At 43.7% G+C, this 72,089-nt stretch overlaps 2 protein-coding genes and 1 long non-coding RNA gene across 4 annotated transcripts; all 3 read right to left on the reverse strand.

Moving 5' to 3' along the window:
• Window positions 1-16,014: 16,014 nt before the first annotated feature.
• LOC310854288 (apoptosis-associated speck-like protein containing a CARD) lies at window positions 16,015-21,017 on the reverse strand. 2 transcript variants are annotated; one of them, XM_083758889.1, is made up of 6 exons: window positions 20,939-21,017; window positions 20,098-20,214; window positions 19,176-19,320; window positions 18,579-18,644; window positions 17,264-17,504; window positions 16,015-16,095 (listed from the first exon to the last, which is right to left on the reverse strand). In XM_083758889.1, exons 1-6 carry the CDS (start codon window positions 20,978-20,980, stop codon window positions 16,089-16,091), a joined length of 618 nt encoding a protein of 205 aa, XP_083615015.1. In that variant the 5' UTR covers window positions 20,981-21,017; the 3' UTR covers window positions 16,015-16,088. The 2 variants fall into 2 exon arrangements, with proteins under 2 accessions (XP_083615015.1, XP_083615014.1); XM_083758888.1 differs by having other exon boundaries at window positions 18,579-18,677.
• A 2,325-nt stretch (window positions 21,018-23,342) lies between these two features.
• LOC310854289 lies at window positions 23,343-38,773 on the reverse strand. The gene is made up of 4 exons (XR_014568891.1): window positions 38,713-38,773; window positions 36,757-36,885; window positions 24,828-24,889; window positions 23,343-23,884 (listed from the first exon to the last, which is right to left on the reverse strand). It is a non-coding gene; the product is annotated as an uncharacterized lncRNA (long non-coding RNA).
• Window positions 38,774-40,307: 1,534 nt separating this feature from the next.
• LOC310854357 (protein NLRC3-like) lies at window positions 40,308-45,436 on the reverse strand (the record flags this gene model as incomplete). Its single annotated transcript, XM_083758955.1, has 3 exons — window positions 45,362-45,436; window positions 43,220-43,540; window positions 40,308-42,148 (listed from the first exon to the last, which is right to left on the reverse strand). The coding sequence occupies exons 1-3, from the start codon at window positions 45,426-45,428 to the stop codon at window positions 40,308-40,310; spliced, it is 2,229 nt and encodes a 742-aa protein (XP_083615081.1). The 5' UTR covers window positions 45,429-45,436.
• Window positions 45,437-72,089: the final 26,653 nt, after the last annotated feature.

Here is a 72,089-nt window from a genome sequence, read left to right on the forward strand (position 1 = left end):
CCATAACTCGCTCAAATCTGAAGCATTTTTTTTTTAATTCAAAGTTCCGTGTAATATATGAGGTTCCAGTTTTCATTCGGAATACAGATGGTGATTGTATTTTATGAAACGGTATCAAGTGAAAAGCAAAGTTTGGATTAATTAAACAGACTTGCACTGAACTGAGTGCGTTGGCCGTAGCCTGAAATGTACTCTCTCGTAGACGTAGAGTATTCATCGATTCTGATATTTTCAATCTACGAGAGTCTAAGGACTCGTTGCCCATCATGAAATCCCCTGCCTCCGTAGGTACTCTTTTTTTAAATATATTTTTTATCCCACGATTTTGTAACCCATTTTTCACCCCTGTGTCAATCGTCACTCTAATGTGATCCTGGGCTCTACACACCCTCCGCCAACCTAGTCCCCTGGGGGACAAGGGGAGAGCAACGGACTTGAACTCATGCTTCCTTCATGCCTGAGTGTCCAAGTCTCTCCTTTACACCTGACAGGGGGGAGTTTCCCTGGTTGGACGTGGAAGGAACACGTTATTCCAACAAGTTCCTTTCCCCTCCATCAGGCGCCCCGGCTGGCCAGGGGGAGGCAGTTTAGAGACCAGGGTTACTGCATGTTTTTTGTGAGGGTGTGTGGTAGAACTTTAAAGGTATTATGACATGATTTATAACATAATTTTAACAACATTAAAAGTCTTGGCCATGGTCCTTCAAACGTGTCTAAAAAGTTTGAACACTCAACTCCACTCCAGTATTTATTTTTTTCTCATTTTTGTGTATGTCTAATCTTCATCCTGAAAAGCCATGGAAAAACACATTATTTTAGCCTGTAGATGTCGGTAATTCCCCCTTTCCTGTCAACCCAAGATGCGCTACTTTGACAACTTGGTAGGAAGTCATCGTCAAAAATAAAAGAGTCATCTAGGCCAGTTGGTATCCAGTGTAAGGACTTGTGTTGATTGACACAGCCAACAACAGAGCAGATTGATTTTTCTCTAGAAGCCATTATTAGTAAGTATTACAAAGAAACAAAGTCGCGATCACAATGAGGAAGCGGAGAAGAGAGGGTAGGCACTAGGCAGGGAGCAGAGGGGAGGGGGCGGAGCTTTAGCGGAGATCTACGTATATCTCTGCCGTCCAACCAGATGAGACATTTTTGCATAATTATTCACAGAAGTCCAGAAAGCAGAGAATACACTGAATGTTCAAACTTCGTTTTTTTTTGGTGACATTGATGTCAAGAAAAGCCAAAAAAGCCAAAAAATCTACAAAAATGTGTTTTAAATGTCACAATCCCTTTAATGCAGATCTCTCTCTTCTCCCCAGACGGACTGACGTCAACTCTGTGACCAACTGGAATGCTCCTCTGGTTTGGGAGGGTACCTTTGACCCTGTGGTTATAGATTCCATCTACAAGCCCATGGGCCCCAGGATTGCCGTAGCAGTGTTTGCTGTTGGAAAGTAGGTACGGAGAGGAGGTGTCTCACAGCTCTCCTCAGATGTCTGTCTATGTGTCTGTAGTTGTTATTGTCATGCAGATTTAGAGTTGTTACCTTTCCCCCGTGAATGAATGCCCTCCTCATTAGTTCGTCATACAAGAGTGTCACACAAAAGTAGTGAAAATATCAACAAGCTCACAACGCGTCACATCGCTTACTTACGCCTATTACCCCTTTTGGGGTTTAGGCCGTCGACAAGAGTTCTCCAAGCATCACCATCCTCAGCCAACACTTCCAGCTGTCCCCAAGTGTGGCCCATAGTTTTTGCATCTGCCTCCAAGTCTCTGCGCCAGGTGTTCCATGGCCGACCTCTCTTTCTTTTCCCTTGGGGGATTCCACTTGAGGGACTGCCTTGTGGTGTTTGAGGCTGGTTTTCGGATTGTATGGCCTGTCCATCTCCAGCGCCTTTTGAGGATCTCTTCCTCTGCAGGCATTCGGTTGGTGCTTTGCCACAGCTCTTTGTCACATCGCTATATAGTTTCACTATATTAAAACATTAAAAACAGCCATGATAGATCAGGGGTTCTCAACCTTTTTTGCCTGGGGACCGCCGGAAATGCTCTGGCCATGTCTCGCGAACCCCTCCCACCCCCCCCCCCCCTCCCCACCACCAATACAAACTGACTGTGTTTTTTTTATAATTTGGCGACCCCCCAAAATATTTGGCGACCCCCCGAGGGGTCACGACCCATGGGTTGAGAACCCCTGCAGTAGATAACATTTATTATCTTGTTTTTATAATACTGATCTGATTCACTGTTTATGTATCATCAGGTACACACGCTTCCTGAAGGGGTTTCTGGAATCTGGAGAAAAGTACTTCCTGGTTGACTTCCGCGTTACTTATTATGTCTTCACTGACCACGAGGACGAGTTCCTGAGGTCAGTCATTTATTACTTATTACTTATTACATTTATTACTCATTATGTATTCACGGACCTCGAGGACAAGGTTCCTGGGGTCAGTAATTTATTACTTATTACTTATTACATTTATTATTTATTACATTTATTACGTATTACTTATTACTTATTACATTTATTACTTAATATGTCTTCACGGACCACGAGGACGAGGTTCCTGAGGTCAGTCATTTATTACTTATTACATTTATTACTTATTATGTCTTCACTGACCTCGATGACGAGGTTCCTGAGGTCAGTCATGTATTACTTATTACATTTATTACTTATTACTTATTATGTCTTCACTGACCTCGAGGACGAGGTTCCTGAGGTCAGTCATTTATTACTTATTACATTTATTACTTATTACTTATTATGTCTTCACTGACCTTGAGGACGAGGTTCCTGAGGTCAGTCATTTATTCATAGGCGGAGCTTGAACTAGACGCCAGAGGGTGCGACAGCTTGGCGAGCGACCAGCATTTTTTTTAACCTTTATTTTATTATTTTAGCGTTTTTACAATGCCCTAACCCCTAAAAAAATAGTTATTTAGGTAGTACAGCAGCACACTACTACCTGCTGTACTAATGAAACCCCGTAGTGCTGTGTGTGTGTGTGTGTGTGTGCACGGGGTTTCATTTTTTTTGCTGCACACCTGAAACGTGACCCGACATTACGGTGGCACCGTCACAACGCTGAGCAACAATTGGGAGGGAGGGCTGAATCCATTTCTTGCGACCGACGGTCTGTCGTTACGCACTGTCGGCCGGTCTTTTATAGGTCGGCCGGTCGGTCCGAATGCAATTTCACGTCGGCCGGCCGGTGCGATGGGTCGACCGGTCAGTATGTGCGTCGGTCGGTCAGTTTTTAGGTCGGCCGGTCAGTATGTGCGTCGGTCGGTCAGTTTTTAGGTCTGCCGGTCAGTATGTGCGTCGGTCGGTCAGTTTTTAGGTCGGCCGGTCAGTATGTGCGTCGGTCGGTTTTTAGGTCGGCCGGTCCGTATGTGCGTCGGTCGGTCCGTGATTAGGTCTTTCTTCATATTTTTTTTTTCTGCTCTCGTTGCAAAAGATAAGTCCAGTGGAACACTTGTTTAAATGTATGGCTTCCGTAGTGTCGCGGTCTATGCTGACGCCTCTCGATCTATTTTTGCATGTGGAAGTTAGTTCGATCCCCGCTCGCGGCAGGCAAAAAAATATATATTTTAAAAAATGGACGGACGGACGGACGGACGGACGGACGGACGGACGGACAGACGGACAGACGGACAGACGGACAGACGGACAGACAGACAGACAGACAGCCTGCCTGCCTGCCTATCAAATAATTATTAATGTATTCATTTTAAATAGCAGTTTTTAAAAATCTCCTCTCCTCACCTGGGCCGCTCAGGTATAAGCGCTCCTCCTGGCTTTGATAGCGCAGGACGTTAGACATACGGGAGGGGAGGTGCGTGCGTGCGTGGGGGGTAAATGTGTCAAGTCACGTGGTCTTTCTTCATATTATTATTTTCTGCTCTCGTTGCAAAAGATAAGTCCAGTGGAACACTTGTTTTAATGTATGGCTTCCGTAGTGTCGCGGTCTATGCTGACGCCTCTCGATCTATTTTGGCATGTGGAAGTTAGTTCGATCCCCGCTTGCGGCAGGCACAAATTATTATATTTAAAAAAATAGCCGGACGGACGGACAGACGGGCCAAAAGTTTTGATCATTTATTAAAAACAGTTGACGAAAAAACATTTAAATTGAAGTGGAAAAATAAGAATTGAAACCGAAAGTCTCACATTTGTATCTTGAACTTTGAAAAATAAAAAAACGTATTCAAAAACGTTGGGCAGAGGCCTCTGCCCAACGCTGGGTGGCATCATGGTGCAACACAGAGAGTAGAGGCCTCTGCCCAACGTTGGGTGGCATCATGGAGCAACACAGAGAGTAGAGGCCTCTGCCCAACGCTGGGTGGCATCATGGTGCAACACAGAGAGTAGAGGCCTCTGCCCAACGCTGGGTGGCATCATGGTGCAACACAGAGAGTAGAGGCCTCTGCCCAACGTTGGGTGGCATCATGGAGCAACACAGAGAGTAGAGGCCTCTGCCCAACGCTGGGTGGCATCATGGTGCAACACAGATAGTAGAGGCCTCTGCCCAACGCTGGGTGGCATCATGGAGCAACACAGAGAGTAGAGGCCTCTGCCCAACGCTGGGTGGCATCATGGTGCAACACAGAGTGTAGAGGCCTCTGCCCAACGCTGGGTGGCATCATGGAGCAACACAGAGAGTAGAGGCCTCTGCCCAACGCTGGGTGGCATGGTGCAACACAGAGAGTAGAGGCCTCTGCCCAACGCTGGGTGGCATGGTGCAACACAGAGAGTAGAGGCCTCTACACTCTACACTAGGGGGGGGACCTGTCAATCAGGATTCCACGCCCCTCTCGGTTGAGGCCACGCCCCCAGGCAACTTCAGGGCCAAAACAAGACATACAAGTTTTAGACCTGAAAGTGAAAAAAGTTAGAGGCGAAAAAGAAAACAAAATCTGAAGCCGAAAAAAAAATATTTGAATCCGTAAAAAAAATATTTGAATCCGTAAAAATAAGATTTGAATCCGTAAAAATAAGATTTGAATTCGTAAAAATAAGATCTGAAACTGAAAAAAAAACAAATTTACTCAAAAATCAAAATATATTTTGATTCAAATCAAAAATACATTTGAACTGAAAAACACTTTTGAATATGTTTTTTTATTTTTCAAAGTTCAAGATACAAATGTGAGACTTTCGGTTTCAATTCTTATTTTTCGAACGGCTTCTCTCTCTCTCTCCCCCCCCCCCACTCCCGCGGGGGTTGTTGATTAATATATTGTTTTGCAAAACAAAGACAAATCAATTGATTTGTTTTGCAAAACAAATCAATTGATCATGTCATTGTATAAACAGTGTAAAAACTGTACAGACAGTAGTTCCAGTATAAAGTGATTAAAACACTTACCCGATCGATGAGGCTATGATGGCATCCAGAGTGATCAGTTGTCTCAACTTGCCTGTCTTCGTCTCCACGGACAACAATTCCACCGTCAATTCCACGGACGAAATTAATACCTGCGTCGACGCCTATTAACTTTAATACTTTAATATGCTACTTATATTCCCGTTGTGCAATGGTGAATGAACAGGCGTTTCTTCAGGCAGGTTGGTACTTTATTTACACTACCAGTGTAATATATGTATATTTACACTACCAGTGTAATGTATGATGGAGACAGACGGTGGAGTTTGTATTGTTTGAGGAAGAGGAAGAGGAAGAGGAAGTGAACTAAAAACGTGTTTACTCCAGGTTTGACACTCATATTGAGCAGTAGCCTAGGTTGTCCACATGATGGCGCCATTTGACCAGCTATTTTCATTTTTTATTTTATTGATTGCAATATTTATTTACAGTTGCAGAATTACAGTACATTTCAAGTACAACTCAATACAAAGACTGTGAGTGGACGACACCAATAAAGCATTACACTTGTTTACAAGAGGGTCTACCATGTTCAATTCATCAAAACATTTAGAGACGTACAAATAGACACTTCTATAAAGTCAATTAAGGAACAGAACAGGAATTCATCATAAGGGAGGTAAAAAGGGAAAAGAAACATATTCAGTGAGGGAGAGATTTTACGGGGGCCAGTTTCGATTTGCAGCCGTCCGTAGGTGCCCTTTGAGAGCGGTTTGGAAGGAGTCAAAGGATTAGCATATCTAAATGACTGTTGGTAGGGCGTTCCACATTTTGGTGGCATAGGACGAAATTAATTTAGTCCCTTGTTTGTGCCGAAACTGTGAGTTTGAAACTATGACCAATGAATTAAACCAATGAAAACCAATGAAGTAGACCGCTATAGACCTACTGCTTTGATTGATTGATTGATTGATATATATATTGAAATATCTATTAACAGTTTGCAAAATTACAGTACATTTCAAGCACAACTCAATACAAAGACTGTTTACTGTGAGTGGACGACCCAATAAAGCATTACACTTGTTTACAACAGGGTCCACCTTGTTCAATTCATCAAAATAATATTAAATCTGAGTTTTTAATAGTCCTGAATCAATGTAATATAATATAATAACAGGTGGTTTCATGGAGGAGGAACAGTGAGGAAGCAGCTTAAAGAAGAGGTGAGTGTCAGACAGAGTTAAATTTAACGGTTAAATAATGTGGTGTTTTGACGGGATACACTTTATTTGGGTAATTATTAATCGTACCCGTTTTGCAAATGCTGCTATTTTTCTTATCGTTTACCTTTCTGTGTTTTCCTGCACCGAAGACGGTGTTAATTAATGGCTGTTTAATTAACTTTGAACTAGATGGGTTTGCTTTACATGTTGCCCAACGTTAAATGATAGTATGATAAATGTACAACCATATTGTGTGTCTGACAGGCCTATGATAGGCCTATAGTTGACATTTGACAGACACTAAACCCAAGTGTTTAGGTTCTAAACACTTATTTGTAACACTTTTTAAACGTGTGTTTAGATTATAAACAGAAGAACATCGCCAGTAACACTTTTTTTTTTTTTACTTTATATTTTTTATCCCACGATTTTGTAAACCATTTTTCAATCATCAATCATCTAATGTGATCCTGGGCTCTGCACACCCTCCACCAACCTAGTCCCCATATATGGGGGACAAGGGGAGAGCAACGGACTTGAACTCATGCTTCCTTCATGCCTGAGTGTCCAAGTTGCTCCTTTACACCTGACAGGGGGGAGTTTCCCTGGTTGGACGTAGCGCGTGGAAGGAACACGTTATTCCAACCAGTTCCTTTCCCCTCCATCAGGCGCCCCAGCTGGCCAGGGGGAGGCAGTATAGAGACCAGGATTTATAGTAGTAACACTTTTTAAACACATAAACGTGTTTAGTTTTTACAATCAAAGTCAGTCATATAGGTGTTTAGAATTCAAACACTATAGGTGTTCTCGTGAGGTGTTTGAGTGAACTCGTGTTCTACTGTATTTTATGACCATTAATAAACATTTGGCATTTTATTACACACATGGTGTTTAGGTTTTAAACGCGTCACATGTTCCAGGGATTTACAGTGTGTCAAGTGTAGGCATATCATGCTTCTATCATGGGGTCCCAAACAACCTTTTCACATCAAGGACCCCCAAATTGACACTAATTAGCCCCGCAGACTTTGAATAGATATACCAGGGACCCCCATAAGAGAGGATTTTTACGGCTCTATAGCAGTGATTCTCAACCCGTTTAATTTCAAGGACCCCCAGTTTGACATGCATCAGTCTACGACCCCCAGTTTGACATGCATCAGTCTACGACCCCCAGTTTGACATGCATCAGTCTACAGACCCCCAGTTTGACATGCATCAGTCTACGACCCCCAGTTTGACATGCATCAGTCTAAGGACCCCCAGTTTGACATGCATCAGTCTACGGACCCCCATTTAATGGCATTTATATCTCTGAGATCCAAATGTATATTGTAAAATCAATGTTATTTTAACTCTGAGTGTAGAAATGGAACCAAATATACTCTCAGAGTTACAGACCAATAAGGGTCCATTTGCTTCCTAATCTAACAAATTAGACCGTTCCTCACCCAGGAGTCAGCCCAGCTCCTAATCCAGATTCTTGTCAAAACGTGACTATTGTAACTCCCTCCTTACTGACCTACGAGCATGTGCACTTAAGCATCCCATGTAATATCACAAAAAAACTCTCAGATAAAGCTTTAAAAAACAAAAATTGACTCGAGTCAATTGTACACAAACATAATTTACAGGAGATGATTTATTGATTTCAAGCCAAAAACAAAGAATGACAGTATAGTAGCAGCTTCTACTGTCACTGGAAGACCGTTTCTGAACTGCCCACAATTTACAATCAATTTACAATTTAGGCATTTAGACGCTCTTAATCCAGAGCGATTTACAATAATCAAGAACAAAAGCATGGGAATACATCACAAAAGCATTTATCATAAAACATGCGTAAGCTAAGAAAGTAACAGTGGAATATCTATATTATGAGACTATACATATAAACTATATATATATACTACTATGCTATACATATGTACTATGGCGTGCTATGACGCCATAGTACATATAGTACATAGCCCACAGCCCTCCTATGAGACACAGACAGAAAGAAATTGCACCATTTTATCATGATTATTAGTGAGGACCTATTATATGAAGTTAGGTTGAAAAGTGGTGAAGTGGTCCTTTAAGTGCTCTGGAAATATCCTCTTTAATGAATTAAACTGCGGGTGCTACCCCCATCTATAGGCTTTGCGTTGGTGCATCTATCCTTAATGGTAGCTGTCTGCAGTAATACTGTACTATTGTCAGAGTTGCTTGCTACACTATACTAACTGCATCTGCAACACTGTGGTCAGCCTGTCTGTCGTTGCCGTGGTCGGCGCGTCTATCATGCGCTGTATATTGACTGGCTGTTTGGTTGCAAACTGTTTTGTGGTGTCTGCGCCCGCACTCTTCACAGTGAATGCCCTGCGTCCTACAATTACGCGCGACATGCCTGCCTACCAGACATACAAAACACCTGCCTTGTTTCCTCAGTGTTTCTCTTCTTAGTTCAACAGTCAGTTCAGTACAGTTCTTTGATTTGTGATGACTGATTACCATTACAGAATATGCATTTTGAAACTCGCAGCATGGAATGCAGCTGTCGAGGCAGCGCCGCCGCTGTAGGTTTTCCTTTTTTCCCGTTCTTTTCTCCCAGTTGCGCTCTGAGCACTTTCTTGATTCTCTCTCTGGGGGGTCATGCGTTATTAGTTCTGTTTGCTCCCACCACCACCCCAGCACCTACAGGCTGAAAAAGTAAGTTTGGTTTCATATAATAGATGATGTTAAACAATAGATAATTAAATAGTTAAACTCAATATCTTGAAGTATTGGAGGGAGCTTAGTTACATACTGGCTCAATAGCTACATTGGATTGAGTATAATGGAGGACACAATGTTACCAAAAGTAGTCCTTTACATTGAGCTGTGTTATAATAAATTATTATTATTATTTACAGTGAGCTGTTATAATAAATTATTATTATTATTTACAGTGAGCTGTGTTATAATAAACTATTATTATTATTATTTACAGTGAGCTGTGTTATAATAAATTATTATTATTATTTACAGTGAGCTGTGTTATAATAAATTATTATTATTATTTACAGTGAGCTGTGTTATAATAAATTATTATTATTATTTACAGTGAGCTGTGTTAGGGGATGCGAGACATACTGTATGTGGACCTCGTAAACGTTTCAAAGACCAGCTAAAATACCAACTTATGGTAGCAGGCTTGTCGATGAAAACGTAGGAGTTCACAACCTCTGACAAGAACTCTTGACGCTTTGCTGTAAACGTATCTGGTGTGAAGCTCAATAACCTCAGAACCATTGTGTGTGAGTGTGTGTGTGTGCCTGCATTCGTTTGTACATGTGTTATTTAAAGAATTGGCTGTTTGTATCATTCAGCCTATTCAAAAAAGTGTGAAATATTGTTCCAAATATTCAAAAATATTTGTGTATTAGTTCAATAATATATGTAAAAGTTAAAGACATTATATATTTGTGTTAAAATCCAAATGTTAACGCAATTTTGTGACGTCTCACACCGTGAGTGTCAGGGGTGCCAAAAACACACGGCGCCATCTGCAGGCTGCAGCCAACATTACACAGAAAGCAAATAGGGCGCTATAAACATCAAACATTATTATTATTATTATAAACATCAAACATTACCCTGAATGCAATAAGCTAATGACGAGGCCAAGGCATGGACACTGTGGACTATGAAGTGTGCTGGCTGTTTGGCAGCATTGGTAAACACAATACAGGACTATGTGAATATGGAGTAGAAGAGATTGTAAAACAAATGTTCATGGATGTGTAAAGGAGGATAATGTGTTTGGTAGTGCTATCATAATATATCTCATCGAGAAACTTACTCAAACCACCGGAAACAACAACAAAGTGAAGTATTAAAAACGGTAAGAGCCACAATTTACAATTTAGGCATTTAGCAGACGCTCTTAATCCAGAGCGACTTACATTTAAGCAAGAACAAAAGCATGGTAATACATCACATAAAAGCATTTATCATGAAACATGCGTAAGCTAAGAAAGTAACAGTGGAATATCTATGTAATGAAACTATACATACACTATACATATAAACTATACATATTTACTACTATGCTATTATGTACTATGGCGTGCTATGACTATATACAATACAATTATAGTGCTGTCTACATAACATGCTATAAGTCTGTGTCAAATGCTATCTAAGCCACCATGCATAGGTTTTTGGGAGGGATGCACGATTAATCCGTAGCATAATCGTTATCGACCATATCGGTATCGGAAACGGTCTCAAACATAATCGGTTTTCACCAACAACAAAAAAAATAAAATTCAAAAAATAATTCTACATTGAATTATGTGTACTCATCTCATTCAGTTGTGAAAACAGACAGGAAAAGAGTATGCTATTTATTTATTTATTGATTGATTGAATACTTTTTAACAGGCTTTGGGCCGAGACCTAGGCTTGTTTCCATTGTGGTCCTCTGTAGAATATCGAAATCGGTCAGAATCGGAAGATAATTATGACCCTGCAAATAATCGTTGATCGGTCATCATTTCATAATGGTGCAGCCCTAGTTTTTGGTGTAAGTCTCACACTGTAGCCCTTTCCAGACCTAAGCGCAAAACGGTTTTGCGCCGCGGACAGAAGAAGCTGTGATGCGTGAGCGCAGCTGGTTTTTAGACAGCTGGTGGACGGGAATTAAGCTCCACCTCCGCGGACGATTGACGAGGAGGAGGAGAGCGCTTCTGGGAATCTGGCCGTCGCGCAAGTCGTCCGCGGGAAGTGGAGCTTCTTTTCCGTCCAGCAGAGTGTCTACAAACCCGGTTTTGAAGCTGTGTGCAGCCGAGAACGTGCGCGGCTCTTTGGATAGTGTGGCAGCACCCTGTGAGTGTCAGGGGTGACAAAAACATACAGCGCCATAACAATCTAGCATTACCCAGAAGACCAATGAAAAAACATCTAACATTACCCAGAAGACCAATGAAAAAACATCTAACATTACCCAGAAGACCAATGGAAAAACATCTAACATTACCCAGAAGACCAATGAAAAAACATCTAACATTACCCAGAAGACCAATGAAAAAACATCTAACATTACCCAGAAGACCAATGAAAAAACATCTAACATTACCCAGAAGACCAATGAAAAAACATCTAACATTACCCAGAAGACCAATGAAAAAACATCTAACATTACCCAGAAGACCAATGGAAAAATAACAAACATTACCCAGAAGACCAATGAAAAAACATCTAACATTACCCAGAATGCAGTGTTGAAACCTATTCTCAACCGTTAGTCTATAGACAGCTGGTCAAAGTAAGTGTGGTATCCATTTGTAGTCCATATTTGCAATATTCTATGTCAAGACTACATTTCTGTGCTAAGTCAGTTCATCTCCAAGGCCTGCTCCAAGGACAGCTGTCTTTGTTATTCAAAGAAGGGTGTCGAGATGGTTTGTTTACGGTTTACTGTATGTTCCTGCTGCAATTTGTGTAACAATAGAATTGGTGTGGGCACATGGTTGATCAATGGGTCTTCAGAGGAACAGTAAACACGCCTACATTCTCACCTTAGTTTGAGAATCTGTACTTAATACCTGTACTCTGAGTGTAACTGGGGTGGTCAGTGGAGGCTGGTCAGTGGTCACGACTTGTGGCCAGCTGGCTCTGGCTCCTGTGTGAGCTTAAATGCTATGCTATGCTGCTGCGCTGTGGACTCTGAATAAACAACATCTTGGAACATCATCTCGTCTGTTTGCCGTTCACATTTATCTCCTGTATAGTATGAAATATACGACAAGTTGGAGCCTGAATACACGGTGTCGTTGGGGTGGATCATTCCATTCCAGGCACAACGAACCAGTGGACTTTTGGGGAGTTTTTGTGAACGGCGACGAAGAAGTTCCAGCGGACCCGACCGTGATCTTGTCCATACGCAGCGGGGATGATGACGACGACCACCGCGATGAGGAGTGTTGTGCAACGGGGACCGATACCAGCCGCCGGACAAGTGGGCAGCGGAGCGGTCGACGGGAGCAACAGCCACACGGCGGCCTTGGACATCACGTCGGCACGGGGACAGCAATCGCGGGCGGCGAGCGGGGAGACGCAGCACAGAGCAGCAGTGGCTTGATTGACCGACCTAAGCTGAGGGCCTTCACGGACCTGCGCGCACGGGGTCTGTGATGATGATGTTCAGCCTTTTCTCTTCATATTCCCATCTCTGATGTTTCAGAGTTGGGAGGGGGGAGAGAAGATATGATGACGAGGACAGCGAAAACAGCAGTGTACTTTTTCTCACCTTGAGCCGTGCAGCTGAACGAACATTTCGAGGTAGGCTAGAAAGAGCAGCATACAGAAGAAGTTTCCTTTGTTCGTACAGAGAAAAGATGGACTTTCCTTCTCTCTGTTTAACAAATTGTACGTCGCGTTTGTTTTCAACATGAAATAATATAGGCCTCATGTTGGTATGTGTTTGTCGTATAATTAGATAAGTTGAGTCATATAGCCTAATTATGAGTCAATGAGGTATTTTCCTATAGATATCAAGAGATATGTGTTATTATAGTTAAACTCTGGCGCGTCAATGCTTTCTTTTTGGATATCACCGCGGGTGATTTTAGTCAGGGTAAGTCCGGAGTGACTTAACTGATATTGTGTATTTACTGTGTACTGGCATTGAAATAGCAGAGTTTATAGTAAAACATGTAGGTTTATTGCATATCAAAAAAGTGCTCTTGTAACAATAGGAGCTGAAAGCGGCATGTCTTGTTTAAATGTCAGTTAACTGTAGCCTACTAATCATTTCCCATTATTCATGGTTTGAGATTACTTATTTGTCCGAATAGTGATTAAATTACGAGGCAATTGGCAGCCGAAAATTTACAGTGTTTAAAGAGAGTTTAATTTTACTCTTTGTGGTTTTCTAGGGCTTGAAATGCGAGTTTTCTTATTTTTCTTTGTTTGTGCGCATAGACGTACGAGCTGAGATATTGGTTTTCATGTGGATCTCGAGAAGAGAGGTCCCTGTGAGATGGTTCATTGTCCTGTAACATTTTTAGCCATAAGAGTTTGAAGTAACACAAAGAGAATTCTCCACTGATCCGAAATTGTATACCCACTGTAATGAAAATCATTTATGGCAAGTAATCTTGAATGTCTGTTTGAAAACCATTTTTTGGAAGTTCTGTACTGTAATGCTGTTATTTGTGGTGTCTTGAATGTATAGTGTCCAGCTGAGGGTCAAGGGGGGTATAAGCAACAGTTATGAATATGGACTATAGGCTACATTTTGTATTCAACAGACGATTAGTCTGTTGAAAGGGGGGATTGTGGTATCCATTTTTAGTCCATATTTGCAATATTCTATGTCAAGACTACATTTCTGTGCTAAGTCAGTTCATCTCCAAGGCCTGCTCCAAGGACAGCTGTCTTTGTTATTCAAAGAAGGGTGTCGAGATGGTTTGTTTACGGTTTACTGTATGTTCCTGCTGCAATTTGTGTAACAATAGAATTGGTGTGGGCACATGGTTGATCAATGGGTCTTCAGAGGAACAGTGAACACGCCTACATTCTCACCTTAGTTTGAGAATCTGTACTTAATACCTGTACTCTGAGTGTAACTGGGGTGGTCAGTGGAGGCTGGTCAGTGGTCACGACTTGTGGCCAGCTGGCTCTGGCTCCTGTGTGAGCTTAAATGCTATGCTATGCTGCTGCGCTGTGGACTCTGAATAAACAACATCTTGGAACATCATCTCGTCTGTTTGCCGTTCACATTTATCTCCTGTATAGTATGAAATATACGACATAAGAGCCACCATACTGTACATACAGTAGGTTCAACAGTGCTCATGAAAAGAGCCATATATTATTCATTCAAGTTGTATTCATTCTCGAGTAATCAAACTCATTTTCAGTGTCGTCGAGGAACACAATCACATAGAAAAACATCACAATACATCAGAAGATCAGGAAAAGAATACAATACAATCGTTTGTCAATGTCCTTAATTATAATAAAAATAGTAAAGTTTACTGAAAAGCTTGGGCAGGATAACAACACATGTAAAGCAGGGGTTCTCAACCCCCCGACCCCCCCCTTGCACCCCCATTAACTCCGCCCATGAATACAATATAATACATGTGGAATTACATTAGGTTTTACAAATAAAAAACTAAAACAAATGTGGTCAATTGTAATGTCTTTTGTAGGTCGTTCCATGTATTAGAATTAGAGCCACAGAAGCTAAAGGCAGATTTACCAAGTTCAGAGTTATCGTTTGGTACCTTGAATTTGGGGGAATTACTTGACCGACCGGGTCAACACCCAGGCTCATCTCAGAGTCCCATCTCAGGAAAGATGAGATGTATTTAGGACAATCTCCAAGCATGGCTTTATACAAGAACAGGTGGACAGGAAAGATGAGATGTATTTAGGACAATCTCCAAGCATGGCTTTATACAAGAACAGGTGCCAATGCAGTTCTCGTCTCTCTGTCAGGGAGGACCATCCAACCAATCAGTGCATCATAAACTAGATATAAAACTATAAAAGATAATACAACAAAACACAGACATAACCGTACTTCATGTTATTGCACAAATGCCTATTTCACGACATATATTGCACAGCACACACTTTTGTTGCAGCTGTTATTGCACAAAACCCTGATTGTACTTAACTTAGAAACAGCACAATCAAACATGTAACGGATCATTTCTGCTGTGGGATAGAAAACATGTAACGGATCATTTCTGCTGTGGGATAGAAAACATGTAACGGATCATTTCTGCTGTGGGATAGAAAGTGTTACTGAGTCTGCTGGTCCCTGATCTCAGCACTCTGTACCGTCTACCGGACGGCAACAGTTCAAACAGTGAAGTGTCCTTTATAATGTTCTGTGGTTGTTTTGAGACAGCGGGATGTGTGTGTAGATCCTTCTATGTGGAAAGAGGGCAGCCAGCGATCGTTTGTGCCGTGTTAAAGACCCTCTGTAGCTATACTGTACAGCTGGTGTAGCACACGCATATACAGTACGTTAGAATGCTCTCTATGGCGCACCGATAAAAGGACAGCAGCGGTCTCTGTGTGATGTAGTTCCCCCTGAGCACCCTCAGGAAGTAGAGTCTCTGCTGGGCCTTCTTCAGCAGCTCAGAGGTGTCCACGTTCCAGGTCAAGCCCTCCTCCATGTGGACTCCCAGAAAGCGGCATTTATTTGGCATTATTGTGAGTTACAGTTTGTGTGAAATGTCACAAATCAAACATACATGAATGCATGACAGTGATATTTAATAATGATCTATATTACATTACATTTACATACATGTATTTGTACAGCACTTTTCATGACATGAAGTTCAGCTAAAAAGACCTTTACAGAGCAATAAAAACCACACCTGTGTGAAGTGAGGGGCGCTCTCATCGTCATACTGTACACCATCTCATTCCGGCCAATCACAATGTGCGTCTCCCCCCCCGCCCCCCCGACGAAGGGGGACATCTGGTGGCCAGGCATCGAAGCACAGCACTCCTGGTCCATCAACAGCATCACTTACTTCCTAACAGGAGAAGAGCAACACCGCTGCTGTGAATAACCATATCTGTGCAGAAACACAAATTCAGATTTTACGGGGGCCAGTTTCAAATTGCAGCCGTCCGTAGGTGCCCTTTGAGGGCAGTTTTGAAGGAGTCAAGGGATTCACATGTCTTAATGACTGTTAGTAGGGCGTCCCACATTTTGGTGGCATAGGAACGATATTAATTTGCTCCCTTGTTTGTGCCGAATCTGGGTTGCACGTGGTTTGTTGAACTCCCTCTGGTGTTGTGGGTGTGGACTTCATTGACATTAAGGAAGTATTTAGACAGGTACATGGGTATCTTAGTGAAGTATTTAGACAGATACATGGGTATCTTGGTGAAGTATTTAGACGGGTACTTGGGTATCTTAGTGAAGTATTTAGACAGGTACATGGGTATCTTAGTGAAGTATTTAGACAGGTACATGGGTATCTTAGTGAAGTATTTAGACAGGTACATGGGTATCTTGGTGGTGTAGTGAATCTTGTGGACCAGGCCCATTGCAAGATGTTGTACTATGTCATCAACCCTAAGCCATTCCAGCCTGTCAAAGTGGGCAGCGGTGAGGTGGGTTCGGGGAGTGAGGCCAAGTAGTAGCCTGACCAGTTTGTTTTGGGAAGTCTGGAGCCTTGTTTTAAGGGCTGATCGTACATTAATAAATATGTACAGGTTCACAAAGGTTCTCATTAATATGTAGATTAACATTGTAATGAAAGGTGGGGCTCTTGGGAATCAAGAGGATGAATTATAATTATTCAAATAACACGGCCAGAAAAGCTCCATTCTCTAAAATAAAATGTCTTCTAAATTCTGACAGTTTTCTGAAATACCTCATGTTTCTGTATCAGTGGTGCTCAATATTTCATGTCAAGGACCCCAACAATTATATGTAATTGGCCATCGACCCCCATCTGAAAATAATGTTGTTCCAGGGACCTCCCCAGAAGTTAAAATGTTCACTCTGTAATAATATATATTCAAAGATTCGAGGCACATTCTCATGATTTTTCAAAAAAGACCTACAAGTTCGTAGCTTGTAGATCTGCCATTTTTCAACAGCTAAAGTATACAGTAACATAATGCTTTAAAACACCACAAGGGGTTCCCGCCCCCGCCCCAAAATGGGTTAATTAAATGCAAATGACTTACAGATCTTCAAGGAGAGAACGCTCGTATTCCTGGAGAGCTTTGTGCAAAGTGTCTCTGGCTGTGCTGGAGGTCAGGAGAGCATATATTGCCCTCATCTTGTCCTGAGTGGTGGTCTTGGACTCCACATTGCTGTAGCCCTCATTGTCTATGATGTCCTTCTCAAAGAGTACATCTAGGATGGGACCCACATTCCTCACCTTGTCAACCAGGAAACGCCGATGTTGGTCCACAAAGTGTTTCGCTGAAGTTAAGGAGGATTGAACGTTGAGTTGTTGGTTTTCATTTGACATTGTTTTAAAATGGAAAGTGCCATATAATAATAATAATAAATAAAAAATAATAATAATAAAACTTTATTTGTATAGCACCTTTCATGACATGAAATGCAGCTCAAAGTGCTTTACAGAACAATGGAGAATAAAAGAAAAGCAAGGCAACGACATTAAAAAACCAGCAGTAATACAGTACAGTGAGGACATGAAAAATAAAAAATACAAGATCAATTAAAGGCAATGTTGTAGAAGTGGGTCTTGAGCTGAGCTTTAAAAATGTCTACAGAGGCTGCCTGACGAAGGTACAGTGGGAGCTTGTTCCATGCCGACGGCCCGTAGAAGCAAAAAGCTGCATCCCCGTATTTTTTTGTTGCCATTTTTTTGGGCAAAGCGAGCAGGCCGGCGGTGGAAGACCTTAGGGGGCGGTTTGGGACATATTTAGGCAGGCAGTCATGTAGGTAGGAAGGTGCGAGACCATTGAGAGCTTTATAGACATATAGGAGCTAACAATTCTTATTCTAAAAATTGCAGTAAAATGATACAGTTTGTGCTGGTAGTATATATATACACACACAGTGTGTGTGCGTTATAGATATCGTTATAGATCGTTGCTGCAGAAATCTCTTATCTCCTTATTTAAACGTGTTTGTTCATGATTTAACGTCCTACTTGACCTCACTACAGCGTCACGCTAAAACATCCAAAGTAACAACAGATCTACAAGCTAGAGACTCACCTGGTATGGAAAATGGTAAATGGTAAATGGTGCATTTATATAGCGCCTTTATCCAAGGCGCTTTACATAGATTGTGCATTACATTCACCCATTCATACACCGATCGCGGCGGAAGCCATGCAAGGTACCAACCAGCACATCGGGAGCAATTGGGGGTTCAGTGTCTTGCCCAAGGACACTTCGACATGTAGACAGGAGGAGCCGGGATTCGAACCGCCGACCCATGGATCATTGGACGACCTGCTCTACCTCTTGAGCCACAGTCGCCCCGCCGAAGTAACAACAGATCTACAAGCTAGAGACTCACCTGGCATGGAAGCAGCCGCTCCTGTAGATTGTGCTGGTATGGAAGCAGCCGCTCCTGTAGATTGTGCTGGTATGGAAGCAGCCGCTCCTGTAGATTGTGCTGCAAGAAATAAAAGTGTTCAAATTATGAACAGAAACGAACCATCGAGGCCCATCTCACCACGGTGAAATAGCACCGACTGGTAAGTCCCGACATAAACCCCACAATCCCTACATATTACACTACTACTGTTTTGACCGCGACAGATTGCTATTTCACCGCGTGAGGGAGAGTGAGATCGGGTTTGACATGATTTACGAATGGGTTGCAATTCGACTGGGGCTGAGTCGGCTCTACCGAACTTCACAAAGTTCCACGCGACAACTGGCGTGCTCGGTGGTGTCCCCACGCCCCCCCCCCCGTAAGGCTAATCCAACGTTGACGCAGCCCATCTATGAATAGGGGCCCCTATGAGGAGCATTTCAGTGTCAGTGTAATATGTACGGATTTTGGGGTTTTCTAGGTGTGTATTTGAATTGCCAATCTGTGCCATTTCTCCGTATTTGGGTGAGACCGGCTTGCTACATCCCAAGGTTGAATGAAAGTCCATAACTTTACCTTTCAGGGTAATGTCTTGCTGCCAGACCGGTCCAGAGTCGGGGCTCAGTAATTTCATTGAGAAGTTTTCTGCATTGACGTCCATATTCACCACGAACGTTGGATGGTAATTTGGTCCAAAATTGTCTCCAAAATAAGTTGCAGCCTGAGAACAGAGACTTGTGTTAATTGTGTTACAGCAGCCTAGTAACTAGTAGCCTAGTTACAGCAGCATAGTAACTAGTAGCCTAGTTACAGCAGCCTAGTAACTAGTAGCCTAGTTACAGCAGCCTAGTAACTAGTAGGCTAGTTACAGCAGCCTAGTAACTAGTAGCCTAGTTACAGCAGCCTAGTAACTAGTAGCCTAGTTACAGCAGCCTAGTAACTAGTAGCCTAGTTACAGCAACAGAAGTGGCGGAGGAGTGAAAATAACAGTTTCCTTGACTCACACTGCTTTACCATACAATAAACAGACAACGTAGGTTTAATACGTACCTTAGGTTGTACTTTCTGTGAAGGACACACTGACAGACTGTAGGTTTAATACGTACCTCAGGTTGTACTTTCTGTGAAGGACACACTGACAGACTGTAGGTTTAATACGTACCTCAGGTTGTACTTTCTGTGAAGGACACACTGACAGACTGTAGGTTTAATACGTACCTTAGGTTGTACTTTCTGTGAAGGACACACTGACAGACTGTAGGTTTAATACGTACCTCAGGTTGTACTTTCTGTGAAGGACACACTGACAGACTGTAGGTTTAATACATACCTCAGGTTGTACTTTCTGTGAAGGACACACTGACAGACTGTAGGTTTAATACGTACCTCAGGTTGTACTTTCTGTGAAGGACACACTGACAGACTGTAGGTTTAATACATACCTTAGGTTGTACTTTCTGTGAAGGACACACTGACAGACTGTAGGTTTAATACGTACCTCAGGTTGTACTTTCTGTGAAGGACACACTGACAGACTGTAGCGTTGGTCTGGGATGAGAACACAGTCGGAGGGGACCGGCTCGATGGGTTGCTTGTTATCATGAAATCCCTTCACCTATAATGACACCAACACAGTTTGATCAGATGGTTCTTTCATACTTTCACCTATAATGACACCAACACTGTTTGATCAGATGGTTCATTCATACTTTCACCTATAATGACACCAACACAGTTTGATCAGATGGTTCATTCATACTTTCACCTATAATGACACCAACACAGTTTGATCAGATGGTTCATTCATACTTTCACCTATAATGACACCAACACAGTTTGATCAGATGGTTCATTCATAGTGGCCGGTATCAGGTATGTAGGCAGAGCTGACTTTTGTCAGGAGCCAAATGAAATGACCCCCCTAGGCCAGTGGTTCCCAAAGTGGGGTCTGAGGACCCCCAGGGGTCCTTAAGGGAGTTCCAGGGGGTCCCCAGCTAAATGATAGTTAGGAACCAAATGGGCCCTTATGGCTCTGTGACTCTGAGAGTGTACACTCTACATGTGTGCACTCTCAGAGTTAAATTAACATTGGTGTTACAATTAACAGATATATTTACCTCTCTGTAAGACACATTACTTAACAGATATATTTACCTCTCTGTAAGACACATTACTTAACAAATATATTTACCTCTCTGTAAGGCACATTACTTAACAGATATATTTACCTCTCTGTAAGACACATTACTTAACAGATATATTTACCTCTCTGTAAGACACATTACTTAACAGATATATTTACCTCTCTGTAAGACACATTACTTAACAGATATATTTACCTCTCTGTAAGGCACATTACTGGGCAGCAGTAACACACTCATCGTCCGTATCGGTGACTCTTGACGGAACAGCAACACCTGAGCACGTTCTGGTGTTGGTGTGGGTTGAAAGTACCTCAAGACTCTTTCCAGGATCCCAAAGAGAGACAGATGGTTCACATTTACAACCACATGAGTCTGGGTCACTCTCTGCGGTTGTAAGAGTTCCAGACCCTCGTCTGTGATGTGGGCCACGGACAGATCACCTGTGGGGGAAATAACATAACGTTATAGATTCCACTCCATGAGTAGCTGACTCACCAGGTGTGATGTCACAGTGTGGCAGGTGTAGCTGACTCACCAGGTGTGATGTCACAGTGTGGCAGGTGTAGCTGACTCACCAGGTGTGATGTCACAGTGTGGCAGGTGTAGCTGACTCACCAGGTGTGATGTCACAGTGTGGCAGGTGTAGCTGACTCACCAGGTGTGATGTCACAGTGTGGCAGGTGTAGCTGACTCACCAGGTGTGATGTCACAGTGTGGCAGGTGTAGCTGACTCACCAGGTGTGATGTCACAGTGTGGCAGGTGTAGCTAACTCACCAGGTGTGATGTCACAGTGTGGCAGGTGTAGCTGACTCACCAGGTGTGATGTCACAGTGTGGCAGGTGTAGCTAACTCACCAGGTGTGACGTCACAGTGTGGCAGGTGTAGCTGACTCACCAGGTGTGATGTCACAGTGTGGCAGGTGTAGCTGACTCACCAGGTGTGATGTCACAGTGTGGCAGGTGTAGCTGACTCACCAGGTGTGATGTCACAGTGTGGCAGGTGTAGCTGGCAGACAGACTTCTGAGGACACTGGATGTCAAACAGAGGACCTGCAGGAGTCCTTCCTGTTGGCTGGAACCATCTCTCCTCCCACTGAACAGTCCTGTAGAGGACCTCTCCTTCGCCTGTCGTTTCAAACACCAACGCTGTCTCGCTGCACTGGAACAGCCCGGACCTGGCGAACTTGAACCTGTGACCGGTGGTGAAAGAAAGTACTAAGTAAAAGTATAAATACTGCAATGTAGACGTACTCCGTTACAAGTAGAAGCCCCGTATTCAAAATGTACTCGAGTGAAAGTACAAAAGTATTGGCATAAAAATATACTTAAAGTACTAAAAGTAAAAGTACTCGTATTGCAGAATGTCCCATTTCACAAGTTCAAAATACACTTTAGTCGACTAAAATCTTATGACATTTAGTCGACTAAAACTAGACTAACACTAAGACATTCCAGCTGACTAAAATGTGACTAAAACTAAAATAGAAATGTGCTGCCAAAAACAACACTGGTTGACTGTCCTGTGTTTAGGATAACTGACCTGTACTGATTGGTTGACTAGGATAACTCACCTGTAGTGATTGGTTGACTAGGATAACTGACCTGTACTGATTGGTTGACTAGGATAACTCACCTGTAGTGATTGGTTGACTAGGATAACTGACCTGTACTGATTGGTTGACTAGGATAACTGACCTGTACTGATTGGTTGACTAGGATAACTGACTTGTAGTGATTGGTTGACTAGGATAACTCACCTGTACTGATTGGTCGACTGCTCTGCGTGCACACTGGGTTCAAAATGGCTCTGAAAGACACAAAGCAGACAGGAAACGATCAGTGTCTTTCCTGGTGTTCAGTCACTGTGATTATTGTGCAGAGCAGAGGGTTCTGTCCTCACTGTGTCCATGTTGGAATGATGGAGTCTAGAGGGTTCTGTCCTCACTGTGTCCATGTTGGAATGATGGAGTCTAGAGGGTTCTGTCCTCACTGTGTCCATGTTGGAATGATGGAGTCTAGAGGGTTCTGTCCTCACTGTGTCCATGTTGGAATGATGGAGTCTAGAGACGCGCGCGCACACACACACACACACACACACACACACACACACACACACACACACACACACACACACACACACACACACACACACACACACACACACACACACACACTCACACACACACACACACACACACACACACACACACACACACAATCAATTATAGATTCCAATGTTAACTTTGAGTGACATAATGCTAAACAGATTTGTTTGTGTGTGTGTGTGTGTGTGTGATGGGGGGGGGGGTTCCCAGTTCAAATAGTGTGTGTGTGTGTGTGTGTGTGTGTGTGTGTGTGTGTGTGTGTGTGTGTGTGTGTGTGTGTGTGTGTGTGTGTGTGTGTGTGTGTTACGTGTGTGTATGTGTGTGTGTGTGTGTGTGTGTGTGTGTGTTACGTGTGTGTGTGTGTGTGTGTGTGTGTGTGTGTGTGTGTGTGTGTGTGTGTGTGTGTGTGTGTGTGTGTGTGTGTGTGTGTTACGTGTGTGGACGTGGTCTGGAATTAAATGTGTGTGTGTCCATTATACTTACTGCTCACACAGACACGCTGAGGAGGAGTAGGAGGACCATAACCCAAACCCAGCATAGAGAGGTCCAGTGGGCGTGGTCTGGAAGGTGTACAGGTGTCTCAGTGAGTCAGAGCACACTGTGTAGAAGGACAGAGTCCCAGCGGGACGGTCCACATACACTGATACTCTGTTGGAGCCTTTAGAGGCTCTGACAGGGAGGACAGTCGTCTGTCTGTTGTGGTAGACAGAGTAACTGAGACCATTAACACCATCACAGGTCAGACTCCAGGACTTAGCATTCCCTCCAAACCTACAGTCAACACCAGCTCCTTTCCTGCTGATTGTTCCGTCATCCACTGCTATATAAACCCCTCCACTGCACTCTACCTCCCAGGAACAGCGTCCAGTCACACTCTGTGAACTCAGAACCTGTCCATGGTAATCAAACCTGTCTGGGTGATCAGGAGGACGCTGACCCCCTGACCTCTGTGACCCCCCTGTGACCTTCCTGTTGTCCTCAGACAGAGAGAGGTCACAGTGTGCTGTGTTTGAGTCCAATGTGAGACGCTGGAAATCTGATGAGAAAACAACACAGTAAACATTAAATACATCATTCACTGACTGACGCACACGCATGTGCGCACACACACACACACACACACACACACACACACACACACACACACACACACACACACACACACACACACACACACACCTGTCTGTCTCTATGTGTCTGTCTCTCTGTATACCTGTCTGTCTCTCTGTGTACCTGTATGTCTCTCTGTGTACCTGTCTGTCTCTCTGTGTACCTGTCTGTCTCTCTGTGTACCTGTCTGTCTCTATGTGTACCTGTCTGTCTCTCTGTGTACCTGTCTGTCTCTCTGTGTACCTGTCTGTCTCTCTGTGTTACTGTGTACCTGTCTGTCTCTCTGTGTACCTGTCTGTCTCTCTGTGTACCTGTCTGTCTCTCTGTGTTACTGTGTACCTGTCTGTCTCTCTGTGTACCTGTCTGTCTCTCTGTGTACGTGTCGTCTAACACACGGTAACTAACTATTTTTCCCCAAAATAATCAAAGTACAGCATAGAGCACAGTACACTACAATACAGTACAGAGCACAGTGCAGTACAGTAACTATAACAGTAAATGTATAGTTGCACCGCTCAGTTCACACACGTGTGATTTATATTTCCAGTTGTCTTGTATGGTGTTAAATGGAGCGTGGAACCATGCCAATGATCGACACGGGAGATCCACCTGTGATCTGCACACATCACGGCTCTGCACCACCTTTCATGGATTGCACGTCAGAACTGAACTTATGCCAATATAGACGAAATACATGTTGTTTACGACCAGGTTAGTGAATGAGGCCCATTGTTTCTGTCAAACCACATGACCTCATCTTGATGAGGACCAGGCCAAGAGCAGAGAGTAGAGAGCACAAGAGTTTTCAGGACAACATCAACCAAGTATACAACAGTATATAAAATATTAATGTAGACACAGATACTCACGTTTTGTAATGAGTTGACTCAGTTGAGGATTAGTAAGCCAATCTTCTCCTCCATGTTTCACTCTGTAGGAAGTAGAACAACAATGCATCAATGTCTGACTGTCTAACACAACGTCTCCACTAGCTGACACTACAGTGTTTCACTCTGTAGGAAGTAGAACGGAGGGTTACACTCTCTGTAACCCAGGTTCTCTGAGTGGAGAGACTGGCTCTCCACTACATATTATTCAATATGTACGGGAACTGACCCCACAGGGCAGTGTTCATGGATATCTCTTTAAGACACATCTACTATATGGTGGCCCTGCCCAGATGCCAATCAGTGGGCTATTTAAGCATATTTAAGCACATTTTATTCAATATGTACGGGAACTCTCTAAGACACACCGCGAGGAAATAAGCAGACCAGCTGCCCCCGCGGCAGCCGGAGGCAGTTTACCTGAATTCCATCAGAGCCTATAAGTTGTGAGCGCCATGAGTCTGACCGTGGCTATCCTTGCCACAGGCACTTGCCAACATGCTCCAAAACTTCAGTATTCATACCAAGCAAGTAATACTCGTGGCCTAGGCGCAAGACGCCACCTAGGCTCAGCTGGCCCAGCACGATGCTAGGCCAGTGACCACCGGGGTGAAGGGCTGCTCAAGCCAGCCCGTCAGATGCCCGGCCGACCTGACTGGTCAAGGTGCCGGTTACCCTACCACTGAGTAGCACGCAGGAGCGACTCCCACAGGGGGAGCGGATGCCACCACGTTCCATCGTCGGTAGGACAGGGTGAATGTAGACAGAGTCGACCATGTCACTGCTGTGTAGATCTCTGTCAGAGATACACCATTCTACAGCAACCAGGGGGCTGTCGTCCCATGGGCAGAGTGTGCCCGTCTTCCAGACGACACTGGCACTCCTGCCGGCTTGTCCCTGTTGGATCACCCCTGTGATCCGATGGGACAGTACAGCCTTCGACCATGGTCTACCCGAGCACCCCTGCTAAAACACACGAAGCGCTGGTCCGTCACTTTGTGGGCCTACGTGTGGCACACCTCATCCGTCTGCATGAAAAGAGAGGACAGAGCTCAATCACCCGATTGAGATGTACCCCTGAGAGAACCTTGGGGAGATGGTTGGGTCGAGGTGTAAACTACTCCATCACCCGGCCGAGCTTGTTATGGGTTGACAGCGCTCGCAACTCTCACATTTCCCCTTGCAGACATGACTATATAATACTGCTGTCTTGAGTGACCGCATGTCAGGCTCACTGACTAAATTATTTTAAAGAGGGCTCATCATAGAGCCTCCCGGGCTAACGGCCTGGCCCCCTAAACAGGACTGGTGGGGCCCTAACCTGAGCTCCTCTGAGCCCCAGGGTGCCATTATGGAAATGTAACCAGGTTACTGCAGTCTGCAGTCATGCACTCCCGCTCAAGTCAGCCCGTCGGACAGTAGGCCAACAGACTGTTGAAGCCATGTCCTGATGCGGAGCCCAGCCCACTCAGTGAGGTGGGTGCTGGCTGCCACATGGATACCACACTGGTATAACCTGATAAATGCGGACGGCATCGACACAGAGTCCGTCACACAGATCTGCACGGATTGTGCTCACATCCCTGCCAACCTATATGCCTGCTAGATTGTTTCACAACCCAAAGAGGGAGCCCAGTCTTGGAGACCATCTGCTTAAGACAGTTTGGCCCATTAGAGGGGCCCATTAAACAGGGCTTTTTTTTTTTCTTCTATAGAATGCATGGATTGGTGCCAGCACCACCTAAACCTTGCCATGTAGGAAGTGGCAGCCTCCTTCATGGGACATTCTTGTGGCTGACACTGCTAACAACAAGAAGGCTGTCCTGCGAGAAGCCACAGTGTCCACGCTTAATTGGCTCATGCCGCAAGGCAGACAGTACCACCTCCCGTGGGGGGACTTCCGACCTAATGTGCGAGCACCCTTCAGTAACTGGGTGATCTTTGTGTTGACCTTGTGTGGGACAGTGGTCCGCCGTGTCACCCTTCTGGTGATTCTGCTCCCCCCTGACAGTCTCGTCACACTCTGCTGTGTGGACCGACGTAACTATACACGTTTACATACATGTAAACTGTGTCAGCAATACGCCTGCATAGTGCCTGACCGTAAAGGACAGATAATGCACTGGCCGCATGTTCAGGGGAGCCGGGGGGACACAGTTTTTTGGGACATTTTAGTCTGTCAGTGGAAACGACTTGTCTTTTGCCTCTAAAAACAGGCCCCCATGGCCCCTCCAGCTTCAGCTGGAAGGATGAGACCATTCATACAGGAGGTCCTCATACCAGGGCCCCCGCAGGACACACACTGGTCATGGCCATCCTCTGTGGGCATGTGAGCTCCACATGCCTGAGAAACCCCTGCTGTTTCCATCTCCTCTTGTCTCTATATAGATACATTCATATGTATACCTATATTATTTATTATATGTGTACTTATATATTAGAGCTGGGACTCGATTAAAAAAATTAATCTAATTAATCAGAGGCTTTGCGATTAATTAATCTAGATTAATCGCATTTTAATCGCATATCAATATTCAACCCGAGAACAGTGAGAAACCTTTTCTTTTAATGTTTTTTGGTATCCCAGTGAATCAATGAATAGTGACTACAGGATACCACTCATTTTCAACATTTTACTGTCATTAATATACCTGTTGTGGAAATAATAATAAAAGTCACCCCATTCTGTGTTGCCTAGAACTGGAGGTCTGAAAAAAAAATAGTAACAGTAACAAGTACATCTCAGTGACATCACAAAGCTGTACTTACTTCATATTGTTACTGTTTTTTGTCAGACCTCCTGTTCTAGGCAACACAAAATGGGGTGACTTTTTATTATTTCCAGTTTTCAGTACTATAGAAAAGCGCCCAGTGAGAAACGTTCCGCGGTGAAAAAAAACGTGCGATTAATTTATCTGTAGTTAATCGCGATTAATTTTTCTGTAGTTAATTAATCTAAATTAATCGCAATTAGTCCCGGCCCTATTATATATACATATATGTATACATCTTGTATTGTACACCATATTTTAACTGTTCGGACTGTGCTCAACAGGGAGTGGGCACATAGTAATTGCTTTACCCTTTGCAGAATCTCACAATGCTGCATAAACGAATCAAGGCAACATGGTACCCTAAGACATCCCCATGACACGGATTCTCAGTGTGCTCTCTCTCTTGTGTCACCAGCAGAGTTATGGACCTCTGGAAGAGGTTGTACATAAACTGCTCAGCCGCTCTGAGGCGCTCTAGCACAAAACAATCTGACCTTAAGCACACTGGAGGCTTCCAAACTTTTGTATATCATTCCAGTAGGCCTACAAGTCCACATGCATAGTGTGTTGTTGTAGCCATTATCATACTTATAAGCATATAATTGTAACGGTTTGATAATTAAATGTAACTGTTACTCTTTTTTATATTACGGGATATTGACTGATCTCCTTTAGACACAACTGATTTAAGTAGAATGACAGGATTAGTATAGACAATAGACAAACAGCAAACAAACTCATGAGAACACAGCGAAGTGGTGATGAAGTAATGTGGCTCTTTATCCAACCAAATGAAATAATAATAATAATACAGACAGGTATAAACACCCACAAAATCAAATGAATGATCTGAAAGTTATGAATCCGTTTGAACCGAATGTCCGCGATTCGCGCACGCACGCACGCACGCACGCACGAACGCCCGCTAAATAGTTTATTCGATAGGTCTGTAAGAAAAGAGTAATTAAAGTCCGCGTCTCGTGCACGCCCGCACACTCTTATTGTTCCTTATCGCTCCGTAAATCCACACGGCTCCAAAACGTCCCAGAAAGAGGGAAAACCGAAATGTCACTCCAAAAAGTTATCCAAAAAGAAAAAGGGATCCCCAGAAGCGATATAATCCAAACGTAATTATTCCAAATGCAAACAACAACAGTGGATCCTCGCGGGGTATAAAATAAATATAAACGGTCTCACCCAGTCTTTTCTGTGTTGCAGTATAGGGTGCTGCAGTGTGGCCTTAGCTATTTCCACCTATAGCGTTCGAGCAGAGTCTATTATTTAATAAATAATTAATCAAACTGATCCAGGTCTCTCGTGGACTTCCTGAACGGTTTGTCTCTCTCGTTTGGTTCCTCCCGCGGGCCGGCGACCAACGCCTCTTTTGTCGTGCGTCAGACAGCCTCGGACACGTCAATCAAAACAATCCCCTCAAATCATAACATAGGCTTTCAAAACACCCCTTAAACAATAACAAAATAAAACATCTTAGGGCCTTACCCTTAAAGGATGGCGTTAATTAAGGACCATTATATATATATGTGACATACACTTTTAAATGCCATAAATAAAATAAATCCTTTTCATAACATGTGTGGCAGCGCTACATAGACCCCCCCTCCAGCCATCGGCTACTAGGGTGAGGTACCATAGAACCTTTTTATATTAACCACATTTACAGTGTCCTGTTTATCAGGTGGGTTATTCCATCCAATTCGGTAATTCACCGGCCCTAATCTTCTCAGTACTTTAGCTGGCCCCTCCCACTTGGGCGCTAGCTTGGCGGAGAACTTGTCGCTGGCCTTCGAGAGAGGATGAGTCCTGACCCAGACTAGGTCACCCGTTTGAAAGTGCGCTTCTTTCCTGCGGGCATTATAATACCTAGCTTGTCTAGCCTGGTGCACACCCACTCTCCTCTTGACCTCCTCCGCCATCTTCTGTAGTCTCTCCACCAGGTTATATGCGGCTTGGTCTGCAGGAGACGGTGGTTTATTGATCAGCCTCTCCAGTGGGCCTTGGAGCTTCCGACCCAAAGCCAACTCAGCAGGGACTTTCCCAGTGGTCTCCTGGTGAGCTGTGTTGAGGGCGAAGCGGAACTCTGGTAGCCACTGGTCCCAGGTGTTATGGTGCTGGCCGACGAATGATGCAATCATGGTTTTCAATGTCCGGTTGATGCGTTCTGTAAGGTTGGTTTGTGGGTGGTAACTGGTGGTGAGTTTCTGGACAACACCCCAAGCCTTGCAGAGGTCCATCAGCAAGTTGGCAGTGAATTGAGGTCCTCTGTCCGAAACGAGGTACGAGGGCACCCCCCAGCGGGTGAAGATTTCCTCCCTGAGGATTTTGATGAGACGAGGTGTTTTGCTGTCTCTCAAGGGGAACATCTCCACCCATTTGGAATAATAGTCCACCACCACCAAGAGGTAAACGTTTCCGGCTTTGCTCCTGGGGAATGGACCCATCAGGTCGATGCCTAACATCACTCCGGGAGCGGTGACTTGAGTGCTCTGTAGTAGCCCTGCCGGCTTGGTGTTGCTTGCCTTGTATTGCTGGCAGGTCACACAAGTCTTTGTGTGATCCCATACGTCCTTCCGGACCGTTGGCCACCAGGCTACCTCCAACACTCGTAAGAGGGTCTTCAGGCGACCCAGATGACCACCCAACGGATTGTCGTGGAAGTACCGCAGGAATTCTGCCACCAGAGTCTGCGGGACGACCAACTGCCACTTTTCTCCCTGGTTCTTCACCGGTACTCTTCGGTACAACAGCCCTTGGTGGTCACAGAAGGCGATGCGATCGGGTGGAGATGTTGTCCGACCGCTGTCTCTCCTCAGGTCCATCACACCCTGGTCTGTTCCTTGGGCCGCCGCCAATTCTGCCAATGTGGTCGGCAAATCCGAGGGGCTTTTCGAGGACATGACAAGACAGGGTGAGGAGTGAATGGAGAGTGGTTCGTAAGCACGGGACAGTGCATCCGGGGCGACATTAAGACAACCCTTCCGATAATGAACCTTGAAGCTGAATTGTTGCAGTCGGAGTATCCAACGCGTCAGTCGAGAGGTGGTCTTCGGGCAGTTGAAAGCCCAGGACAGTGCGGCGTGGTCCGTGAAGACTGTGAAGTCTGGTCCCTCCAGATAGTGCCTCCACTTTTCCACAGCCCAGACCACGGCCAGGCACTCCTTCTCCGAAGTGGAATAATTCCGCTCCGGGCCTCGGAGTCCCCTCGACGCGTAAGCAATTACATGCTCACCATCATCGGTGGTCTGGGAGAGGATGGCTCCGAGACCCACTTCACTGGCGTCCGTGTGTACCTGAAATGGTAGTGAGGTATTGGGTTGCGCCAACACTGGCGAGCTCTGCAACGCCTGCTTCAGAGCTTCCATGCTGTCTTGACACTCGCTGGTCCAGTTCCATTCCACTCCCTTCCTCTTCAGATTGTTGAGAGGGGCTGCCATGTCCGCAAAACGGGGAATGAACTTGTGATACCATCCCGCAAGCCCCAGGAAACGCTGCACAGCCTTTAGATCCTGAGGGACAGGATAGTCAGACACAGCTTGGGTCTTGGATGGATCAACCTCCACGCCTCTGTTGGAGACGATGTGTCCCAAAAACTTCAGCTCTCGCTTGAAAAAGTGGCACTTCTTCATGTTGAGGCTGAGATTGGCGGCATGTAACTTCTGGAAGACGGATTCCAAGTCTCGAAGATGTTGTTCTTTGGAGTGAGAGTAGACTATGATGTCATCGATATACACAAAGCATAGCTTTCCCCTCAATTCCGCCAAGACCGTCTCCATCAGTCTCTGAAAGGAGGCTGCAGCATTCCGCAGACCGAATGGCATAGCCTTAAACTGGAAAAGTCCAAGAGAGGTTATGAAAGCAGTCTTCGCCTTGCTTTCATCTGCCATCGCCACCTGCCAGTAACCAGACTGCAAGTCCAAGGAACTGAACCATGAGGCCCCTTCCAAGGACTCAAGGATATCATGTATGATGGGCATCGGATAAGCGTCTGGCAGTGTCTTGGCATTCACCCTTCGGTAGTCCACACAGAATCTGTAGGACCCGTCTGGTTTGTTCACCAGAACTACAGGTGATGACCAAGCTGACTGTGACGGCTCAATGATCCCATCTACCAGCATCTTCTCCACATGTTCCTCAATGACCTTCTTCTTCTGAGGAGACACACGATACGCCTTGGATCGTACAGGCACTTCATCCTGCACGAAGATGGTGTGTTTCACCACCGATGTCTTCCCCAGTTTACTGGAGGTGACAGCAGGCCAGTCATCCATGAGCCGTTGTAGCTCCTCCGGACAGTCCGTGTCATAAGGAACCCGTAACTCTGGGTTGACCGTAGATGCCCAGCAATCTCTCATCTCCCCTGGAGGCAAGGCGTAGTAGAGAAGGATGCCTGGTTGGTAGACGATGGTGGGAGACTTGTCCCACAAGCTGGAATTGGCCTTCTGGCTTAAGAAAGGATAATAGGTGTAACCTTTTCCAGTCTTCAACCCATAACTATTCTTAGCCAGATCAAGAATGGCACCAGTCTCTGCAAGGAAGTCTAGCCCAAGGATCAGTGGGAACACAAGATGGCGATCTTGCATCACATGGGTGTCGATGGTTCTTTTCACACCATGCCAGTCGTACCCAAGATCTTTCTTGCCCAGGGCTCGATGAGCTGAGCCATCAGCTAGGACAAAACCCTGCCTTGTAAACGGTAAGGTTTCGTCTGGTAGCATGACTTGCTTCCACAGACTTTCCCTAATCAGGGTGAAAGAACTCCCAGTGTCCACCACTGCCTCAACTGGGATTCCCTTGATGGTAACCGGGACCAACAGGAGCTTGTGTTCGTTCTCTTTGTAGCTCTTGTTTTGTACTAGAGACAGCTCTGCAACGGTCTTCGCCGACTGTTTCTTCTCCTTCTTGCCCTGTTTGTCAGTACTCGCCTTCACCCTCTGCCAGTAGTCCTGGGTTCCTGAGAAGTCCTTCTCCACCATGGACCCCACCTTTACTAGCTCGGTCACTGTCGTCACAGTGCCCCGCAGGCAGCCAGCCACTTTAGGGTTGATGTTACTCAAGATGCGTCTCACTATATCTTCCTCTGGCATGTCTCGCTTCCACTTGAGGCACAGTGCACGATAATCGTATGCGAAATCCCTGAGACATTGCTCTGGTTTCTGCACCATGGACCTCAGTCTCTCCTCCACTTCTGTCATGTAGTCAGAGGAGAGGAAAGCGGACATGAAGGCACTTCTAAATGAGACCCAATCGTGGACATGGCTTTTTGCAGCCTGCCACCAGCTGAGTGCCGGCCCCTTGAAGACGGAAGACAGGGCTCCCAAAAGTTCACGGTTGGAGAGGGGTCTTAAGGCAAGGAAGGTCTCACACTGATCAATGAAGGCAAGGACATCGGAAGTTTCAGTCGTGGCACCAAACGTAGGAAATTCCAGCCGCACAGGAGGTTTGGAATAAGACGGAGAGGAGAGTGAATGCACACCAGACTGACTATATGATATAGGGGGCGCTATGGAGCTGACATCGGTGGAAACTGCTGGAGGTCTACTTGCCACAGGTGTACTAGTAGGTCTTGCCCTAGCAAGCTCTTTCTTCCACTCGTCGTCCCTGCGTAACAAACAGTTTATAGTATCCATTTCCAGTTTCTGCATGTCTGCCCTGATATCTTCCCCTAGTTTGTTGAGTGTAGATTCAAAGGACTGCCTTAGGTGGGCCTCCCTGTTCACTGAACTGGCTATAGAAGCTCTAAAATCATTTTCGAGCTTAACCAATTTTTTTTCCAGAGACTTCACCTCACCTTTAAGTTCCCCATTAACACTCTTTAGAGAAGTCACCTCACCTTTAAATACATCATGATCAGCCTTTAGAGAATTCACCTCCCCTTTAAGCTCATTGTAATGAGTCACATCTTTCTCATCCCTCCCCTCATCATCATCATCATCATCATCATCATCATCATCGTCATCATCATCATTTTCATTATCATTATTTTCATTATCATTATTTTCATTATCAGGTTCAACCTGGGTCTCATCCTGCTCTCTTTGACTCTCATCCCCCCCATACAAATCACTTAATGAGGTTTCAAGAGGGGGACTTCTCCTTGTGGTGAAAGATCCCGAAGTGAAATCTGGGTCACCATTAAATACAGGGAGATCAACCACTGGAGTAAAGGGAGAATCATGGACAGGAGTAAACACATTGCCACTATGTTCTCCTCCTCCTGGTGTTGCCATATCGTAAAGCTAAACCAAACAAGTTTATCAAAATCAATTTAAATCAGTCCCCGTATGGGCCACCATATGTAACGGTTTGATAATTAAATGTAACTGTTACTCTTTTTTATATTACGGGATATTGACTGATCTCCTTTAGACACAACTGATTTAAGTAGAATGACAGGATTAGTATAGACAATAGACAAACAGCAAACAAACTCATGAGAACACAGCGAAGTGGTGATGAAGTAATGTGGCTCTTTATCCAACCAAATGAAATAATAATAATAATACAGACAGGTATAAACACCCACAAAATCAAATGAATGATCTGAAAGTTATGAATCCGTTTGAACCGAATGTCCGCGATTCGCGCACGCACGCACGCACGCACGAACGCCCGCTAAATAGTTTATTAGATAGGTCTGTAAGAAAAGAGTAATTAAAGTCCGCGTCTCGTGCACGCCCGCACACTCTTATTGTTCCTTATCGCTCCGTAAATCCACACGGCTCCAAAACGTCCCAGAAAGAGGGAAAACCGAAATGTCACTCCAAAAAGTTATCCAAAAAGAAAAAGGGATCCCCAGAAGCGATATAATCCAAACGTAATTATTCCAAATGCAAACAACAACAGTGGATCCTCGCGGGGTATAAAATAAATATAAACGGTCTCACCCAGTCTTTTCTGTGTTGCAGTATAGGGTGCTGCAGTGTGGCCTTAGCTATTTCCACCTATAGCGTTCGAGCAGAGTCTATTATTTAATAAATAATTAATCAAACTGATCCAGGTCTCTCGTGGACTTCCTGAACGGTTTGTCTCTCTCGTTTGGTTCCTCCCGCGGGCCGGCGACCAACGCCTCTTTTGTCGTGCGTCAGACAGCCTCGGACCCGTCAATCAAAACAATCCCCTCAAATCATAACATAGGCTTTCAAAACACCCCTTAAACAATAACAAAATAAAACATCTTAGGGCCTTACCCTTAAAGGATGGCGTTAATTAAGGACCATTATATATATATGTGACATACACTTTTAAATGCCATAAATAAAATAAATCCTTTTCATAACATGTGTGGCAGCGCTACATAATTATATTAACCAGAACCAATTGTGACTGAGTAAGCGATTTAATTGCGGCAACGATCAGCGACGTAGATGGCCTCAGAGTACGCCGACTAGGTCAGCTCCTCTGGGTTCTACCCCGCTACCCGCCGCAACGGTGTACAGCCGCGATGATCAACCAGGAGGTTCACCGACGAGGTCGGTTTCGCTCGGGGTCTCACAGCGCTTCTGCAGCCAGGGAACCAAGGCTCCACCAACGAGGTCGGCTTCGCACTTGGGACCCTTTGGCCACACCGAACGCCGACCCAAGGTTTCCCCCAACGAGCAGGTTTCACCAAGGGTTGGACGCACGGACCGAACGCCGTCTCAAGGTTTCCCCCAACTAGCAGGTTTCACCAGGGAGCGGACGCACGGACCGAACGCCGTCTCAAGGTTTCCCCCAACTAGCAGGTTTCACCAAGGAGCGGTCGCCCGGACAAGCTGAGGCTTCCTCCGCAATACAGATTCGGCACTCAGCTTGTTGCTGTTGTTGTTGTTGTTGTTGTGGAGCTACGCGGCGCCCAGAGAGGAGTCGTCAAGACGACCGGCTCTCTTCTTACCTCTGGTAAGCGGACTGTGTGCCACGCAGCTGTATGTTCTAAATATATATGTATATATATATATTGCTTAATAAGTGTCAAAACTGCTGAGATACACGAAACGTCTGCTCTCGTGGAAATCAAAAAATCGAAGTGGCTCTGCACAGATGGGGCTTAAATAGCCCGCTGATTGGCATCTGGGCAGGGCCACCATATAGTAGATGTGTCTTAAAGAGATATCCATGAACACTGCCCTGTGGGGTCAGTTCCCGTACATATTGAATAATATGTAGTGGAGAGCCAGTCTCGAACACGATAGAGAACAACAATGCATCAATGTCTAACTGTCTAACACAACGTCTCCACTAGCTGACACTACAGTGTTTCACTCTGTAGGAAGTAGAACAACAATGCATCAATGTCTAACTGTCTAACACAACGTCTCCACTAGCTGACACTACAGTGTTTCTCCTGTCATTATCTTGGCCCTGCAGCTCATCCAGACACACTCACTGCTGCCCAGTTTGGATCTCATCACCTCCTCAGACTCCACCTTAACCCCTATAGCACTCCACTGTCCTTTTATACCTTCGTGATGCACATATATTGTTGTTTAGACAGATGTTCATTGTTTACGTCTGCTATCCTAGAGTTTCTTTGAGGCACTGCATTGTGTTGTTGTTCTTCTCATGATTTGTGACTTTGGGCTGTATCGTATCCCATGCCTTACCCGCAAGCATTAAACACTTTAAGTGAATTACTCATTTAGGAGCTTCCACTATGCGTAAACGTTATCTTGCGGCCACACAACCCGCTATACATGTTTGTGGCTGGAGGTGTGTCTGTACGCGTGTTGATGCGCTTTCCCTATATTTGCTATCTTATGCACACAGGTTTAGGACAACGGAAATCGTCTCTTCAAACCACCCGTAATGTGAACACACACAAGAACCCTCTGTATCTAATTTAAATGTATTCCAAGGCAGCACGCGTTGCTCTTCCATAAGGTTCACTCCAGGTATAATGGATTATGGTACCTGGCACACTGATTGGTTTAAGTTGCGTAACGCCCAAACCACACCTATGCATAATGTAACGGGTAGCGGAGGTGTTTTAAGGATTTTAATGGGGGAACGCCTCTTACACAATGCTAAATCCCCAAATTACGGAGAAAGTGCCCCTGACACAAGATAGGGCCCTTTGTGTCAGAGATACACTGTTAAGGGAAACACTGCACTGTCCAACATGGACACAGCCCAAGTCTACTCACTTGCAGTTCTCCAGAACTGAATCATTCACCACGTTGAGGCTCAGGTCCAACTCTCTTAGGGAGGGATTAGAGCTTACAGCTGAGGCCAGAGCTTCACAGCATCTCTCTGACAGGCCGCAGTGAGCCAGTCTGAAACACCAGATTAAAACATACATAAATCAATCAATGAATTCATTAATGAATAACAGGTTTAAATATGCATTATTCCTGGATTTAGAACCAGCTTCCAGCATCTATTAAATGACTCTCTAGTCCTACTTAGGGTGCCTTCACACCTGGATGCTTTAGTTCAATTAAAACAAACCCTGGCCTCCAACATACCGTAATCATATTTGAACTGGGGACCCCCCCCCTCCCCCAACTACCCTTAGAAGCAATCGGAATTGTAGGCATTACATGAATGCGAAAATATTACAAATCTACTCACCACGCCTCACAGTGATCTTGCAGATCGGCTATTATTACAATGTTATTACATGCTGTGGAGGCTGTTTTCGTTTCACATCGTAATGGCGGCATGTTTTTCTCTTAAACAATAAACCAAATGTCCCCTCAAATATCACCACTCTGGATGGAGTATCCATCGAATGGGTTGAGTTGTATAAATATCTTGGGATTTGGTTGGACAACAAGTTAAACTTCAAACACCACATTGACACCTTGGCAAAAATGCTTAAGTTCACACTGAGCTTCTTCTACAGAATGAAGTCCTGCTTTTCTAATGCTTCTCGCAAAAAGCTGGTTACAGGCCTTTTCATGTCTCAGCTTGATTATGGAGATACTGTCTACCGCTTTGCTAGTTCCTCAACTCTGAGCAAACTTGACCCCCTGTTTCTTGCTGCATTGAGGTTTATAACCAATTCCCCCTATAGGACTCATCACTGTACTCTGTACGCCCTTGTGGGTTGGTATTCCTTAACGTCTCGCAGGTTGCTACATTGGTATACTCTCATTTATAAAGCCATTCTTGGTAACCTCCCACGTTACATTGGTTCTAAATTTGAACTTGTCCAAAACTCTCTCAACCTCAGATCAAATGGTTGGTTACGCTATGTCGTGCCCCCAACAAAATCTGAGGCTGGGAAAAAAAGCATTGCTTATTTCGGACCCTGGTCTTGGAATGACCTACAGTCCAGACTCAAACTGGCTGCTGTGATTCCCCTAGTGAGCTTTAAATGGATTGCCATGGGCACACTTCCCATACACTGCTCCTGCTTTGACGTATAGCAACTGTCTGCTTGCTTTTTTAGTCAACTAGCAATTCCCGTTGCTTAGATCTTTTAGTCCTTATTGGTCGCGTTCCTGTTCTCCCTTTTAGCTTCTTTGGTAGTGGGTACTGTATTTATGAGCATTGTATGTCTGTCCTGTTTTTTGTTGTTATTTTTTGTTACTGGCAGAGTTGTGTCACTTATTTTGCCTATTGTTCTGGCCAGTTCACACTTGTAAAAGAGACTTCAGTCTCAATGTGGTTTTTACTGGTTAAATAAAGGTTAAATAAAAAAATGACTATTTTACGCCGGATTTCGTGAATAAAAGCTACAAATACTTACAGTATATGCGTTATGCTCCAAAGGTAATTGATCAATCCCGTCAGCCTAGGTGGTCTGATTATATTATTCTATAGCCCAAGTGTTAATATAATATTATTAAGAAGCTTGATAACTGTAGCGTAGCTACAGCGGGTCGTAGGACAAAAATAGCAGATCTACAAACTCCTCAGCACGTTGTGAGAAACGTTGTTATATGATGAAGTAGCCGATACATTCGCCTTAAAGCGATATTACACTTTGAAACATGTTTGGGGTAATTTTAACGTCTACTCAGACACATAGGCTTGGGTTACCATGACATCAAGCTTATCAATACATTCTCACCACAGCATTCATATTATATTCACATAATACAGTACATAATAAAACAGAAGTGATCAAAATAAAAGTGGTAAATGTATCTCACTTTAGAACTTCCAGTCTACAGTGTGGGCTCTTCAGTGAAGCACAGAGCAGCTCCACTAGTCCCGAGTCCTGCAGGTTGTTTTCACTGAGGTCCAATTCTCTTAAATGGGAAGGATTAGAGCTGAGAGCTGAAGACACAGCTTCAACACCTGTCTTACTGAGATGATCACAGCCAGCAAGTCTGTAAATGCAGATTAAATAAGAGATGATCAAAACAAATGATACCTAGTTCACTGTCATGGAAGTTGACTAAAACATGTCCTATCTAGTTATCCAGACATAAACAGTATTGTGGAATAGACCAGGGGTTCTCAACCTTTTTGGCTGGGGACCCCCAGGAATGCTTTGGCCATGTCTCGCAACCCCCGCCCCGCTTCCCCACCCCCAATACAAACACTGCATTTATGCAACTGAATTGTAAATTATGTTTTGGAAAATAATTTAGGGACCCCGAGGGGTCGCGACCCACGGGTTGAGAACCTCTGGAATAGTAATGGAATAATCCCCCCCCCCCCCCTATTTTGAACTATTTTAGTTATTTTCCTTTTTATTTCTTTGATTTTTGTTTTTCTAAATGATTGCCGCAGCCCATAGCCATAGAATCACAGACTGTATTCCTATTGGGAATAACTTTGGGATTAATACATTTACAACTTTTACAATTTCTCCATTACCATTAACCAAATTAATTCCATATTATATATTTGTTTTACATTTTGGAAAAAATTGCTGTGGAATGCCACAGAATTCTTAATCCTTTTCCAACTTATGGGCCAACTTGTGAAAGCTGCATGCTTTTATTGTGAAGACATTGAAGCAGTCCTGTGCATGCAGACAGGGTTGACATTGAAGCAGTATTGTGCATGCAGACAGGGTTGACATTGAAGCAGTACTGTGCATGCAGACAGGGTTGACATTGAAGCAGTCCTGTGAATGCAGACAGGGTTGACATTGAAGCAGTACTGTGCATGCAGACAGGGTTGACATTGAAGCAGTCCTGTGCATGCAGACAGGGTTGACATTGAAGCAGTATTGTGCATGCAGACAGGGTTGACATTGAAGCAGTATTGTGCATGCAGACAGGGTTGACATTGAAGCAGTCCTGTGCATGCAGACAGGGTTGACATTGAAGCAGTCCTGTGCATGCAGACAGGGTTGACATTGAAGCAGTCCTGTGCATTTAGACAGGGTTGACATTGAAGCAGTCCTGTGCATGCAGACAGGGTTGACATTGAAGCAGTCCTGTGCATGCAGACAGGGTTGACATTAAAGCAGTCCTGTGCATGCAGACAGGGTTGAGATTGGGAAAACATGGAACCTGCTGTATAACATGCTGCGATATTGTAAATGGTGCATTTATGTATCACTTTTATCCAAAGCACATTTCTGTTTAAATTGAGGCGGACGGGAGGCAGACTTTCACTTCTGGTTCATTTCTGGTTTTATCTGTTGCCTAGCAACCTAGCATCATTCATACAGTACGTTGATGAAGAGCGCCATCTATACTAATCCACTGAAAAGACCATAGGACACAATACTGCGTGCTTGGCAGTCAAGCGATGGATTCGATGCGACGTAACATGATGTGATTGGCAGTCAAGTCAATGTGTTAACTACTAACCGAGCCTTTCTGCAGTTCCTCACAGCTGGGACCAGTCTCCTTCGCCCCTCCACTGATGCGTTGTATTTGTCCAGGTCCAACTCTTCCAGAACCTCCTCTGACATCTGCAGCATGACGGCCAGAGCTGAACACTGGGTCTCAGACAGTTTCTCTGATCTGTTCTCTGACTTCAGGAACTGTTGGATCTCCTGATGTAATGAGTGGTCGTTCATCTCCATCAGACAGTGGAAGATGTTGATACATCTGTCAGGAGAGGTGTCACCACGAGTTAACATCTTCTTCAGGTTCTGGATGGCTTTCTGGATCTCTTCTGGACTGTTCTCTGTCTGACCCAGCAGGCCTCCTAACAGACTCTGGTTGGACTGCAGTGAGAGGCCATGAAGGAAGCGGACTAAGAGGTCCAGGTGGCCATTTTTACTCTTCAGGGATTTTATGATAGCAGCTTTCAGGAAGTCTGAGAGGGAGCTGTTACTGTTGTATTTATCTCCCAGGAATGTGTTCAGGACCTCCATGTTCTTCTGTGTGAAACAGTGGAACAGGTAGACTGCAGCCAGAAACTCCTGGAAGATCAGATGAACAAAGCTGTAGACCGTTTTCTGGAACAGCACACTCTCTGTTTTGAAGATCTGTGTGCACACTCCTGAGTACAGCGCGGCGTCTTTCACATCAAGACCACACTCTTCCAGGTCTTCTTGGTAGAACATGATGCTACTTTTCTTCAGGTGTTTAAAAGCCAGCATGCCCAGATTCAGAAGAACATCCCTGTCAGTCTTAGTGAGCTGCTGTTGAGTCCCCTTTTCTTTGTCTTTCTTGTTCACATCATGAGTCTCGTCATACTTCTGCTTCTTCGTGTTTGTCTGAACCAACAGGAAGTGGCAGCACATCTCAGTCAGGGTATTGGGCAGCTGTCCTATCGTGGTGTGTGTCCTCAACATGTCCAGCAGAACGGTAGCAATGATCCAACAGAAGAGTGGGATGTAACACATGATGTGGAGGCTCCTCCATGTCTTCAAGTGTGAGAGGACTCTGTCGGCCAGCTTCTCTTCACTGAATCTCTTCCTGAAGTACTTCTCCTTCTGGGGGTCTGTGAACCCTCGCACTTCTGTCACCATGTCAACACATGCAGGAGGGATCCGATTGGCTGCTGCGGGTCTGGTGGTTATCCAGAGGAGGGCCGAGGGGAGCAGATTCCTCTTGATGAGGTTTGTCAACAGAGAATCCACCGATGATGTCACTGTGACATCAGAGATGATTTCATTTGTGTCGAAGTGCAACGGAGACCTGCTTTCATCGAGGCCATCGAGGATGAAGCAAACTTTCCAGGCAGCGAGCTGCTCTGCTGTGACCTTCTTTAACGTTGGGTGGAAATCATGGATCAGGTTCAGAAGACTGTACTGCTCATCTCTGACCAAGTTCAGCTCCCGGAATGAAAAGGGAACCAGGAGATCTATATCTTGATTCTCCAAACCTCTTGCCCAGTCCAGAGCAAACTTGCGCGCAGAGAACGTTTTTCCGATGCCAGCGATGCCATTTGTCAGAACTGTTTTGCTGGGTTCCTTTCTGCCAGGGAGGATGATCTTAAAGACTTTACAGCAGTTGATTGCATCGTCATGGAAGGTCTTCATGTTGGAAGTTCTCTCAAGCTGTATCACCTCATGTTGGCTATTAACCCCTTCACTCTGTCCCGCTGAGATGTAGAGCTCTGAGTAGGTGCTGGTGACGGAGTCTCCAGACTCTTCCGTCATGTGGTTTTTCACTCCATCAAGACTGTCCAAACTGACCTTATAATCGTTCAAATCAACCTGCAGACGGACATCTGAAATGAGAAGAACATTTATGTTTAAAACATTCAGGTTAATTCATAACGTTACATGTTTACAGCACACATTACTAATTAATTACCCCCAGATAATATGCTTTTTGATAAGAAACATTTTGCCAAAGGTAACAACACAAGATCAGCTGTTTTTGTCCAGTTGTTGAGTTGATAGATGTTTAGCTTCATTATTTGCACTTAGATATAATTGATACAGACAGATCATTTGACCATTTGTGACCAGATTTGACTGAGAGCCTGCCATCGAGCAGCCTCCAGCTTTTCACCAGAGGAGAAAAAAGAATATTTTTGTTTAATCCAAAATTAGTTAATAGCACAGGCAGACTCTTCACTAGAGCATGTAGCTATAGGTGTAATGTTAGAGACCACAGAAGACAAGTAAATATGAAATAAATGCTTAAACATGTAGCTAGGTGTAATGTTAGAGTCCACAGAAGACATGTAAATATGAAATAAATGCTTAAACATGTAGCTAGGTGTAATGTTAGAGGCCACAGAAGACATGTAAATATGAAATGAATGCTTAAACATGTAGCTAGGTCTAATGTTAGAGTCCACAGAAGACATGTAAATATGAAATAAATGCTTAAACATGTAGCTAGGTGTAATGTTAGAGACCACAGAAGACATGTAAATATGAAATAAATGCTTAAACATGTAGCTAGGTGTAATGTTAGAGACCACAGAAGACATGTAAATATGAAATTAATGCTTAAACATGTAGCTAGGTGTAATGTTAGAGACCACAGAAGACATGTAAATATGAAATGAATGCTTAAACATGTAGCTAGGTGTAATGTTAGAGTCCACAGGAGTGAACCTTTCAAGTATGTTTTCTCAACTCGCTGTTTCTCTGCAAGATATTACTCTATAAGCCATATCTCCAAAACTGGAGGGTCAAACTGAACAACCAATATGTCAACTTGAAGCTATGATTCCCTGCTTTCATATGACATGAAAAAACGATAATTACAAAAACTCCAATGGGCCCCAGTCAAATTTGGTCACATTTAGTCTGACTATGAATTTTTAATGAGTGCAGATTCTTACTTTGTCCAGGTGTGGTTTGACTGGGTGTCTTCAGTCCAGGTGTGGTTTGACTGGGTGTCTTCAGTCCAGGTGTGGTTTGACTGGGTGTCTTCAGTCCAGGTGTGGTTTGACTGGGCCTGGCTGTAAACAAGTTCTTGAGCTTAGTCCAGTTACCCTGGGTAAACATAGTACCTTTCCTTTCCTTTTTGGGTGTCTTCAGTCCAGGTGTGGTTTGACTGGGTGTCTTCAGTCCAGGTGTGGTTTGACTGGGTGTCTTCAGTCCAGGTGTGGTTTGACTGGGTGTCTTCAGTCCAGGGTTCTGCTCAGTCTCACCACGCCTCTCTCTGTGGACATGATTACATATTTACATCCTCATTGGAGCCACCTGGTTCCTATGTAGATCCCAAAATCCATCATTGATTGATTGATTAATTATTACATTTACATTTTGGGTTGGATATGTGGCTAATAATTAACCAGATAATGTCAGCTAAACGGTTTTTCTATCCCTAGGCTAGTTGTAGTGTGTTATAGTGTATATTGTATAGTGTTATAGTGTATATATTGTACAGGATTGACATACTGTGTATCTGGAGGTCCAGATTCATCACTGAAGTTAAGAGGAATGTCTTTAGAAAAGTCACTCTTCACAGACAGAAGGCTGGGAGTTGGAGACTCTGCTCTGAGGTACAGACGTCTGGAATACCATAAATGTTTGTGTGAATGACATGGTCAATTCGTTTTTTATTTTGTATTGTTACATTCCATTTTACTTCCAAAAGGGTAACATCTTTTACTTTCATCTCACAGCATTGCAGCAACAACTAAATTGAATAAAATGGCCAAAAACATAATATAAATTGTTATGTTGTGGTTTTACTAGGCATGTCAAAAAAATAGTTCTAAAACGGTTATAGTCCCAATACTTGATTCTGATTGGAGACACTCGATGTGCTCATGTCTCACTACGCCTCTCACCCATTGTAAAATTCATGGTAACCTGAGACCTCTTGTGGCTTATTGCTTTATCACAGGGTCTGGCCAAGAGGGGGCGCAAGTACACCAGACTAGGACTAGGCAGTCAGTACTAGCCATAGAGTAAGACAGAGTTACGACAACTCCGTTCACTTCATGGGGTTTCAGTCCAATCTTCTACGTCTAGACTTCTATTGGTGAAGAGCATAGCGAACAGTGACAAAGTCCTGGACCGGGAGTTGGCAGAATGCACTGGACTCAGCTTTCTGCCCCCTCAATGTCGTAACTCTGTCTTACTCTATGGCTCTGGTCTAACAGGAAAGCACCAGCTTGGAGGAAGTGACTTTATTATGTGGCGATAGAGCTTCCAGTCTGTGTTCCTCACTTGGGAAATAAACATCAAGCTTAATATTGTACTGTAACCTTGTGTGGCGTCTTTAAGTTACTAAATATACAATAGGCCTACACTAACAGGTGATAGTTTAAATGTATAGGTGGCATACTGTACACATACTGTACACATACTGTACATGCACACAAGCAGCCAGCCTGTCTACTGAACACCACACTGAGACCCTTTCATGACGACGCCAGGCCCAGGAAATGAATCCCAATGCATTTTTCATCAAAGACATTTCAAAAAGTGTTTATTTAAAGACCTTTGAAGCGTCGTACGAAGCCAACTCTTGTCGTGACAATTCATGACAACAAACACAATATTTTGGACCAAACAAATAATTACAAAGAAGAAAAACAACAAAAAAATTGTTTTTTCTACTTTCTAATTCTTTGTTTGGCCCAAAACATTGTGTTTATTGTCATGATTTGTCACGACAAGTGTTGTCTTTGTCCGCGGCGTAAACGTCTTTAAATAAATACTTTATGAAAAGTCTATGAGGAAAATGAACGGGGGTTTATTTTCCGGGTCTCTCGAGGGGGCGGGACTGCGACGCTTAATAGGAGGATTGACATACTGTGTATCAGGAGGTCCAGGTTCATCACTGAAGTCAGGAGGTTTTCCCGTAGACGTGTCACTCTTCACAGACAGAAGGCTGGCTGTTGGAGACTCTGCTCTGTGGATGAGATGTTTGTCAGCTCCCTCCTCCTCTCTCTCCTCACGGCGTCTCATCTCTGCTCTGTGGATGAGATGTTTGTCAGCTCCCTCCTCCTCTCTCTCCTCACACCGACTCATCTCTGCTCTGTGGATGAGATGTTTGTCAGCTCCCTCCTCCTCTCTCTCCTCACGGCGTCTCATCTCTGCTCTGTGGATGAGATTTTTGTCAGCTCCCTCCTCCTCTCTCTCCTCACACTGACTCATCTCTGGTCTTCAGGAAACCTGTCAAGACATTACAGACACAATACACCAGGAAACAACTGCATTATTTGATGTGATCCAACAGAACTGCTCCCCCTGCAGAGTCTTATCTGTCATCTACCTCAGTTATTCTCATTTTTCAACCTTTTCAGGCCATGACTCCCCAAAACATTCACATGTGAACTGGGGACCACCCAAAACATTCACATGTGAACTGAGGACCACCCAAAACATTCACATGTGAACTGTGGACCACCCAAAACATTCACATGTGAACTGTGGACCACCCAAAACATTCACATGTGAACTGGGGACCACCCAAAACATTCACATGTGAACTGTGGACCACCCAAAACATTCACATGTGAACTGTGGACCACCCAAAACATTCACATGTGTACTGTGGGGACCACCCAAAACATTCACATGTGAACTGGGGACCACCCAAAACATTCACATGTGAACTGTGGACCACCCAAAACATTCACATGTGAACTGTGGACCACCCAAAACATTCACATGTGTACTGTGGGGACCACCCAAAACATTCACATGTGAACTGGGGACCACCCAAAACATTCACATGTGAACTGTGGACCACCCAAAACATTCACATGTGAACTGAGGACCACCTAAAACATCCACATGTGAACTGGGGACCACCCAAAACATTCACATGTGAACTGTGGACCACCCAAAACATTCACATGTGAACTGAGGACCACCCAAAACATTCACATGTGAACTGGGGGCCACCTAAAACATTCACATGTGAACTGTGGACCACCCAAAACATTCACATGTGAACTGAGGACCACCCAAAACATTCACATGTGAACTGGGGACCACCTAAAACATTCACATGTGAACTGTGGACCACCCAAAACATTCACATGTGAACTGTGGACCACCCAAAACATTCACATGTGAACTGAGGACCACCTAAAACATTCACATGTGAACTGGGGACCACCCAAAACATTCACATGTGAACTGTGGACCACCCAAAACATTCACATGTGAACTGTGGACCACCCAAAACATTCACATGTGAACTGTGGACCACCCAAAACATTCACATGTGAACTGGGGACCACCCAAAACATTCACATGTGAACTGTGGGGACCCCCACAAAGCACCTGGAATGTAAGAGTTGAGGCATTACATTAAGTTTGAGTCCATATGGGTAAATATTGTGAAACTAGCAGATCTACAAGCTCACACATTTTTGCCCCTTTCTCATATTTAAGCCCATGTTTAAAACCCATTCTGGGCAGGAACCCCTTTTGGTGTTAGCATTATGTTATGCTTTAGCTATTGAAAAATAGCAGATCTACAAGCTCGTAGCGCGCCACTCGCTTGTAGGTCTGCTATTTTTGAAAAATGACTGACGACTGACATAGAAACAGCTTTTTCAGAAAACTGTCAGGATGTAGAAGACATTTGTAGATTCGTCCTCAGGTCAAAATGGCTAAAGCCCATGTTTAATCAATCAAGACAGTTTTTATAGTATAAGTTATATAGTTTATATAGTATATAGTTATATAGTATATAGGTTGTTGATTACTTTTTGATGCAGTAATGCTCTGTCAATTGTTCTTGTATATTGTAAAGGTCTTAAAAGCTCTTTATTTGCCACTTTACTGTCATCTGGGGACCCCTCCAAAAGCATGTGTAGTAAGTAGACAATCGCACAATGTCAGTGTCCGAATGTAAATCGTTGCGGTTTGTTCATTATCAGAGTTCAACCTATAGCTGGTGTTCTGGCCACGTATTTAAAGACCTCCATGTGTGTTGTGTGAAGTCCACAAGATGGTCACGTGTTTCAGTAGGTCACCAATTTCACAGTAACACCATAACGCCATGCTGGAGTGATGGAGTGTGAGTGAACAAGTGGCTGAGATTTGGTGTATTGTAATTTGGTAAATCTCCTTTGAATTGATTTGACATCAGTTAGGACGGGTCTTGCCCCCCCCCCCCACACACACACACACAGTGTCGCCTTCTGTCACTGAGGCATGTATCAGTTGTGAGGTGAACACAAAGCTGTCATGTGACAACATTTAACATGTAAACTGGTTGTAACATAACACCACCCCTTCTCTGTGTGTGTGTGTGTGTGTGTGTGTGTGTGTGTGTGTGTGTGTGTGTGTGTGTGTGTGTGTGTGTGTGTGTGTGCGCGCGCGCATGTGCACAGATACAGGGCAGTTTGGCACTAAGACAGCAACACACCTTGTGTGTTTAAAAAAACAACATTTAGAGAGAGAGGGAAGGAGGAGAGGAGAGAGAGAGAGAGAGAGAGAGAGAGAGAGAGGCTGCTATAGAGGGGAGAGGAAGTCAGAATGAGAGCGAGGGGCGAGCTAGGGGTCATCCTTTGAGACACGTCCTGGTTTTGGACCAATAAGCACCTTTGTTTGAAGCTTATAAGGGTCAAAGGTCAAACAACCAGTGTTCTGAAATGCTGCCCGAACCCGACCTGACCCGGCGGGGGTCATCGGGCCGGGCCGGCCCTAAAATGTATGCAAATGAGTTGGGCCAGGCCGGGCCTCGGTATCCCTTCAGTGATGCTAAACCCACTGTCGATAAAACACCCCAGTTTTATAAAAGACACTTACGATTTTGTGGACAAAATTAAAGCTATTATAGTAGGAAAGGAAGCCTTGTTGTTTTCAATAGATATAGACAGCCTCTACACAAACATTGAGACAGAAGCAGGCCTACTAGCAGTCAAAGAAGTATTTAATAAGTACCCGGACACAAATCGACCAGAGGAGGAATTACTCCAATTACTAGACTTAAATCTAACCCAGAATGATTTTTCCTTTAACAACAAATTTTATTTACAAATCAAAGGGACGGCCATGGGAAAGCGATTTGCACCATCTTATGCGAACATTTACATGAGCATATGGGAGCAGACAGCACTAGAAAAATGCAGACTTAAACCAACACATTATTATAGGTTTCTGGATGATATTTTTGGAATATGGGAACATAGCAAGGAAGAATTCCAGGAATTTATTGATGTTCTTAATAGCCATCATAGATCCATAACGATAAAATTTGTGACACACACGGAAAGGATTGACTTTCTTGATGTAACAATCTTCAAGGGCCCAAACTTTAACACAAATGGGAAACTAGACTTAAAAGTATTCTTTAAAGAAACAGACACCCACGCCCTATTACACAAAACGTCATTCCACCCGACACACTCGTACACAGGGATAGTCAAATCACAACTACTAAGATTCCATAGGATTTGCACGCAAAGTAGTGATTTCAAAATAGCTTGTAAAACACTATTTAAGGCACTCAGACTAAGGGGATACACTAGGACATTCCTCCGGAAAGCTCAAAGTACCTTCTTAGAAATAAGAGTGCGTGATCCAGGCCCTAAATTGGCCCTGATAACCAGTTATTCAACACAGAGCATACTAGCCAACAACAGAATAAAAAGGAATTTTGAGAACCGAACGGATGATCTTCTAAAAGATTATAAAATTATATCGGCATACAGAAAAAACAAAAACCTTAAAGATTATCTAGTACACAGCAAGCTAAAAGAAATCAACACACCAGCACGCGAGGGACCAGAATACTTCAAACCCAAACAATTAGTCAAAAATAGAACTACAAAACGCGTATTAGAGATTAAACAACGAATAACAACCAGAACCAGCAACTGCATTTACTTAATCACATGTAACAAATGTGGTTTACAATATGTCGGAGAAACGGGTAAAACAATAGGTACAAGGCTGGGACAACACAGATACAATATTAACAATGGAAAAAAGACAACCACAAGATTTGTGCAACATTTCATGGCTCATGGCATTGAAGCTCTAAAATGCGCTGGACTCCAACACAATCCCAACTGGACAGTAGGACAAAGACGTTTTAATGAAAAACAGTGGATTAAGAACCTCAACACGGATTTCCCTGGAGGCTTAAACATGCCTAAAATCAGATCTTGAACACAACAAAACCTAAACGCAGGATTAAACTGGAGAAATCTAAAAATGATTGGATCAGACTTCCTCCAGATACATGGCGAATGCATTTATTCCTTGCATTGTGCCTAAACATGTTGCGACTGAAGTTTTTTAATTCCCCCCCATCCCTCTCCCCATTTCCTGTCAACCTACTGTCTGTCCCTCCATAAAAAATATAAAACAAAGGCAAAAGCCACAAAAAAACATTCAAAAAAAGAAAAACTGTATAATACCAGACTATATTATTTCCAGTAAAGTGATTAAAAACACTTACCCCGATATTAACCTTTAGGCTTTAATCCAACGTGACAAAATGGAGTCCATACAGTGTTCAGCTCTCTGTGTTGTCGTCGTTGTTGTGTCAAAATGGTCGACTGTGTTTTTAACACACAAAAAGTAGGATGTGTCTAGAGGGGAAACAGGTTTTTCCAGTTGTGGGGTGTCGCTAGGCAGACCGGCTAGTAGCCCAGACAGCCAGTGGGGGGGAGGAGGCAGAGCGCAGCCAAGAAGAACACGCCTACTCGGCCTCGTCATTGAACAGAAGTACCCCGCCTACCTATTGGCTCAAGGCCAAGTGTACGGACCTACGCCACCTTCCAGGGAAGGTTAACACTAGGAAGTCTGAGCAGCCGTTCTGACCGAATTTGAGATTTCAATGTTTATTTTCTCAGCCCATGGAGTCCAGAGAAAGTTCCCCTGGCATGACTTTGTCTAAATATTCGATTGAAATCATCATCAATCATCAATCTCTGTTTTTTTTCCCATTTGAAACATTTTGTAAATATGATTTTAGGCATATATCTCTTACTCAGTCTAACTGTAATCGGCACAATCGACCGCCGTCACGCTTTCTCCCCCTTTTGTTTGCGCTGCTTGATAATGGTGACGTTAATGGTGATTCCCCGACATTTCCTTTTCACTTGATATCGTTTCGTAGAGAGCGCCTTATATAGCGCCTTATATACCAAATGAAAGCCCCAATTCCATAGTTTACATGGTATTTTGAATTTTTTTAAATGAGCAAAAAATGAGCGAGTTATGATCTAAAGAAAATGGGTGGAGAAAAAAAAAGAACACACAAACAGACAGCTGGAGACGGCATTGTTGTTGTTGTTCAAGCCTGCATTCCATGTCCAACGAATTAAATCATATACGTTTGGCTGGTTAATTAACTTGGAATTTGTTTATTATTTTGATAAGATTATAGGAATATGAATACAATGATTATTATCATTGTTATTATTATTATTATTATTGAATGCTCGGTTAGACTCGACCCGACATTTACTTTCCATGAAGCGAGAACGCTTGCCGATGCGCGATACAAAATAAAAAGTGTGTGAAATAATTCCAACCAGATAGACCTCCCGAACCGCTAAATGTTTTGTCAGTCAAAATAACAGTTATTTCTGCAAGCGACGTGGAACGTATGTAGGCCTGCTGTTGTGGATTAATTTGTTTCACAGCACAGCCTATTCTGGCATATAGGCTAAATATCGCCAGCTCTTTGTCAGTCAAAATAGTTCAGCCTGTCCGTCCTTCTTTATCTGTAAACTTTTCTGCAAGCGACCAGATCCGTGGAACTTTCCTTTTTCTCTCTCTCTCTCTCCCTCTCAGGGAAGCATGCAAATGTTCATGAATTCAATAACTGCACGATGTTAACAGCAGCTGAGCTGGGGTTTCTCCTCAACATGCAGTGGCATTTCACGTGTGGAGTTTATTTTTTGTATCACCAGGCTGCAGGCTTTCTATTTAGTGTGCAAGGCTTACATCCGGTAAGCCACTGTATACGCTGATTTCCATACACAACACATACACGATCCGTATCCTCTCCTCACCGGATGTTGAATTCACAGTGCTAACGGCCGTATTCTGAACGATGTTTTTTATTAATTAAACTGACAACATAACGTGGCTAATAATTGTTTATTTGGAATGTACTTTGGCTGGTAATTTAGGTAGATATAACGCGACTCACTTGCAGTGGCGGAACAACATTGGCCCGGGCCGGGGTGTGACACGGCACGACCGGGCCTCACCGAATGTCTGTGACATTGCGCAGCAGTGCACACACGAGAGAGAGAGAGAGAGAGACGTAGAGAGAGAGAGAGAGAGAGAGAGAGAGAGAGAGAGAGAGAGAGAGAGAGAGAGAGAGAGAGAGAGACGTAGAGACAGAGAGAGAGACGTAGAGAGAGAGAGAGAGAGAGAGAGAGAGACGTAGAGAGAGAGAGAAAGGTGCGTGCGTCAGTGTGTTAAAAAATAAATAGTCTACTACTCATCTTTGTGTTCTGTTTCACCTTCTGAGTGATCGCACACAGGGAAAAGAAACAAGAAGGGGTTTAGAATCTAAACAGTCCGTTGTGGAGAAAAGGAAGTTATCCACACATATGCACTCCTAAATCCTCACAGAGTGATTAGCCTACTAATGAGTGACAGGTGCTGCACTTTTGGAGCGTGGCTGAGAAGTGAGGATGTCTGTTGGAGAGAGTGTGAAGCCCGACACACACCGTCTGCGACCGTCTGCGGCGTGGCGCGTTGCCGCCTGGAAAATAGAACTGGGTTCTATCGGCGCGCCAGGCGCCGCGGCGCGACGCGGCGGACGGAGCCGGTGTGCGTTAGGTTCATTGAAAATAATGGAGGCGGCTGTGTCCGCGCCGCGCGGCGGACGCAGCCGGTGTGTGGTGGGCTTGAGACAGACTCCACGGTGCTTGTACAGTCCAGCGCAGTAGGCTACATTCTCATCAGACATGATATTTTGCTAAAGTGTAGGCTATTATATAGGCTATATAAGCTCTGTATCTGGTTAATTGCGGGATTCGCGGGGGCCCGCTGGTTTTATCAGTCGTGAGTGACTGTGTAAAAAATCGTCAATCGGTCAGCTGACAGCCCGGGCCCTCAGGAGGTCCGGGCCGGGGTGTGACTACCCCCCCTACACCCCCGTTAGCTCCGCCCCTGCTCACTTGTATAAGTAATTTACCGCGGACAGGCCGCATTTAATGCAATACATTGGCTTTAGTAATGTTGTTAGCTTATAATATTAGCAACTGTAAGCTAACGGCTGGAGGACTACGGACAATCCGGTCAATAACATCATTACACTTAAACATTAATACAATTATGTCATGTTTACATGCCTAGTCAAGCAGTCTGTACATCGCGTGGGGTCACATATATTAATTACATCGATAACACACAAGAAAAGACAAGTGATCTTGCTCTTTTGGAAGGAAAAAAAAAACAACAGAAGGCAGCAACGCGACACTCTTCCATGGCTATGTTGCAATATAGCACTACGGCAAAATATATCTTTTTCACATGTATTATTAGTTTTATACATTTTAGGAGTGAAAAATGTGTTTAGAAACATATATGATTTAATTTGTTGGAAATGGGATGCAGGCTTGAACAATGTCTTCTCCAGCTGGAGAGGGACGAGTGGGGGAGAGAGTGGCCAATCAAATCGCACCAAAAACACGGTCCCCCTGACCGTTCAGCCGACTGAGTAGTAGTGTAAATTTTTCAGCCTTCCTAGTGTTAAAGGGGAAGGATTGACTGCCTATCTGCGTCTGCGCTCATTCCCCACTGACTTCTGAGAGGGACGTACAGTTCGGGGCATGCTCGGCGGTAAGCGATATCTCACACCAGGCTTATATCCATGTTAATGTGAGCGTCATATTAAAGTCCGTCTTTCTCCTCCTCTATAGCTAACCCCGGACCAATGCAGACCCAGCCAGCCAGACAGACACACACATAGCTCCGTAAGGGAGTGGTTGCACCACTCAAAAATAAAACTGTGTGAAGGGAGGGGCGCTCTTATCATTGTACCAGAGCCATCTAATAGAAGAGTTACGACATTGAGGGGGCAGAGACCCAGAGCCATCTAATAGAAGAGTTAGGACATTGAGGGGGCAGAAACCCAGAGCCATCTAATAGAGAAGTTAGGACATTGAGGGGGCAGAAACCCAGAGCCATCTAATAGAAGAGTTAGGACATTGAGGGGGCAGAAACCCAGAGCCATCTAATAGAAGAGTTAGGACATTGAGGGGGCAGACACCCAGAGCCGTCTAATAGAAGAGTTAGGACATTGAGAGGGCAGAAACCCAGAGCCATCTAATAGAAGAGTTAGGACATTGAGGGGGCAGAGACCCAGAGCCATCTAATAGAAGAGTTAGGACATTGAGAGGGCAGAACCCCAGAGCCATTTAATAGAAGAGTTAGGACACAACACCAGAGGGAGTACAACAAACCATGTACAACCCAGATTCGGCACAAACAAGGGACTAAATTATTTTCGCTCCTATGCCACCAAAATGTGGAACGCCCTACCAACAGTCATTAAGACATGTGAATCCCTTGACTCCTTCAAAACCGCTCTCAAAGGGCACCTACGGACGGCTGCAATTCGAAACTGGCCTCTGTAAAATCTGAATCCCCCCCACCCCCCCCCCCTTTCCCCCTCACTGTATATGTTTCTTTTCCCTTTTTGCTTCCTTTATGATGAATTCCTGTTCTGTTCTTTAACTACATAGAAGTGTCTATTTGTACGTCTCTAAATGTTTTGATGAATTGAACATGGTGGACCCTGTTGTAAACAAGTGTAATGCTTAATTGGGTCGTCCACTCACAGTTAACAGTCTTTGTATTGAGTTTGTGCTTGAATCAATCAATCAATGTGTTACAGTCTCAGAGTTACAGACCCGTAAGGATCCATTATTAACCACATTAAGGGTGGTAATTTAACGGTGTGTGTGTGTGTGTGTGTGTGTGTGTGTGTGTGTGTGTGTGTGTGTGTGTTGGTTTTGGGTCCACATGTCTGTTCAAATGGGGGTCCCTGGCATCACATGTCTGTTCAAATGGGGGTCCCTGGCATGTCTGTTCAAATGGGGGTCCCTGGCATATCTCTTCGAAGGGGGGTCCGCAAGATCATGAGTGTGAATGTGGGGGTCCCTGGGGGGTCCCTGGGGGGGTCCCTGGGGGGTCCCTGTGGGGTCCCTGACAGGAAGACGTTTAGGAACCAGTGCCTTAGAGAACAAAGAGAAAGTGGACAATAAAACACAGGTATATTTAACAGTCCTCTGGCGCCATCTCCTGGTGCAAATTCAAATCACAACGTGGAATCTGCTGAAAGACTCATTGAACAGTGGAGTTCAACCGGTGGTCCGGGGACCACCAGTGGTCCCTGAGGGGGTTCCAGGTGGTCCGGGGACCACCAGTGGTCCTTGAGGGGGTTCCAGGTGGTCCGGGGACCACCTGTGGTCCTTGAGGGGGTTCCAGGTGGTCCGGGGACCACCAGTGGTCCTTGAGGGGGTTCCAGGTGGTCCGGGGACCACCAGTGGTCCTTGAGGGGGTTCCAGGTGGTCCAGGGACCACCAGTGGTCCCTGAGGGGGTTCCAGGTGGTCCGGGGACCACCTGTGGTCCCTGAGGGGTCCTTGAGGGGGTTCCAGGTGGTCCGGGGGCCACCTGTGGTCCTTGAGGGGGTTCCAGGTGGTCCGGGGACCACCAGTGGTCCCTGAGGGGGTTCCAGGTGGTCCGGGGACCACCAGTGGTCCCTGAGGGGGTTCCAGGTGCTCCGGGGACCACCAGTGGTCCTTGAGGGGGTTCCAGGTGGTCCCCATGCAGCTAAATGTCCACGGCAGGGCTCGGCATATGCTACTAAAAACAGCACCGTGCGAGTTGTAGAATTAAATTTGTACCACTGGTGCGACTACAGAATGTGACCGTTCAATCGTGATAAAGACAATTAAGGCTCTGATCCCGCAATACACATTCTATTAGTTTCAGTTCTATACAGTATTGTTACATTCTAGGACTCTGGAAGGCTATAGTGACTGATAATGAAAATGTCTCCGATTTGAGGTAGGTATAGTGCAGCATTTTGGCCACAGAAAGAGTAATCTTCAAGATTGAGAGGTCATCTTGGGCTTAAATTGAAGCTTAAGGATATGCACTGATAAAAGTGGATCTGACAAACAGTAAATGTACCATGATTCAATCTGTTATGATTAACAAGCCACATTTAAGTATGTTCGTTTACAAGAAAATGTCAAGTATTTCGATTATCATCTCTCGTTAAAAATACAAGAACGTGTGCATTTATTTATGCAATGGATTTATTCACTTAATTCTAACCAATAGTTTTCAGTACCCACACACAATGGTCAAAATGCATTAAAATTTACGGGCAAATGGTTATTAGGAACAGTAAATGTAACATGATTAAATCTGTTATGATTAACAAGACACATTTACGTTTTTTGTGTACAAGGATATGTCACTTTTTTCGAGAATCATCTCTTATTAATAATACAAGAACGTGTGCATGTATTTATCAAATGGACTCATTTACTTAATTCCAACCAATGTTGTTCTGTACCCACACAAAATGGTCAGAATCCAGTAAAATATACAGAATTAAGCCTTGTAAACCTGGACACGCCCCTTCAATAACTTTTTCCCCTTCAAGAAGTGTCCTCACATCAGACGCCATTTTCACAGCACCTGCACGAACTTTCTACTGTCTTCACTTCACCATTTTTCACGTTTATTTAAGGTAAGATTGAATAATATTAGCCGCATTTGATTGAGGTTCAATTCAGCAAGTGTTTACATTATGTTTTGTTTAGTAGCAGCTGTAAAAAACATACTGTTTGCTGCTTTACAACACACATCAAAGCAGACGCACGTGTGACGCCAGTGACGGTTTCGCACCCTGACATTTTAATGGACGCGCTACGTGTGGAGGATTAAATGTTTAAGGCCTATTCATAGTTTAGTTGTGTGTTTTTGATGAACGTGCTACTTAGGGCTGACCTTCGATTACGGATTGGTCTAATTTATTTAAAACGATAAGCATTGCAGCAACAACTGTTGCAGCCTTCATGAAAGCAGTGACGCACAAATAATTAGGCTTAATAAAACAAGTCAACTGCCTGACGCAGGCATTACCTCTAAAAAAATATATATATAGCCTATAATCAAAGCTTCTCTTCCGATTGAAACTCAGATGTGAAAACACCAAAAAAAGCACCAGTCCTGGATCTCCAGGCGCGCTAATTTGCGCCGCGGTCTACGCCGCTCTCAGACCCTTCCGACGAGGCTCTTTCTTGGGGTAGAAAAGTGTGGATGACCGCGGCTCAAATTAGCGCGCCTGGAGCCCAGGAGGTCAGGGGCCTTTTCCCCTGTCCCATGCGTGATTCGCCGCGGATTTTTCGCCGCGGATTTTTCGCCCCACTTGCCCATCCCATATGTGTTCTTTGTTCTCCTTGCATATTCTAAAATGCAACCACACTTTAGATTTCTTTTGTGGCGGCATGAGTGCAGGCTGCTGTGTGTGTGTGTGTGTGTGTTGACTTCCTTGTTGTTACCACCACGAGTGAGGGGGAGAGGGGAGGAGGCGTTGCGGTGCTGCGAGGCGCGAGCATGGCTCGCGGACCAAATGGGGCCGTCTCGCGGACCAAAAGCGGCCGCTTTTTTTAAAATGACTATTCGATTTCTTTCAGCTGTGCTCAATTAAATGTACTGTTAAAGCGACGCATGCCCCCACCTCCCTCTCTCTCTCTCTCTGCTACTGCGTATCGATTGTTTGATTGATTGAAATATTCATTAACAGTTTGCAGAATGACAGTACATTTCAAGCACAAACTCAATACAAAGACTGTTAACTGTGAGCAGGCCCTGTGCCAGGATGAAATGACTGAGGGGGCAATTGAGATTTTTGAGGGGGCACAAAAAACGTTTTTTTTCTTATTTTTTTAATGTCAATAATAAAATATAAAACTCCACGGGGGTGTTTGCCCCCTTAAATCAACCTCTTTGCCCCTTAGATCAAAAGTGGATTTTTTTAGTTGCAGACAAAACAATGGTACATTTCCAGGCATTCAATTAAATGAATGGCGGTGGGAGGGGATTCAGATTTTACAGGGGCCAGTTTCGAATTGCAGCTTTCCGTAGATGCCGTAGAGGACTATACTACACATTTTGTAGGTGTGTGTGTGAAGCACACCTGCCCCAAATATAATGTCATTGCTTATTGGCTACATTTATGTACCTGCTTGTGATTCATGCATTTAAAGATGTCTTTTTATCAGATGTCTGATAAGTTGTTTAACTATGTTTTTACTGTGTCAGTCTTCTCGACCGACCGGCACCCCACCCCACCCCACCCAGCCAGCTGACGTCAACTGCAGCCTGGACTGGAGGCGTTCACACAGTCACACAGGTATTCTTTTGAGCTCTGGTCCTATTGGCTGGTTGGTTTTGTCTGACTATATGCTTGGATAAGTATTTCTTCTCATTGGAGGCAAAATCACAGTTTAACCAATTTAACCCTAGACATTGGCTATTTCAATACAAGGTTGTAGATCAGCTATTTTACAAACATATTTATAGTAGGCATATAGTCAATCGCACACATTCTAGTTTAAACTTCTAGTTCGAGCATGCACAATGTACTGTAGTCATGAGGTTTCACTAACTGTTTTTACTGTGATTTCAGGCTCCTCAACCGACCGACCCACGCCCCCCCACCCAGCCAGCCAGCTGACGTCCACTGGAGGCGTTCACACACAGTCACACAGGTATTATTTTGAGCTCTGGTCCTAGATTGGCTGTTTGTTTTGTCTGACTTCTATGCTTGGAGAAGTATTTCTTCTCATTGGAGGCAAAATCACAGTTTAACCAATTTAACCCTAGACATTGGCTATTTCAATACAAGGTTGTAGATCAGCTATTTTACAAACATATTTATAGTAGGCATATAGTCAATCGCACACATTCTAGTTTAAACTTCTAGTTCGAGCATGCACAATGTACTGTAGTCATGAGGTTTCACTAACTGTTTTTACTGTGATTTCAGGCTTTTCAACCCAACCCACCCAGCCAGCTAGCTGACGTCCACTGCAGCCTGGAGTGGTCACCTGCACCCAAGCCACAGAAGCAAGTCGCACCTGTCGCACAGGTAAAGACCTTCACATAACACGCAATGTTCTCATTTTCTTTTCAGCTTCATTCAACTCCAAAAATAGCCCATCTACAAGCTCATTTGTTTTGCTTGACTCCCAATATGTTTGAAGTATTCCTTCTCATTGGAATTTATGGAAAGTAGACTTGCAATAGTGTAGTGGTTAGTTTGATGCACTTCTGCATTCTGATGTCTGTACTGTTCATTTCATGTGTTTGTAGGACCACAGCATTGAGTCCTGTAGAGAAGCTGTCATCAGAGGCCTCATTGTCTTCCTTGGGGAAAAGACGGAGGAGTTGATCGAGGATTACAAGGTAAAGAAAATCTACCTCTGTTCTAAACTTCTTGCTAAAAGACCTAGCCTAAATGAGCCATCTACAATATAGGGTATGCGTGTGACATCATCATACCCGGAAGTTATGCGGGAATGCCGCATGGGATGACACATACATCCAAACAGAAAAGTCCTATTTGATTGCATTAAATTACTTTAAATAACTTTAAATTCACTTCATCACTCACTTTGCCACTTGATTTGCCACTCAATCTGCCATTCACTTTATGCATGTGCATACCCTCTATAGAGCCTATCTGATGGCTACGTGGGATCAATGGCTGGTCAGTTGGCTGGTCAGTTAAGTAATATCATGGTCGGCAGGCTATAGGGGTAGGCAACCTTAGGCACAGGTGCAAACATTGGCACAGGGGAGGGTGATCACTGGCACACTGGCATAAGGGTGAGAGAGAGAAAGTTTTTCTTTTAAAATTAAATATTCCAAAAAAGTGTAGTCAGTTAAATTAAGTCCATTCACATCTACAAATGACATGATAATTTACATCCTGCACATAATTGTACATTCATTCAAACTTCTAACTCATGACTGGGGAGGGATTAGGTGGGTTATTGCTCTGAGTTTAATGATCATTACATCCTGAAAATATTCCTAAGCCTGTTATGTATCCTATATGGACAGTCATAATTATATATGGCACACTGACTATCACACAAATGAAAACATGGCACTTCATGTAAAAAGGGTTGCAGACCCCTAAGCGGCTATACCATACTAGTAGTTTTGGCACATGTTCTAAAATGTCCTGGTAGATTGTGAGGTTTTCACTTAAGTGATGATTTTCTGCTGGTGTTGGTCCACTGTGTTTTATCAAGTCCAGAGTCGATACAGCCATCTACCATGAGATGTGTTGTTGACAAACTTTATGGATTTGCTTTTCTTTTCTTTTTTTAAAGATATTTTTTTGCGGCTTACGCCTTTTATTGATTTTTTAAGGGACAGATAGTAGGCTGACAGGAAACGGGAGAGAGATGGGGGATGACATGCGGTAAAGGCCGTGTCGGGTTCGGGAGTCGAACCCGCGGCACACCGCGACTGGATCACCAGTCCGGTGCCCAGACCGTTACGCTACGGCCTGGGCCTGGATTTGCTTTTCTATAGCGAGAAAAAAAACTACTAGTAACTGGTATACTCACCATAGTATTAATGTTGGAGGAAGGTGTGAGACTGGACACAACAATACAAATGAGATTACAGCTGCTGTCAAAGCAAAACTGGGCTTCTATTAGCCCAGACCACACTTGCTACAAACTGCAGAGATAGAGCAAAGACACATGTATGCACCTTTTTGTTTTAGCATCTCACTGTCTTTTTTCCCCCCCAGCTATGTGGTGACGATGATGCTGCAGCTGTCCAAGAGGCCATCTCTTCTAGTGTCCTGAGCATCTTCGAGTACAGCAGAGGTGGTGGTCTCGACAGAACGGCCAGGGGATCCGCAAGTAATTCCTACGGGGCATTAGTCCTAGGTTGTCGTTTGTCTGACCAATGACCAGTCTGAACTAAGTACTGCACCCTAGGGGTCTGCAACCCTTTTTACATGAAGTGCCATGTTTTCATTTGTGTGATAGTCAGTGTGCCATATATAATTATGACTGTCCATATAGGATACATATAACAGGCTTAGGAATACTTTCAGGATGTAATGATCATTAAACTCAGAGCAATAACCCACCTAATCCCTCCCCAGTCATGAGTTAGAAGTTTGAATGAATGTACAATTATGTGCAGGATGTAAATTATCATGTCATTTGTAGATGTGAATGGACTTAATTTAACTGACTACACTTTTTTGGAATATTTAATTTTAAAAGAAAAACTTTCTCTCTCTCACCCTTATGCCAGTGTGCCAGTGATCACCCTCCCCTGTGCCAATGTTGACCTTTAGAACATACTTTAAAATATCATGTCATGAGGGCTATCATCCACGAAAACATTAGGCCAATGACTTTCAGAACATAATTTTAATTGTTTTTAGGAGTAGCCCTAAGGGTTGGCTTAGTACTTTAAACTTGAAACCATATACTTTGGGAGACATTTTGGTGCTTGCGTGATAGACACACGTTCGTGCCAATGTGTTACTCTATATTTGAACAAATACAATTATGTTTCTTTTGTGTTGTTATGCACTGATAATTTTAAGAAAAGCCAAACACTGTGGGTTCCCACTGCCTACAGAGCCATAGAGAACCACAGTACACTGTGGGTCCAATGGGGCCCACAGAGCCATAGAGAACCACATTACACTGTGGGTCCAATGGGGCCCATAGTGAACCACAGTACACTGTGGGTCCAATGGTTCCACTGCCCACAGAGCCATAGAGAACCACAGTACACTATGGGTCCAATGGTTCCACTGCCCACAGAGCCATAGAGAACCACAGTACACTGTGGGTCCAATGGTTCCACTGCCCACAGAGCCATAGAGAACCACAGTACACTATGGGTCCAATGGTTCCACTGCCCACAGAGCCATAGAGAACCACAGTACACTATGGGTCCAATGGTTCCACTGCCCACAGAGCCATAGAGAACCACAGTACACTGTGGGTCCAATGGTTCCACTGCCCACAGAGCCATAGAGAACCACAGTACACTGTGGGTCCAATGGTTCCACTGCCCACAGAGCCATAGAGAACCACAGTACACTGTGGGTCCAATGGTTCCACTGCCCACAGAGCCATAGAGAACCACAGTACACTATGGGTCCCACTGCCCACGAAGCTATCATATTGTGGCTGTATTTACTTTGTTTTTATGCACTGATATAATTTTGTTTAAAAAGAAAAGCTGTACATGCATGAAGGTTATGTTTCAGTTTGAGGAATAAAACAATAAAAAAAAATGTATACCTGATGCCATTTGACTCTTGCTAGTGGTGTTCATATAGGACAAGACAAACATTTGTGTTTATGTTTATGTTTATGAGTATTTTCAGCAGAAGTTGTGTAGAAAAGAACATGATGGTCATAGGACATTTGTTTGATTACAAACTGAAAATACCCATTGATCTTTTTTAATAAATGGGGTGGCATTTCTTCTACAAAGAAATTCCACCCCAGTTTATTAAAACAAATCAATGAATTTAATTGAGTCAAAAAGTTACTTTTATTATACAAGACTAGTTCTTGTATAAGATACTTAATCCATTCAATTCAATAGTACATACATTTTCCAGTAAAATCTACAAGACATGTCCAGTAAAGTTTACTGGATCTACAAAATATGTCCAGTAAAATCTACAAGATATGTCCAGTAAAATCTACAAGATATGTCCAGTAAAATGTACTGGATCTACAAGATATGTCCAGTAAAATCTACAAGATATGTCCAGTAAAATGTACTGGATCTTCAAGATATGTCCAGTAAAATTTACTGGACATATCTTGTAGATCCAGTAAACTTTACTGGACATATCTTGTAGATCCAGTAAACTTTACTGGACATATCTTGAAGATATTACTGGACATATCTTGTAGATTTTACTGGACATATCTTGTAGATTTTACTGGAATTTGTAGACTATTGAACTGAATCGATTACGTATTTTATACAAGAACTAGTCTTGTATAATAAAAGTAACTTTTTGACTCAATTAAATTCATTGATTTTTTTAGGTAAAAGGTGTGCCATATTTTTATCAGTGTGGGAAGTTTTCTATATACAAGTGAGGCAGTTATATTCACCCTAATGTGCTGGAAAATAACCATCTTTGTTGTTATTTGTTAAACGGACAGTGCATATTATTGTGTTTCTGAGGATGATGTAGGTCATATTTAAGAATACAATGGTAGATAGCCCCAAAATCCTATTCTGATACTTACCCCTATGTGTCAGGATACTCCATGCCAAATTTCACACTTCCATGTGTATTTATGTAATTTTAGTGAATTTTTATTTGCCTTTACACAATTTCGCCAGAGACATATACCAAAAAAGGGGTTTTTGGCCCCTGAAACCAAACGGCCCGAGTTGGGAGTGGTCCCTTCATTTTGAGATGGCCCAAGGTATATGCTAACAGGAAATAATAGTGAAAGAAAGGTAGCAAAAATTGATATGAGGGCTGGGTCTAGCTCCCGGACTATAGGAAAGGACAAGATGGCGTTAACAGCATAATAGCCACAACATCGTCAATGATTAATGAGACGTTAGATCTGTACACTGATCGAATCATCCAGCACATTAGGAATGGTGGTCCTGTTGACAAAGACGCACTACGGACATTAATGCCGCAAGACATATTTTTTGACATTAACACACAAAAAATGACAGAAATTCTATGAGACAAGATTCGGCCTAGTTAATCCAGAGCCAGTGTACCTTGGGTGTAAAGTAGTCTCTGAAAAGGGTAAATGTGTGAACAAACGGTTTTATGGCTACATTGTGCCATTTGAAAGGGGGTTACAGGCATTCCTGGAATTGCCAGAAATTTGGCATCATGTCTCAAATCCTCACTTTTCAGCATCAGATGTAATGATGGATATCTGTGATGGTAGGATTTACCGCAGCCACCCTCTTTTTTCTTGGAATGCGAATGCCCTACAAATCATTCTTAATTGTGACGACATAGAAATAGTAAATCCAATTGGCTGCCCAGTGGCTAGGTGGGTTTAAAGAGGGGGTGTCATTTGCATTAAAAGGCTGCCGGACCTGCAACGCATCAAAAACTGAAATGAAAGAAACAATGCCTAGGCCATTTTATTATGATTTTCATCTCTTTGACTCCAGTCTCCATTCATCCATCCATCCATCCATCTTCAACCGCTTATCCCTAGTCGGGTCGTGGGGGCAACAGCTCCACCAGAGTGTTCCAGACTTCCCTCTCCAGAGCAACATTAGTGACTTCCTCCTGGGGGACCGCAGTCTACATGGCCAAAAGCCAGTGTTGATTTAACTCAAAGTGTAGGCTAGGCCTACAAATGCTCACATCACATCATGTCTATACTAAATGCATTAGAAAACAAAAATCATTCAAAAACAAATGTATATCCGCTTTCTGTCATTTATATTTCCATTTCCACAACAATAAACAGGAAAACATGGCATATTTTGGACATAGTTCGAATGGTGATTAATCATGATTAAATTAATTTTGAAGCTGTGATTAATCTGATTAAATTTTTTAATCATTTGACAGCCCTAATATATATATATATATATATCTGCTTCATGCATCTTATAATGGACATGATAAAATACATGATAACATACATTCAGTCTATATATATATATCTGCTGCATGTATCTTATAATGGACATGATAAAATACATGATAACATACATTCAGTCGATATATATATCTGCTGTATGTATCTTATAATGGACAACATTGGACATGATAAAACGGACACGTTTGTATAGTTCAGTAAAACTGTTCTTTAACCACATTCAGGACAGGAACCCCTTTTGGTGTTTTAAGCATTAATATGTTATACTGACTGTTATACTATAAAGATCTGCATATATATATATATATATATATATTATTATTTTTAATCGTGAAAATGTGGCGCAAATCTTTGAATATATATATTCTTTCGAAGCAAACGTTTTTAACTCAAATCTTATTTTTTTAGAATCGTCCTCAGTCATGCATGGGTTAAAACCATAGAATAGAATATAAGCATTTAAATAGAATTATTATAATTTCATAAATATATATAGATATATCATGTTGTAAATAACAAAGTTTAGAAACAGAACGCTTCGTACAATGTTGTGACCGCATGCTGTCCTCTCAACACCAGGCTTACAGCGCCCTCTGCTGGTGGTCGGAGGACAGGACACCAACTGAAGTCAAGGCTGTATATTAAAACTATTCATCTCTGTCAATTTACAATTTTACAATTCTCTCTCTCTCTACGCACGCAGCCGCCACACACTGTTCTTTTGGGCATGCATCACAGCGCAGCATGAGCGCACTGATATAACTCCCCAGTCCCACACAGTGACAGCACTCCATGTTTACGGCACGCACAGACAGACAGACAGACAGACAGAATATTATGTAGGCTATAATACACTGCAGTGTTTTTATGTGTTTTCTTAAGCAATTGATTAATGTACACGTCCTCATTTTGATCAGGGCTTCAGTCTCCTTATTCGACCACGTCTATCCACGGTAACGGGACATATTTGCCCTGCGTAAAATATGCCTTCTCCGTCTTCAACTGTGTTCAGCTCCTCACCCGCCACATTATGTTTGCTTAATTTCCTTTATTTACTGCGGATTGCATTCACACCTGCACCGAATCGTAGTCAAGTGCGATTCGAAGCGAAGCGAAACCCACGTTTTTGGGCGGAGTAAAATGCGGTTATTTGCTGCGCATTAGGATTCGAATGAGCCTTCACACCTGCCAAACGAAGCGCACTTTCTGACAATGCGCAGCAGGATTCGTTTTAATCGCAGCAAAGCTCTCTGGTATGAATGTGACCTAAGTCTACAGAAATGCTATCTAAGGGGGTGGGGTAAGTGCTATGGGCCATGATGGAGTCTGAAAAGGTGGGTTTTCAGACTACGGCGGAAGATTGGGAGTGATTCTGCAGTTCTGACTGCAATGGGAAGTGCATTCCACAGTTTTGGAGCCAGAAGGGAGAAGAGTCTGGGACGTGTGGAGCGTTGTCCAGGGTGTTTTAGAGAAGGGAGAAGAGTCTGGGACGTGTGGAGCGTTGTCCAGGGTGTTTTAGAGAAGGGAGAAGAGTCTGGGACGTGTGGAGCGTTGTCCAGGGTGTTTTAGAGAAGGGAGAAGAGTCTACGACGTGTGGAGCGTTGTCCAGGGTGTTTTAGAGAAGGGAGAAGAGTCTGGGACGTGTTGAGCGTTGTCACGGCGTTTGTCACTCATCAATCATAGACGTGTGACCATATATGGTCTGTCGGGTGGAAACCTCACATATGTACGGATGGAGCTCGTTAAGGTTTTATTGATAACGAGGCCCTTATCGATCAGGCTTATCGAGCACGATTCTTATCGAGACCACTATCGAGCTTTTTATAATATTTTGTGGAAAGACAGGAGACGATAACATTCCGAACAGAACCGGTATATTTTACTATAAAGGCCTTCAACTACAGTAGCCTACTTTAATAACAGACGGAATATTGACCTTTTTACCAATACAATACTAAAGAAACGACTCACGGCCAAACTTTATGAAACAAATGGACGCCATGCAATGAAGAATGTGATGCCACCTTGACGGAAACTACCCATAGATCCGAAGTCCCTTTAGTCCGAACATGCACTGCTCCCGTGCTTGCGGTTAGGTTTAGGTTTGCTCCCGTGCTCGCGGTTAGGTTTAGGTCTGCTCCCGTGCTCGCGGTTAGGTTTAGGTTTGCTCCCGTGCTTGCGTTTAGGTTTAGGTTTGCTCCCGTGCTTGCGGTTAGGTTTAGGTGTGCTCCCGTGCTTGCGTTTAGGTTTAGGTCTGCTCCCGTGCTTGCGGTTAGGTTTAGGTTTGCTCCCGTGCTTGCGGTTAGGTTTAGGTTTGCTCCCGTGCTTGCGGTTAGGTTTAGGTTAGGGTTAGAGATAGGGATAGTAATTTCGGAACAATGAACCTTCTGACTAATGAGACGGCACCCACTTTAGCACCCAGCTGGAAAGGGAACAAGGTGAATCTCTTTTTAATGTCTATTTGGTCTGACCGGGTCTTATTCTTGTGTTTTTTTTGTCTGAGGTTTATTGTGGTGGTTTTCATATGGCATTTTGATATAGTAGTTTTAAGCTATAGTATATATATATATTTTTTTTTTAAGATATTTTTTTGCGGCTTACGCCTTTTATTGGTTTTTTTAAGGGACAAACAGTAGGCTGACAGGAAACGGGAGAGAGAGATGGGGGAAGACATGCAGTAAAGGCCGTGTCGGGCTCGGGAGTCGAACCCGCGGCACACTGCGACTGGATTACCAGTCGGGTGCCCAGACGGTTACGCCACCGCCTGGGCCAGCTACAGTATATTGTATGGGATATATATTATGTATAATTATATGGTTTATTGGAACTGTTTTGTTATGCTGATAAGGAGATGTTGGATAATGGATGTTTATTGTATCTGATTTATGATGCATTTTTATGCCTTGTCTCTGGTCAGTTCTACGTTGATATACGATTACGAATAAAGTAGAGCTGGGACTCGATTAAAAATAATTATCTAATTAATCAGAGGCTTTGTAGTTAATTAATCTTGATTAATCGCATTTTAATCGCATATCAATATTTAACCCGAGAACAATGAGAAACCTTTTTTTCTAATGTTTTTGGTATCCCAGTGAATAGTGACTACGGGATTCCACTCATTTTCAACATTTTAGTGTCATTAATATACCTTAGAGTTGTTGTGTGGATATAATAAGAAAGTCCCCCCATTCTGTGTTGCCTAGAACTGAAGGTCTGAAAAAAAACAAGTAACATTATGAAGTACATCTCAGTGACATCACAAAAATGTACTTCATAATGTTACTGTTTTTTTCAGACCTCCGGTTCTATAGGCAACACAGAATGGGGGGGACTTTTTATTATTTCCAGTGCACACAACTCCATAGAAAAACGCGTTTTATCCCAACAGTGATATATAGGCAGGTGATATATATAGGCAGCAAGTGCCTATATAAAGTGTCTTCAGTGTGTATATGAATACTCAAATGAGCTTTACATGGCTGGGCACGAGAAAACAAATAAAAACTACTTTATTATGGGGGAAACTAAAAGGTGCGATTCATTTATCTGTAGTTAATTAATCTCGATTAACGCGTTAAAGTCCCGGCCCTAGAATAAAGACTTCAAAATCATCAGTTCAGTCTTCAACCTTCCACGGCCAGCTGGGTCCGTTACGTCACAATACATAATATTGATCGAACAAAACGAAAATTACAAAACATGTAGAAACGTGCGACGCCGCAGGTGAACGTGTCCATCGTGTACATCAGGGGTGGCCAACTGGCGGCCCGGGGGCCACATGCGGCCCCCACCTTCACTTAATGTGGCCCTCAGGTTAATGTCAGAATACTGATATGTTGGTTTCAGCTGTTTAAGCAATAAGCCACGAGAGGTCTCAGGTTAGCGGGTATTTTACACTGCCTGGGGGCGTAGGCAGACCCCACGCGCAGCGGAGGGTCTTCTACCCTCCAGCCAGTGTAAAATACCCGGTAAGCTGGGGCCTGGAGTGGCTTATTGCTTTTCTAAAACGGTTACAAACATATAGCAATATTAAAACTATTAAATTCACAAAAGTATCGACGCTTTGTGCCACCAGAGCGAGCGACCCAGAGCCAAAACACTTCCTTGTTTTGCTCCACAAGTAGCCTATGTGACGGGAGAATAGCGCTTTATGTAATTACGGGGCTGCCTGGAGCCACACATTCACAGTCATATGAGCCGGGCGGTGCTTAGACGCCCGCACGGCATGTGTTTGTAAAGCAATCAAGCGCTAACCTTCCCCAGTTCAGCTACAAGGCAACACACGTATGATTAAAGGCATTTGAAATGACATAAAAATTTAAATTTTCAGGATTCCAATTCAAAAATAGCAAAAAAATTATTCAAGATTTCAATTCGAATGTAGTAAAAAGAAATAGCCGATCTACAAGCACAAAACGTGTCGCAGCGCGACGCGTTTTGAGCTTGTAGATCGGCTATTTTTGCGACGACAGTATAATATACGGCCCTAGGGAGTGAGTGTGGAAATATAGCGGTCAACAAAACAACACAACAAATACCAATCTAAACATAGTAATACCTCCTTGGCCGCTTGCTGTGTAAAGATCGGTTCTTGAATCTTGCGTTGCTTTAATGTTCTTTGGAATGTCCTTTAATTGACAGTCTGCTTTGGCTTCATTCAGACGTCTTTGTAATAACTTTAAACAGTTTGTGTAACACACTAAACTGCGAGTGTGCTGCTGCTTCCTTCATGCTAACCAGAGTCTGAGTGAGTGAGACAGTTTGTAGCACCATGTGTGCAACACCAGGCAATCATGCATCAATCAGTCAATCAGTCATGGTCCAGTGTTGCTATAGAAAAATCCACAGAGGGGTGCCCTGGGCGCGGCCATTACTGAGGTGTAATCCATGGAGCAGGTGCTCCGTAGGCCAGGTGTGCTGTGCTTAAAGATGGAATGCCACAATTTTTGTATTTTTCCAGTTTTTCATTTGTCTATGAGGTGACAGTACTTCATTAGACACCCTGGAGTCGTTTTTATGTGCAATGGTGTATTAACTGTATTTAGGGTTTCTTCCTGGAGGCTGAACCCTTGACAGTCAAACAGGCCAATGAAGTAAACAGTAATATAGTGACGTCACACTATCAGCCCCTCCCCTAACCCCTCCCCCTTTATCATACAACTACAGCTGTGGGCGCGGCTTCAGCGCGGCTTCAGTACCCACCAGGCAGACCAGGCATACTTAATGAACTGGTGGGCGTGTCCACATAAAAGCATGATTTTAACAAATACTGTACACTTTTTGGAAAAAGTTCTTCCCCCTTATATTGTAATAATACCTGATGATCATGTTTTAGGGTGGAAAAAAATGGTGGCACTCCATCTTTAATGGTACACCTCAGTAATGGCCGCACCCAGGAAACCCTCTGTGGATTTGTCTATACTGACAAGACAGGGAATTAACTTTGTTCTGCCTCAGAAAGTTATCATCACATCATGTTTACATCTTTAACCTCATATGAAATCAATTATGAAACACATATTTATTGTAGGCCCTACATCATGAAATTATTATGAATTACGCTTCATGAACTTATGACCATGAATATTTGTATTTTAGCTTTTTTTTTAGTAGAAAGCATTTTGATAACAGCACTTACAGTTAGATATAGCACGATGAATGATTAGATGAACACGTAACTCGAGAACTGTCCGCCCCACCGACTTCAAATTCGACACACGCGTTCCACACCTCCCACAGGGAGGGCAGTGCCCGGTGTCGTTCTACACCCCCCACAGGGAGGGCAGTGCCCAGTGTCGTTCCACACACCGGTGAATTTAGGTGTTGAAAGTTGGGTACCATTAACATCCTATATAAAAGGCACAAATGTCTAATTTTAATTATGCTTTAACCCATTTTGGGGCGGGAACCCCTTTTGGTGTCAGCATCATGCTATGCTTTAGCTATTGAAAAATAGCAGATCTACAAGCTCATAGCGCGCCACTCGGTGGCGCGCTATGAGCTTGTAGATCTGCTATTTTTGACAAAATTGAAGAACGACTGACATAGAAACATAGCTTTTTCAGAAAACTGTCAGGATGTAGAAGACATTTATAGAATCTGATCTCAGGTCAGAATGAAAACTGTCAGGATGTAGAAGACATTTATAGAATCTGATCTCAGGTCAGAATGGGTTAAGTAAGGGATAACGTCTGGCTATAGGTGGTCGTTGTCGGGAGATAATTCACTGACAGGGAGTTTAACCCATTCTGACCTGAGATCAGATTCATACGAGGTTTCCACTGGACACACACACTGGTCTGATTAACCCATTCTGACCCGAGATCAGACTCTAAAAAATGTCAGTCGTTCTTCGATTTAAAAAAAATAGCAGACCTACAAGTTCGTAGCGCGCCACTCGGTGGCGCGCTATGAGCTTGTAGATCTGCTATTTGGCGTGAAAGCAGAGTACATTTAGTAAAAAGCTTGTATGATTGTAAAGGTTTTATCAACTGAATGATTTAAACACACAAAGGTTAAATCCAAGAGTAAGAACATGTCTCATTTATTTAGCTTGCACAAATTTGAACCAGTACAAAAGTTACAAAATCTCTTCTCACTCAATACCAGAACAATACATTAGTATTAAAACAGGTGTAAAATAAATACAATTGGCAGGCTTAGCTTAGCTGGTAATAGTAGGAGTAAATGCACTATGCAGAAACCCAGGCCATAATGCATTGCATGCACAGGTAGTACCTGTGCATGTTTTTTTCTCATTTTTGGAAACTGAGAATCGATTCTGAATCGGACGGCATTAGAATCGCGATTCTAACTCGAATTGATTATTTTTGACAGGCCTAGTGTTTACATGTGTGTGTGTGTGTGTGTGTGTGTGTGTGTGTGTGTGTGTGTGTTTACATCATGGCTGTGTGTGTGTGTGTGTGTGTGTGTGTGTGTGTGTGTGTGTGTGTGTGTGTGTGTGTGTGTGTGTGTGTGTGTGTGTGTTTACATCGTTGTTGTTTTAGTGTTTGCATCATGGCTGTCACGTTGGAAACAGCAGTAAATCAAGCGGGGCACAGCTGGTGCTCAGAGGGTCTGATTAGTCAGCGGTCTGTTATTAGAGCGGAGCGGTCTGTTATGATGAGATAACTCACAGCTGAATTAAGCCATTGACCAATCAGAATCAAGCATTCAAACCAAGCCATGTGATAAGTAGCATTTAAGGTGTCAAACTATAGGGGGGTTATTCCTGATTCAGAATCCATGGCGAAAACACTCCTTAATGCCCGTCATCACAAATGTGATGAGGTCATCACATTAACCCATTCTGACCTGAGATCAGATTCATACGAGGTTTCCACTGGACACACACACACACACACACACTGGTCTGATTAACCCATTCTGACCTGAGATCAGATTCATGAGGTTTCCACTGGACACACACACTGGTCTGATGAACCCATTCTGACCTGAGATCAGATTCTAAAAATGTCAGTCGCTCTTCGATTTTTCAAAAATAGCAGACCTACAAGCTCGTAGCGCGCCACTCGGTGGCGCGCTATGAGCTTGTAGATCTGCTATTTTTCCAATAGCTAAAGCAGGGGTGGGCCACATGCGGCCCCCACCTTCACTTAATCCGGCCCGGATGTTAATATCAGAATACTGATTGATTTCAGCCGTTTACAATTCCAAACCCGCATATAGTATTAAATGTTAACCGTTAATAAAGTTAACAGACTATACTGTATAACTAAATGCATTTGAAATTCATTAAAAACTTTTAAAAAAAGTTAATTTTCAGGATTCCAATTCAAAAATAGCTAAAAATTATTCAGGTTTTCAATTCAAATACAGCAAAAAATAGCCGATCTACAAGCTCAAAGCGCGTCGCATTGCGACGCGTTTTGAGCTTGTAGATCGGCTATTTTTGCTACTACAGTAATATGCACTGTGGCTCCTCTGGAGTGAGTGTGGAAATATATAGGCCCTCGCCATCGACAAAGTTGCCCACCCCTGAGCTTGTAGATCTGCTATTTTTCAATAGCTAAAGCATAACATGATGCTAACACCAAAATGGGTTCCCGTTCAGAATGGGTTAAGTGGCTATGGCCTAATTTAGACCAAGGAGTGTTTTTT

This window comes from Protomyctophum parallelum (assembly GCF_964188405.1).
Source record: "Protomyctophum parallelum genome assembly, chromosome: 23".
In the NCBI taxonomy this organism is placed as follows: Eukaryota; Metazoa; Chordata; class Actinopteri; order Myctophiformes; family Myctophidae; genus Protomyctophum; species Protomyctophum parallelum.

Excerpts from the sequence above, each read along its gene's own strand:
- LOC310854288 (XM_083758888.1), bottom strand. The coding sequence starts at position 20,980 with ATGAGTGTGTTACTGCTGCCCAGTAATGTGCCTTACAGAGAG. Across the intron at positions 18,678-19,175 it reads GCAAGACATTACCCTGAAAG|CACAATCTACAGGAGCGGCT; the intron begins GTAAAGTTATGG and ends TATTTCTTGCAG. Across the intron at positions 17,505-18,578 it reads AGCGGCTGCTTCCATGCCAG|CGAAACACTTTGTGGACCAA; the intron begins GTGAGTCTCTAG and ends CCTTAACTTCAG.